The 72,089-nt window shown below is 36.7% G+C and overlaps 2 protein-coding genes across 2 annotated transcripts; one reads left to right on the top strand and one right to left on the bottom strand.

Moving 5' to 3' along the window:
• Positions 1 to 16,623: 16,623 nt before the first annotated feature.
• LOC145029859 (protein FAR1-RELATED SEQUENCE 5-like) lies at positions 16,624 to 17,154 on the bottom strand. The gene is made up of 2 exons (XM_078978314.1): positions 16,735 to 17,154; positions 16,624 to 16,644 (listed from the first exon to the last, which is right to left on the bottom strand). Exons 1-2 carry the CDS (start codon positions 17,152 to 17,154, stop codon positions 16,624 to 16,626), a joined length of 441 nt encoding a protein of 146 aa, XP_078834440.1.
• A 46,021-nt stretch (positions 17,155 to 63,175) lies between these two features.
• On the top strand, positions 63,176 to 71,549 carry LOC145031156 (wall-associated receptor kinase-like 2). Its single transcript, XM_078979666.1, has 2 exons — positions 63,176 to 64,060; positions 70,343 to 71,549. Exons 1-2 carry the CDS (start codon positions 63,196 to 63,198, stop codon positions 71,503 to 71,505), a joined length of 2,028 nt encoding a protein of 675 aa, XP_078835792.1. The 5' UTR covers positions 63,176 to 63,195; the 3' UTR covers positions 71,506 to 71,549.
• The last annotated feature ends 540 nt before the right edge of the window (positions 71,550 to 72,089 follow it).

The following is a 72,089-nucleotide window of genomic DNA, read 5'->3' as shown; positions in this document are numbered from 1 at the left end:
TCTCCGCAGGAGCCAACCTATAGGGAAATATGGCGATGGGTGTAGCTCCTAACACAAGGTTGATTTGGAACTCGAATATTAATCTCTTCCTTGGATTTGGCAATGGGTGTAGCTTCTGGGGGTATCCCCGTAAGATCTTCAGGAAAGATGTCAGGGAAATCGCAAGTCACTGGGATGTCTCGAATATTAATCTCTTCCTTGGATTTGTCCACGATGTGAGCCACAAATGCAAAGTCCTTCTTTTGTAGACACGTATGTGCCTTAATACATTAGATAAGACAAAGGTTCGTACAGGGTTTGTCTCCGTATATGATTAAGGTTTCGTGGTTAGGGAGATGAAGGCAAATGACCTTCTCGTGACACATAATTTCAGCATGATGGGGGCTCAACTAATCCATGCTGATAATCAAATCAAAACTCCTAATAGTTACAGGCATCAAGTTTATTTGAAATGCATGGTGATTTAAGGTTAGGGTACATCCTACGTAGATTTCTCCAGTTGATTCTGTTTTCCCATTAGCCATTTCCACCGTAAAGGTTTCATTAAGCTTCTAGGGTTGTTGTTTTAGAAAATGTTTGAATTTATTACTAACAAAACTCTGCTCAGCCCCGGTATCAAACATGATGCATGCATATGTGTTGTTAAGGAGAAACGTACCTGTGACAACAACAGGATCCTGAACTGCTTCTCCTTGACCCTGTTGGGTTTTGAGCATTCTAACACTTCCTAAGTGTACATGCAACCCTAATAACCTTGAATCTATGTTTTCTCTATATACATGCAAATTTCTTTTTCAAGGTTATTTCCTAACTAGCATGGTATGGGGATTACATAAAGCATAAAAACTAGTAGAAATACATACCTTGTTGTTGCTTGGATTCCTTCAAGACTTTGTGAGCCTAGCACCCCAAATGTTGTGCCTCAAATTCTTCACGCAACACTACAACCTTGGAATAACTAGAGAGAATACTTCTACACTTCAAAATCGGCTATGCCCTCACAAGAATACTCTAGTGCCAATTTTGCATGCTATAGGGTTTCTTTTATAGTGTGTCATAATTAGGAGTTACAAATGTAAACCCTAATTGTCATGGCTCTTCATTTCTCATGACCCATGGGTTTGTAACTCCCATGGACTATCCATGGAGCTCCATATGGTTATAACCAAACCCATAAACCATGGATCATTAATCCACCATAAAAGAATTGATGATTGTCATAATCAACCCTATATATTTAATTAGTCTCACTTTGATCACCAAATTAATATTAGATTAATACTTGATCAAATACTAATTAAATAATACTATTATTAATATATTAGAACTTATAATATATTAATAATCATAAGTGCCTTATTCTCTCATTTAGTCTATCCAAGTATTGCAATGCCATGCAACCCAAATGGACCATGCCGGGTTGGGTCAAGTTCATACCAAATAAAGTTATGGACTTAGACACTATATCCAACAGTCTCCCACTTGGATAAGTCTAATAACTATATTTGCAAATATGACTTCAAAATCCGACTAGCAATCGTAGCTCTTTCAAAGTCTCTCGGAACTGAGATGATGATGATACGCTATTTAAGATAAGTGATCATATAATCCTCTGTTCTCATGATATCAGCCGGACAAACACATGGAACATGGTCTTACTTATTGTCCAGCATTTGTTTATCGATCTCCGATTTGTTTCGACATAGAACTAAATTGAACACAGCAATTAGGTTCTGACCGGGCCCGGTACATAGGTCAAAACCAAATCATCGAGGGGCCCAGATATCGCTTCTATTTCTAGAAGGAACAGATAAACTTCGGCTGATATGCTTGTACTAACTACTTGTTGAATTATTCACAAAGGCACGTTTTATAACATCGAGTTACCAATGCGTTTTCGTACAATCAATGAATAACCAACTCATAGTCAACAACTCATATCTCTAGGTTTGAAGATTTATATGATATTACCGTCTCACGATCACTCGAGATAAATTCCATGAAGTGATGCAAGTGAGCCTGGGTTGAATCCAATACTCAGCCCTTATGAGTACTCATGAATGTTGTAGCAACCATTGCATTGTCTAAAGCACTTTAGAAAAATCATACAAGCCAAATTCATGACAGTCTTGATTCATATCTACTTCCAACATATGACTGACTGTAGAAGGTTTGAATAATATGATATATTCCATAACATATTTATTCTGGAAGTCAAAACATGCAAAGTGAAACACAAGAATAATACTTAATCCTATATGGCCCCAACACTTGGGTGTAAATAAAACAACTTTTATCTAAGCACCATATTGATTACTCATTATTTATGTTTCGATTAATCAACTTTATGCTTGAATTAAAACATTAGTTATCCCATGCTCCAAGCACGTACACTATGTTTTTCCAAACAACAATTATGCCATACTCCAAGTATGCATACTATGTTTACATATGGTCATCTCTTTGTAAAATAGATCAATTGTCAATATTCCAATGATGCTCATTTCACAATTCAAATCCTTTTTGTAAATGCAAGAATACCAAACTCTTGCCATTTACTGTAATCTGTTAGATTCTAAACTTATATGCAATGATCCCCTTGTAATGACTATGCACAGAAGTCGTAGAGACTTGGCACCATACATTACAAAGTATTCCAATGGGAAACAATTTCATGGAAATGAAGTCTCAAATTCAAAGTACATTCCTTTGAACATCCTTCTTAGCATTAAGTTCTTTAATCTTACACAGATTCAAAGAATAACTTCCACCTATGGAAACAATTCCATATTACCATTTTGACTATCACTTCTGAACAAGAGTTGCCTCTTTACAAAATATGTCAATATGGTCCTTACTCTATACTTCTAATTGTCCATGAGCAACCAATCTTTGGTAAACCTCAGATTGTCCTTGACAATTTTGCTTAATCACTTTAGTCATTTCCAGTTCTATTCCTTTTTCCATCTTAATGCCCTAGGCATTTGGAAAATTTAGAATGGATGAATATTATAGCACATATAATCAAACCTATACCCAAAGCATATGGGACATGATTTATGCTATAAATTTTTTTTATTTGCCATGTTCTCAAAATTCGAACTATGAAGAGGGATGCCGTAATCATAATCAAATTTTGAGAACGCAACATTTATAGAATTTCCTTATGTTGAACCATTCCAGCATAACATTCATATATATTCTTGACTAAAGTAGATTAAATTCTTGTTGAACCATTCCAGCATAACATTCATATATATTCTTGACTAAAGTAGATTAAATTCTCAATCTAAGCTTGTAGAATTGGAGTGAAGTATAGAATCCTCTCCCTTAATTATAGCAAAACAACTTTCAAAGAAACTTGAAACTTTTGTTTTCTATAAATAACATTGCTAACTTGCAATACTTAACATAATCATCATGTTCCCACTAGCATAATGATTACTAGCATAACACTTTATGCTCCCACTAGCTTTGACATGTACTCAGAAATCAACTGGACTTCTAGAAATCAATACTTTATTGACTTTCTTACCAAAGTTCATATTTCTGATACTAGATTGCTTTGAGAAGAATTTATCAAAAACATACACCTTTCCTTAGATAGCTCACATATTTGTCTAGACCTTTTGCAATTCTCACTAGCTAGTGTGCCGGTTAAGCACGCACGCTCCACTAACTATATGAGAATGCAAATATCACAACCGCTATCTACTTAAAATATTCTTAGTGGAAGCGTTTCCTTACCATCATTTTCATGAATCGAAGAGAAACCTTATGACACTTAGATTTATGGTGTATGTGTTCTTTTCCATGTGAATTTTGTCAAAACCATAATCACATGACTAGGTTAGTGACACTTCCAAATTCATATGGACTGAACTTGTGCAATCTTAATTTCTTGCCACCTGGTAGCACAATGCCCACCATTGCTTCCGGGTTGTTATGCAAACAATTGAGAACTCATAGAACTCACAAGCATAATCAACTTTCAACTGGAATAGACATAGAAATAAGAACACGATAGGTTACAAACCTCAAGTCATGGGCTAGTGATTAACAAAACTCTTGATTAGTTCTTGAAACTATTTCAGAATCTTTTAGACTCCCACTGTCCTCTTGACATATAAGACTTATCTTTGTCAAGAACCATTCCTTGACAATACAAATATTCAAGAGCTGGTGCGGATTCTTATCAAGTTAAACACTTCCCATAATTGGACTTAGTTGGTCTTTGCTTTATCCAAAACATCACAACTAACCAACCTCAAATGTACAAGAGTATGACACATCTTACTCTACATTTGATAAGTGTTCTAAACTTTCTAAAGATTATGTAACTCAATGGCTCAATCTTGGAGTATGACTCTAAGATTTGATGTATGATTTATCTTTTGATTTAACCATTTCAACAACTCATGATTCCTCTCCTTAGCCAAACAAATGAACTAAGGTGTCTTTAGAGGATCAATTGTGATATGGTTTCATATTCACTAAGATAATCATAAAACAAAATACACAAGTACTCTCCCATCTCTACAGATTGGAGAAACTTTTATCTTTCTGCCTTATTTGATTCTTCTTATTCATTCTGCCATACATTGAAACTTTTCCAATGTTTCAGAATTACACTTAAACTCGTAAGCATAACCATATTTACTAAACTTTAGTAAATCATAATGAATAATCTTATCTACCTTTGTGGTGGACCTAACTAGTGCACAACTTAATGTACCCGATCCGTTAGTCCTTCGCTGGAATCACATGCAAATGTGAACAAGGAATTAGTCTTAATTTACCAAAGATGAAAATTCTCATTCATCACACAATACAACTTGCATGATTCCAAGTTTCTATCCAACTGAAACTTGGGTGATGAGAATCTTTCCTTATTTGGTAAATTATGATACTACCACTAATGAAAGAATCAAATCCATTTACCCATATTGCTTATCAATGGAAACATATAAGCAACAACCTTTTTCACAAATGCCATTGTAAGGATACTTAAAATAAATAAAATCAAAACCATTTTCTTTTATTTTAAAACTTTGCGGAAAACATATCCTTACAATCCATATGGAAAACCTGTTGTTATCTATTCCTAAGAAATATATCTAACTCTTAAGTAACAACTCAAAATTCTGATCACCGAACCATGCGATCAAAATCCATCTTCACGATCAGAATCGGCATATACTTCCTTTAAGTTTCTTCACTCTTGTTTGATTCTTAAACATCAATATGTGACCTAGTCACATCATGCAATAATAATCTTAGAATAGAAACTTAATAAAGTTAGATAATGGACTTTACCTAAAGCAGAGTCAAACATTTGACTTTACTATCCTTATGGATTTTTAGGTAAATTTGGCAGCTTCGCAACCAATGCCCTTCCTTTGGCAACAGAAACATATGGACTCTTTGGAAACGGTTCACGGGACTATCACAGACTTAGCCTTTCTGTTTACCATTTGGTCAACTGAGTTGACTATGGCCAATCCCTTTCAATTGGGAAGAGAAAGTTTTTCTGGACATCCAATGTTACCATTGTAAATGTCCATGGAAGTTTGGGAAGTTGATCTTCCAATCAAATTTTGCTTTACCAATGCTCCAAATCATTGCTGATTCAGCATCATCAAGCAAATAGGTAAGATCATTACGGGTCATGTCGTGATCTGTCATCAGGGAGTGACCAAGTCAACAGTGAGCTACCTTGAGACTTCGACACCCGACTCTCCCGACTTGTCAATATGTGACTTAATCTCCAAGACCTAAGCACATATAGACTTCGTTTGCCAATAGGGATTGAGTGACTTAGAACTTATCATGTCTTGAAACTTGTGGGATAGGGAGATTTATTGGAGTAGGTGAAGGAAGTGAAGTATGATTTTCAGTCCCACTAATGCACAACAAAGGGATTGATCTTTCACCTTGATTGTCATTCGGGATATCATCTTCATTAGGAAGCTTGTTCCTAAAGATTTGGGAAGACCATAGCTGTCTAAACTAGACATCTATAATGGGAGAAATTCAAGTTAGTTGATCTAAAGTCCTTAATATAACACCCAATATGAAATATTAAGGCTAGGACCCAATAACCTATTTATAACTGGAAGAGGGATGCCGTAATCCAAGTTATAAAATAGTTAAAGGTAGGTAAATGACAATTTACCAATTTCCACCATGAACAACAAAATATAATTAAGTTTTAATTGGATTTGAAACTCCTAGATCCTTTGAGATACATTGAACTTTCAATGGCATGTTTGAATCTCGATTGTGCCCTATCAAGTTTGTGATTGGGATGCCGAGGATCACAAACAAGGTGTGAATAACCATACAAATTGACTTGGTACCCTTAACAATATTACCTAATCGATGTGCCGGTTAACCACAGACGCTTCACCGATCTATAATAAAGTCAAGTTACCCTTTACCACTCTTACTAGTGCATGTTAGTGTGCCGGTTAACCACACACGCTCCACTAAGGACTTGGTAAGGTACAAAGTGTAATTTTATGGGCTAGCACCAATTTCACATTTTCCTAAAGTAACTAAGATTGGGAATTTATAATGTATAGTTACTTTATAATTCATTATACTTTTAATGAGTATTTAAAGTCGTATCCTACCCGTTCGGCTAACGACCCTCCACCGATCAAGGAAGCGGTGGGTGAGAGTGGACACCCATTAAGTCACCATTTTATAGTCAACAACCTTATACCCCCCTTATAGACCGACTTCGTGAATGAGGCCTACTAACGGTAAGAATGACATATTCTTATACATATCTATATAATTAAAATTATAATAATAGTATAAGGGTGTATTTTAAACATTTAAAATACTTGGTGGTTTAATATATTAATTAAATTATACTCTTAATTTAATTAAACTTAAACCATGTCTTTATGGAATTATTAACTCTTTTAATTAAACACTTTAATTAATTTAATGAAGTCCATAAAGTTTGAATTTTTTTTTAACTTTTAAAAAAAAATTGGAATTAAATTGTAAGACTTTACAAATTCCAAAACTTGAGGGCAAGAATTGAAACTATTCCAAGTCTCTTTAATTTGTAACTTATGAGTTTTAATGCTTCATAAAAATGAAGACTCTTCATTTTATGAAACCTCTTTACTTCTTTAATCACAATTTAAAGAAGTGATCTTTGGTTGTCCATAACTTGAGGACAAGTTATGGACACCATCAATACAATTAAGATCAAGAATTAAACACACATGGTGGTTACACATAATTCCTATGATCTTCTAAAAACTCATAAGAGCACAAATTCATATCAAGCAATTTCAAGAAATCATATAAACATATACAATACTTAAAAATTGATAAAAGTCATGCACAATGGGTTAACATAATCATTATCATTTTTTGAAAACAGATTTTACAAGTCCAAAACAGATTGAGATAATGATTTTAATCCATTTCCAGCAACAAAACACGAAAAGCTGCCCAACACGCTCCTACTCGTCGAGTGCATCATTCTACTCATCGAGTAGGATGAATTTGTTCATGGACTCAGCGAGTCATCCCCATGAACTCGGCGAGTCCAGTCGTTAGTGAGCAGATTTTTCGATTTTCAAGCAGTTTTGCATCAAGTATACAGAAAACAATCCTAGGCTCTGATACCACTGTTGGGTTTTGAGCATTCTAACACTTCCTAAGTGTACATGCAGCCCTAATAACCTTGAATCTATGTTTTCTCTATATACATGCAAATTTCTTTTTCAAGGTTATTTCCTAACTAGCATGGTATGGGGATTACATAAAGCATAAAAACTAGTAGAAATGCATACCTTGTTGTTGCTTGGATTCCTTCAAGACTTTGTGAGCCTAGCACCCCAAATGTTGTGCCTCAAATTCTTCACACAACACTACAACCTTGGAATAACTAGAGAGAATACTTCTACACTTCAAAATCGGCTATGCCCTCACAAGAATACTCTAGTGCCAATTTTTCATGCTATAGGGTTTCTTTTATAGTGTGTCATAATTAGGAGTTACAAATGTAAACCCTAATTGTCATGACTCTTCATTTCTCATGAGCCATGGGTTTGTAACTCCCATGGACTATCCATGGAGCTCCATATGGTTATAACCAAACCCATAAACCATGGATCATTAATCCACCATAAAAGAATTGATGATTGTCATAATCAACCCTATATATTTAATTAGTCTCACTTTGATCACCAAATTAATACTAGATTAATACTTGATCAAATACTAATTAAATAATACTATTATTAATATATTAGAACTTATAATATGTTAATAATCATAAGTGCCTTATTCTCTCATTTAGTTTATCCAAGTATTGCAATGCCATGCAACCCAAATGGACCATGCCGGGTCGGGTCAAGTTCATACCAAATAAAGTTATGGACTTAGACACTATATCCAACAGACCCATGGTCAGCACTCTCCCTGCTCATCCATTCCCTTGGTTGTTGGCATCGGGGCAGTTTCGATGGAAATGCCTAGTTCTTCCACATCCATAACAGGTGTGGCTAGCCCCAACGTTGTTGTTGTTGTTGTTGTTGTTGTTGTTGTTGTTGTTGTTGTTGTTGTTGTTGTTGTTGTTGCGGTTGTTTTTGTTGTTTCCCTGTTGTTGGTTCTGGGGAGGATAGGTCCTACAATATTTTTCTGTGTGACCCTTTCAGTTGCAACCGGTACAATGCATCTCCCTGCATTCACCATTGTGATGAAGATTGCACTTGTTGCACTTTGGGAGATTTCCGGAATACTGCTTAGGGGCACTTGGGGTGGATGAGGCTGGAGCATGTGGTGTGGAGGGAACTTGGGTGGTTTCAGCATGAACTGTCACTGTTTGTTGATTCTTTGATGACTCTGAGCCTTGTCGTCCCTTCCTCTTGTTATTCTTTCCCTTCTTGTTGTCGCTCTCCTTCTTGTTTTCCGTTTCTCTTGTTTTTTTGCTCTTATTGTTTTTGTGGTCGTACAACTTCTTGGCCAACCTCTTGGCACTGTCAAAGGTTTCAGGATTTGTGGCTTTCACGTTTCCTTGAATTAGGGAGGTTAATCCCCAGATGAATCGTTCAATTTTCTTCCCTTCTGAAGTAATCATGCCAGGGCACAACAGAGGCAGTTCACTAAACCTTGATATGTAGGCATCAATGTCGGAGTTTCGGACGGTGAGATTCCATAACTCTTGCTCTATTTTCTGAACCTTGCCACGCGGGCAGTATTTAGCCATTAGCATTTCCTTCAATTCTGTCCATGACATGGCATTAGCCACCGGAAGATTCATAGCCTCCACATGTCCATTCCACCAAGTGGGAGCTTGATCAGCAAACGTGCATGCTGAAAACTTCACCTTGAATTCCTCAGGGCATCCGCATATCTTGAACATAGATTCCGCCTTTTCAATCCATCTTTTCATGGTTATTACACCCCCTGTACCATTAAAGGTTCGCGGTTTGGCGTTGGTGAAATGTTTGTAGGTACATGTCTTAGTAGGCCCCTGGTTCATTCCTTGGGCCACTAGGGCCTGGTGGAACTGAATGTCGTGATGCGCCTCCTCCATAGTGACTGTGAGAGAAATTTGTGATGAGGAACGCGTAAAGAGGGTAAATTTATAGAAATTAAGTTTTTGTTTCATCGATCATCACAATCACACACGGGCACCTGACAGTCGTACTTTGGGTGAATGTAGTTGATCAGGCTACATTTACCCCCAATACGGCTTCATAACTGTCTGAGCACAATCGAAAATGTTTAAATCCTCCAAAGAGTTTTAAATGTTGTTATATTTTTGTTTTTAATATAAGCACATAAGTATGAAATTTTATTTTTGTGCAAAGTTATTTATTCCCATTATGTTCATAGTTGCATATCATGTATGGTTAGATATGCTAGTTCACTATAAACAAAGCTCTGATACCAACCTGTCACACCCCAAAACCAAGAACGGCGGAAACGTTCTCGGGCAGAGGACGTCATGTATAGTATCACAACAATGAATAGTAGTAAACAAGAAACAACATCATCCATTGCATTAATAATATAATTTCATACAAGTGTGTTCTGTCAAGTTATATAGACACCAAAAATATACATAAAAATAAAAGATGATTCTTGAACGAGCTCCATCTTCTTAAAAACCTGGCTCCGGTACCTTTCTACTGGTGACTTGAGGATACAAGTTATTTTGAAAGCGAGTATCAACTTTAAAGCTGGTGAGATCATAAGTATTTTAATGTTTGTATTTGTATGAAAGTGCTTGTAAGTATGTGATGTGTATGTATGTAAAAGTTTTGGATCTCCTAGAAAACCCTATGTTTCCTACTAAAAGTAGCCATCTACCAAGGCATCTAGTAACTGTGAGTGTGTCTCTTGTAAGAGCGTGTATTTTCCCAACTCTGACTATCATATATCAAAAATATAGTTTTACATTACTGAATATTGTGTGAAGATCACAAAGCGAATGCAATGGGAAAATGAAATAGTACTGTAGTGTTGTACTAGGTAACTACTGTTGTAGTAACTACCTTAAACCAATTGTAATTTAAAGTATCATGTGATCGGCCTGTATCCTGCTACCGACTATAGAAAAAACGACGATGTACTATGTCGTAAGAAATGACGTTTGGCACCCGTAGACTTGCAAGTCCCACTGTAGCGAGCAACAACGTGTAGGATAGTCAATCCAGTATAGATCTGTACACAAACTCATATGCTCCCCACTTAAGGAGATTCTGGATACAAAACGGGCTTTGACAAGTGATGCCATGCCTCGTTACGTGGCTCACATATATGTAATAGTATTCTTGTATATGTATTGAATGTACTAGTTGTATCGTGTGTTCTCTCTCTGTCTAGCATGTATTGTAACGTATGGTATGTTCTAGTTGTATTGTGTGTTCTCTCTCTGTCTAGCATGTATTGACTCATGTATGAACTGACTCATTGTATGTTTCATTGTTCTAGTAATAGTATTAGTAACTCCCTAAACTACACCTATAGTAGCTTACTAGTAATATGATTTGAATGTATAAACTTGTATGTACGCCTTTGCTACCCAAAGGTATTGAACTGGATGAAAGAAGGAACTTTTATATCTGTATACATATACATAATATATAACTAGGATTCAAACGATCTTCGGACAAATAACCGATACCCTAAGTCCACAACCAAACGAGGAACAAGAGGTAAGGTGAGTTATCCTTTCTAAGTCCTTTCAATCCTACTTATATAACTATATCTATAAAGATATACATTTAGCAGAATATAAGTGTAAAAGAGTTTAAGTAACAATATTTGACATGTAAAAGAGTTTGATAAAAGCATTTGGTATGAAATAGAATTTGTAAAACATTTTGAAGTAAAACAGTTTGGTAACACACTTTGAAAAGTAAGAAATCCACTTGTTTTGTAGTTATTAATCACATGTCATTGATATAATAACTAAAATGATTCAACTTGTATCCCCCCATAAAAGCATTTAAAAACATCACAATGAATATACATGAAACATAACATAAACGTCTGGTTCGGGGGTGTGACAGGTTGTGTGACAACCCGAAATTTCTATTTAGTACAACCATTCAATTCAATAGAAGTCATAACAGTTTCTGCTAACTTTCAGGCTTTTTGGAATAAGTTTGAGTGTTTTAAGGTTAGTACTTCAGGAGATACCAGGAGAGAGGATGCCCTAGAGTTTATTGTGCAACAATAATGTCCCAAAAACTCCAAGAGTTTGGAGTTTACGGCCTAAACAAAGGTGTTTACGGCCGTAACCCTAAAAGGGGGTATAAATTTGACACTTAGTCATTATTTACCACTTTTCACATTTTCAAGATCCAAAACTCAATTCTCTCTCAAGTATCATCCAACATTTCTTCTTGATCTTCAACTTTGTAAGTGAATATAATGCATGGTGATGTTTATGTTATGTTTCATGTATATTCTCTCTCAAGGATCGTCCGAGGGCTCGTGTGACTTAAATTGAAATATCATCACAATGAATATACATGAAACATAACATAAACATCACCATGCATTTATACATTACAACCATCATTGTTCACATCAAGTACATTTTTTACATTCCATAATCCAAAACATAAATTGTTTATCGATTGACATCACACAAAAGACGTTTCAGAAACACGCTTGATAATTCTTCATTCTAACGGTTACCTTACTTAGTTGCTCACGGTTTTGAAGAAGAAATGGAAGAAGTTGATGAGATTCTCGGCCCTAGAAAACTTCTTGAGAGGACTTTGGCTTAGATGGATTCAAAGATTTGTGATATGAGTGAAGAGCCTTCTTGGAATGCTTGTAATTCTCGAAATTTTGAGGGATGAATGAAGGTGTTTTTCAGAGAATTTGGAAGTGTTTGAAAATGAATTATGTGTGTGGGTGTGTTGATGCTATCGGCCGAAGACAATAAGAAGAGAGGGAAGAAGAGAGAGGTGTGAGTTGATAGGTGCATGGGGAAGTGTAAGTCTTGCATGGATACATGATGGACAATATGGAGGTGACACCTCCTAAGTCCACCCTTATCACCATTCTCTTTTTTTTTTCTTTTGATGTTGGGTCGAGTTGGGCTTAATAAAAGAAACATGGCCCACCTCTAACCTTGGTTCAAAATCATGAGGTTCATAGAGGAGGTTTTCGGTCCATTGGGCTTCTTTGGATGGTTCACGACCCATTTAGCATAATAGAATAGGTATGTGGCCCATTAGGGATAATTCGATTAGTCATGGCCCAATAAGGCTTAGTGGAGTAGTTTATTCCATTTTAGGCCCAATATGGCCCAAAATGTTAAATCTCATGAAGGTGGGTTGAATTAGAGCCCAATTAAGAGTTCTCAGCCTAAACTAGACAAATTGGAGACTTATTGGTCCATTAGGCCCAATAAGAAAATCCTAGTCCATATTGGACTTAAACCGGGATTTTTAGGGTTTCCAATCCTTTGTTGACTATTTGAATTGTTTGTATAGAGTGTTTGATGGAATTTTGTTGTCACTGAATAAACATCATGCATGCTTTCAAGTTTTAGTTACAAATGTTATCATCATTATTGTTACAAAAGCATAGAATTCCTAGTTGTGACATTCAAGCAAAGCTTTAGGATCATCTTTATCTGCTACTTTATAGAGCTATTGATCAACCAAACTGTACACTTTTCTTATCTGATATCTATCTATCGGCATTTCTTCAGATTTCCAGAAAGGAGCTTCGCACAATCTCGATCTCTATCGGCACACATACATGTATATATCATTATATTGCTCAATTCTTACAGTGCATCCAATTATTAGTTGTTAAAAATGTTTAAATCCAAAAAGAATTTCTAGAGAGAGAATTAGAGAAAATAGAGTGTTGAATGAATATACAGGGGAGAGAGAGAGAGAGAGAGAGAGAGAGAGAGAGAGTTTTGATGACGTCCAACACCTTTAAGCTTTCAGGGGGTGTTTGGGTTATCCTTTTGAGAGGCAAAAATCCTTTTTGGAAAAGATAAAATGTAAAAGATGTTTGGTAAAAGGATTTTAAAAGCTAATTTTGGATTTTTGATATAAGAAAAACTGACTTTTTGGAAAAGTCAGGAAAACCTGACTTTTTGTAACTTTTCCAAAAAGGATTTTTTCCTCTAAAAAAAGATAAGCCAAACACCCCGTTAGTTCCAATAACACCCCTGCATCAAAGAAATCAATATACCCCAATGTGTTATTTTCTCATTTGTTTACAAAATTGCCATAAAGGATCTTAGCCCTTTATTTTTTTGATCTTATGGTGTAGAATTAGTTCTCGGGTTTTCGGAAAACTATTAGTTCTCAAATGATCATTCCTATATATATATATATATATATATATATATATATATATATATATATATATATATATATATATATATATATATATATGGAAAAGTGAATGTAGGGTATATAACATTAGGTATCCAAAGTAATTACCGATGTCGTTTGAAGTTAACCGTGCTTTACTTTCTTCCTCATACGTTATCGCATATAAACTCCTCATACCTTATCGGATATCAACTGAGAAGACAAAATCGATCATGATTAACTCTCTTTCACTCCTGTGACGAAGATAGGCGTTTGCCGCAACTCACTGGATTCTTGTGAGTCCTTCGATTCTTCCTAACAGTTGGATTTTCCCTAAAGATGGCACACATGGATTACACGCTAACGACAGAGGTAGAGAACAACTTCCATTTGTCATAAAAAATCAAACGAATTCATTTTCTCAAGACTCCTAATCGTAAGTCGATTCCTTTTTCAATTTGTTCTCCCAATCTCCCAATTTCTTTTTGATTTAATCTGAAGCTACATATTTAGAAAAGTAGAACTGTAAAGTTATTTGATTTCTTATGGCTGAAAGCTTGATCATTGACGAATCGAGACTTATTCACTTGGAGTCAAAATTGATTCATGATTGAGATTGAGTATGTGAAATAGATTTTTTATGTTAAGTTGTGATTTGTGAATCTCACATGATTTTTCATTTACAACTATATTAAAAGAAGCACACCAAGTGTTCAACAAAATGTCATCTCCTATCATACACTTTTTTTTTCATTTTTGTATGAATCAAATTGTTAAAACAATGTGTGTTCAGTTTTGTTGAAATTTCATCGGCCAACATCATGCCAAAAAGGTCGCAACTTTAACCCTTTTTCGTCTTTCTAATACTTCATTCCTGCAAGTCATTAACTGTTTTTTCAGTTTATATTCAAGTGCTTTCTGTAGGTGTATATGTTGAATGAAAATTATCAGTTTATGTGTTGATTCTAGGTCAGGAGTAGAAAAATGAAGAGGTGAGATGGAAGATGAGGATGCTATAGGTGCATCAATATCACCATGGTCATCTTACAAGGCTAAACAATTTGATATCAGCATTAAGATATAGAAGATAGTTAATGCCAACATGGTTTGAGTTATACTACTTATAGATGATCTTAAAGAAATTGTATTGTACTATTTTTATTTTTAGATTCACCTTGTAGGTGTTAAGATACTTAAATCAAACTCCACTTTCAATACAAAAATGGAGTAACGGCTAGCAAGATTACTAAAAGCTGGAGCACTACTTTTCACCAATTCATTTATTTGCATTGAAAATGGAGTTACTCATCATTTGTTTGCACTAAAAATGGAGTTACTTAAAAAATGGGATATGTTTGGAAATAGATCACGTGTTTGCATTATTTTTAATGCAAAAAATGTTGTTATATAGTACACCTGTTTTTAACCTTTTTTTTTCTTTGTAGATTTTTAAAATCTGTTATCTTTTTATAAGTATTCATAACAAAGCCACTCATACTTGTTTGAGTTCTCATTACAAAAGATAATATTTCATTTTTTTCCTTTAAATACCTTCGTGTAATAAATCTTATCCTTATAAGCTATATACATCCTTACTAACTAATGACTGAAATACCCTTGTTGCAGGTTCCATGATCTGGAAATCATTTTTCCATAATAATGGACATGTTAAGAGCCCAAAATATTTGGGATCAAAGGATTTTAACAAAAACAAACTCTGTCCAAAGTAAAATTTGAAAAGCCTTGTTGGAATCTTTGTCTTCTCTTCATGATAAAGTATTTGTAGCTGCAATAGAGTCCGTGATTAGAATTTCTTAAAACAAAGTATTCTTGAAACTTGAAGAATTCAAAGAATTGTAGAAACTCTAGAATTGTAGATGTGGTTGTTGTATAGCATGTACTTATCCTAATTTTTTTTTCAAAATGACAAATGTACTTAAAGTTATCATTTTTAATCAAAATTAGCAATTGAGATTTTTTTGTTTTTGGTCGTATTGTTTGTGACTTGAACTTCCCTTTCCTTAAGTTCTTTAGGATTGACATCTTTGGGACAAGGGCAAAATCGTCCAAGAACTTTAAAAACCATCAAACTTATGTCTAGACTAACATAACACTAACCAAAATGACAACATACTTTCATATTTAACACAAAATTGCACATAAATTTCATTTTTAATACAAAATAACATTATACTTTCATTTTTTTCACAAAATATCCTCATACTTTTGTTTTTTTTCACAAGATACCATTATACTTCCGTTTTTTTTCACAAAATACCCTCATAATTTTGTTTTTCCACAAAATAACATTATACTTCCGTTTTTATTCACAAAATACCCTCATAATTTTGTTTTTTCACAAAATACCATCGTACATTCGTTTTTTTTTCACAAAATACCCTTATAATATTGTTTTTTCACAAAAAACCATGATACTTCCGGTTTTTTCACAAAGTACGCTCATAATTTCGTTTTTTTTCTTCACAAAATGCCCTTATAATTTCGTTTTTTTTCACAAAAAACCATGATACTTCCATTTTTTCACAAAGTACCCTCATAATTTTGTTTTTTTTTTCACAAAATACCCTTATAATTTCGTTTTTTTCAAAAAAAAAACCATCATACTTCTGTTTTTTTTCACAAAGTACCCTCATAATTTCATTTTTTTTCACAAAATACCCTTATAATTTCGTTTTTTTCACAAAAAACCATCATACTTCCGTTTTTTTCACAAAGTACCCTCATAATTTCGTTTTCTTCACAAAATACCCTTATAATTTTATTTTTTTCACAAAAAACCATCATACTTCTATTTTTTCACAAAGTACCATCATAATATCGTTTTTTCACAAAATACTATTGAACGGTGGAAATTGCTATGAGATCGATGTTTTATCACCTTTGTAGGTGTCACGGTCAAGTCGTGATTGTATGTGTCATTAAACGAGTCCACCAACCATTTCCCATCCTCCTGTCTTATTATTCGAAGCTTTGCTTGACATCCGGTTCTAACATCTCTACGACGTTTTTTCTCATTTTCACTTGAAGCATCTTTGTCCATCCTTTTGAAGCCTTCTTTGTTGCATACATATATCTTCTGAAAAAGCTCATTTGTTTTAGGATTTTTAATTGTGTCATCTCTACGTATATCAAAGCCATGCATAAATGAATAATCATCATAAAATGTATAGGAATCATCGGGTGTATCAAAAACCTTTCCCAATATCCTTTCATCATTAGCATCATTAACATCATCTTCATCAAATTCAATGTTCACACCGATATTGTTTATATTTTCACATTCATTCAACATAATCATTTGTCTCAATATCTTCGGTTATATATGGTTCTATAGCTTGATTACTTGCTTCGGCTTCACTCATTATGGCCTGCCTGCAATAGACAACGATGCATATTTCCAAATAAAAGATTAACAAAAAATTGTTTTATATTGAATATAATGGAAACATTATACATAATTAAAACAACACAATTACAACCAATGGCAGTGTCTAAAAACAACAACATCACTTTTAAAATCCATGAAGAAATAAAGATTCATTAGGTAATAAAGAACACTATAAACAATAATATTAAATATTAAATTCTGAAAAACTTTAATAATCATATCAATGTCAGTTTTAGAAAAACTAATTGGAAGTACTGTTAACCAAAACACGGGGAATTTGTAGTTTTGTAGCATCATACTTTCGATTAAAACACATAGTGGCAGCCAAATTTCAATTTTAAACACAAATGAGAACCGAGAATAAAGAACTGCAAAATTTAAATACATTGGGAAATTAATACGACTGATACTTACTAACCAAATACACATAATATAGGTCATAAAACACGAGATTAATGACTTACTTGGAAGTGCTTTGGAAAGAAAAAACAGGGGACACTGGGATTTGTAGTTTTTGAACATCTGATCAAACCTAATTTGAATGAATCCCTGAATTGAACTCCAATTTGAAAGAAATCAATGACTCCCTGACTTGAATTCCAATTTGAATGAAATCAATGACTCCCTGAATTGAATTCTAATTTGAATGAAATCATTATTAGTTAATTTCGAAATCAACAGATTGTATTTTTTTTTAAATAGATTTCACTGAAATCGTTTTTTACTTTAAATTGAAATTGTAACGTCCCAAAAATCCGTACCGAAATTTTTTCTTTAAATCATTACCAAAGCCACATTCATAAAACATATCATAAGTCATAACATGAATTCAGAGTATTATTTCCAAAACATATTTTCATTAACAGAGTAAAACATCCCAGGCAGACTAATCAATGGTGTGTGCCATGCGATCACCCCGAGCTCTTCCCTCCGCTACCGGAAGTACCTGAAACCAAAACTGAAAACCGTAAGCACGACGCTTAGTGAGTTCCCCAACCTACCACATACCCTGCATCAACACATACAACACATACTGGGCCACGCCCGCTATTTCGGGTCTCGCGCGCTACCTCGGGCCTTGCTCGCTACAACGGCCCCGCCGCTCCAGGCCCCGCCTGGGTTCCAGCCTTGCTCGGATACAGATCTGTTTCACTTAGGCCTCGCCCGCTAACATATAATAGCACATAAACATATCACAACACATAAGCTAAACATATACTAGTGGATCTTGTCCTAAGGCCTCGCCTATCTTGGGCCTCGCCCCTGTCCTGCTACTGATGAGTCATGGAACCCCGTCCACGCTCCTACTGATAGTGAGATACGGGCCCAACCCGCACTCACTCTTTCCCTAACTAGGGCCTCGCCCCTGTTCTACTGCTAATGAGATGTGGAACACCGTCCACACTCTGCTGTGGGTGAGATACGGGACCTCGCCCACACTCACCTCCCTACCAGGCACCTACAAGTATCAAGCAGACAACAAGTATACTCTATCATGCAAAACATTCCTTGGGCACCCGCCCGCTATCAATGGATCTTGGTCCGAAATATCATACTGGCATACAGTGCCTAGGGCTAACCCCTAAGTCTTCCTACTCATATCTACATGGGCCGACATTGTGGCCTTAGACCCATTCACACAAAGGGAAACTCACCTGGTACTGTTGGACTTGTTGGTAATCCCTCTGGCCGCTGTATGACAACTCTCTCTGAACTGCTGCTCCACTAGCTCCCCGAGCTACCCATATCAATATAACTCTTAGTTTAACTGTCCTCCGAAAGTCAGCTAAGTCCACTCTGGTCAAAGTCAAAGTCCTGGTCAAAGTCAACCTTCCAGGTCAACCCTACTCGCCGAGTCTGCTTACTAACTCGCCGAGTTCCTAGGCTCAGAATCCTTCCATTCGCGACTCGACTCGCCGAGTCTACCAATTTCCGAGTCCTGACCTGTCCAACTCACCGAGTCTCCACTCAACTTACTGATTCGAGTCTTAACTCGAAGGGTTTGGGGTTTCACGAATTGACTCTCCGAGTCCAAGAATAGACTCGCCGAGTCCAAGGAAATCTTCAACAAACTCATCGAGTTGTTCATCCAACTTGTCGAGTTCGTCCTAATCTTCATACTACTCGCCGAGTCCACTCGAAGGACTTACCGAGTTTATTCAGTCCTTCGAACATTCAGAGGCTTTTTGAGTCATGCAGGGACTCCAAATTGTAGATCCACTCCTCCAAAGCCTATCCCTCACGTAAAGGTGCAAACTTTACGTGTAGCTAAGGAGATCTAGGCCAAAAATACTCCAAAATCGGGTTTAAGACAACCATGCTTCACCTACACCCCCAAGACTCATACTTTATGACTCTCTAGGACAGAATACACTTAGATCTGAAGTAGCAACTTCAGATTTGGGCTCTAACTCGAAATGGTTCAAGGACATGTCATAAAAGCCCCAAAACTCATAACCAAGGTAGATCTAGATGAAGAAGGGTGAAAATAACGACTTAATACCTTCAATAACTCTGAAACAGGTGACCCAAACTCTGGATCTAAATCCAATCCTTGATGCCCTAAAGATTCCTTCCTTCCTTCTTCCTTCAAGTCACCCAAAATGGCAAGAGACTTGAATATGCAACAATGGAGGCTGAGGGTTTTAGTTTCTGGATGAGAGAGTCTCCAAGGAACCCTAATGAAGAGAATAAGACGCTTAAATAGTGCCCAAAGTCCCGGATTTAGGGTTTCCCTCTTCAGACAGGACTCGTCGGTCCTCTTTGCTGACTCGTCGAGTCGGCTACTTAATCGATCCCACAGATCCCGCTCCGACTCGCCGAGTTCCTCCCTGGACTCGACGAGTTGACCCTTTGACTTAGGGTTTTCCTTTCCTTTCTTGGTCTTTCTGATTATGGGTGTTACGACTCTCCCCTACTTAAACTAAACTTCGTCCTCAAAGTTTTTCTATGGCCAATCGCTCTACAATCTGCTTTCAACACTCTGCTTGGTAGACCTAACATTCGATGACCACTTTCGCTGGCCTTCCGCCCGGTCATTCTGACTAACATTAATCCTTGCGGAAAATAAACTCGGGTCAACCCTGACCCTGAACATTCTGGGAACACAACTTACTCGACTGACAATCCATCTAGTACTCCCTGAGTACTGAAACTGAACCCATAGGGGTTCACCCTCTCTTTCCTTGTGCGCTTTCTGATCTCCCAAAGGCAACGTTCCATAACTAACTACTTCCTCTGCCACTGTGAAGGTCCTATCCTTCACCAACTCCATTGCCCCTGCTACTTCCAGTACGGGTCATTACCGCCAGCATCCACTGGACACTTCTCACTACTATAACTTGGTGCTGAGCACCACTCGATCAACTAACCGAATTCCACCATAGACTGATTGCCATCACTGCTACTGACTGAAAATTTTTGTTGTCCCTTATCTGCTTTCCGGATGAAACGAGACCACCCTGGTCCCTACTGATCTATCAATATCTGGATTACCGGCTCCCACCGGTTGCTAGCCCCAACACAAACTTCTAGTCACTCCCAGCGATTACCGAGGAAACCTCAGCTACAAAATACTGCTCCATCTACTCAGCCGCTCTGGTGCTACTAAACCTGGGATCCTCGATCCCCTAACTGGACCCTAAGGTCCTAACCAGGTCCCACCTGTGCTACTACAAACTCACGGGCCTCGCCCATGGGTCTCACCCGAACCATACTACTGAGCAACCCTACTCTCAGGTCTCATCTACACTACTACTCACCTACGGTCCTTGCCTATGGGTCCCACCCAACTACATCCTGGAGCGGCCTCTCCCAAGGTCTCACCTCTCTAGGGCTATACAGGCAAGCTCCCTACTATTCTCAGCCACTACTCATTCTTGATCCCTACCTGATCACTAGGAGATAAGGGCCTCGCCCCAACTCCGCTAACGAAGCTACTAAGGAACGCTACGGCTTACCCGTAGTCCTTCCACCACTGACCGCTAGTGAATGCTACGGCTACCCCGTAGTCTTACAACACTTCCACCACTGACTGCTAGTAAATGCTATAGCTGTCGCGTAGTCTTTCAACACTTTCCACCACTGACTGCTAGTGAATGCTATGGCTACCCCGTAGTCTTACAACACTTTCCACCACTAACTCACTGCTGGATAAATATTGCGGCCCTCCCGCCGCTCTACCATGCTCTACATGCTATCTCTGCCACTAACCACTATCACGAAAGCATCCCATGCTAACCGTTCTCAAGATCCTCATTCCAACTCTTTCAAGTCCTACAGGCGATCCTCCAACATGAATTCCCAACCACTTACTAACCGATGGGGAGTTTCTCAAACTCCCAACCCTAAACTCTTCAGCCCATCAATCGATGTGCCACTTCCATTCCTTCTCTGCGGCCATATACTCATTCTGGATCTGCGTGCTCATACCCTTGTACGCTCGGAGGGTTCTCCCCCACTTGGATCCTGCTTATACCTCGCTGCTCAATGCTTGAGAAAAATTCCCAATCTTCTTTACTATTCCGAAATCGATCTGCTGACAACCCAAGCTTGCCACAACTAGGGATCTAACAAATCCGTTACCTGATAACACCTTCCTGAATCTAGCGGGACACTACTGAGTCCCACATAAGCATGTTATAGCTACTGCATTCTAGGTGACTCACTCCAATAGGGCACAACCCCTAACTACCACTATACTAACCCAGGCATGCAGATGGCATATAACTAAATCACAAGCAAGCCACACTATTCTAAAATACTTATATCCATAACGATGCTAAACCATAACAATATAACCATGAACAAAAGAAAATTAACAGAGAAGTGAAAGACACACACCTGCAACGTCCGGCGCTGCTCGCGCTTCCACGGTAGTCATCTGAAAAGCCCTGCCTCCTACCGCAGGCGCCTCTAATCGGCCCTGGCGGCCGTCTGTGATCCTCAAAGTTGCAGGGGCAGCTGCTATCACCCGTCCTGCCGAAAACAAACTGGGGCACTGGGCCTTCTTGTGGCCCCGTTGACTGTAGTGAAAACATATTAGGTCTGATCCCTATGTGGTGGTAGCAGTACAAGCCCTGCTAAAATGACCAGTCCGGCAGCACTTAAAGCAGCCCGAATCTCCAACACTACCACTCCTGCACACACCCTTTTGCGTCCTGCCGCACCTCCTGCATCGGCCGCGGCTCTGGTAATCCCTCGATCTCGAATCTGACCCCTTGGGCCTTTTGCCCGAACCCGTGACTGCCTGAACCTCATCCGGCTTCCTCTTCCGGATCTACTCCAAATCAATCTCCCTTTCTCTAGCTCGTGTGATCATATCCTCCAACGTTTTGAAGTTGGACCTGCTCATCAACTGCCTGATGTCGTCCCTTAAAATCTCGTGATATCGGGCTTTCTTCATCTCCTCGTCCGCGACATACTGCGGAACAAGGAGGGCCCTCTCCCTGAACTTGGCGGTGATCTCCGCCACAGTCTCAGTAGTCTGCATCAAATCCTGAAACTCCCGTGCCAGCTGCTGCACCTCAATAATCGGCAAAAACTCAACCCTGAACCTGGCTGAGAAATTGCTCCATGTCATCGTGCCCAACGCGACATCATCACCAATGGCGTGACCAACCTCCTCCCACCAATCCCTCGCTTTGTCCTTCAGAAGACAGGAGGCCATTCTAACCTTGTCCCCCTCAGGACACCTGCTCGTACGGAACGCGTTGGCAACATCGGCCAACCACCTGCTGCTAGTAATGGGGTCCCTAGCCCCATGATAATCTGGCGCTCCGCAAGCTCTAAACTCTTGGAATGTCAAAGTACGAGCTTCCATCAAAGCCATCATCTCTGTACGGATGGGTCCCATCCTCTCATCTAAAATATCCAGTATACCCTCCTTGACTGTGCCAAAAATCACAGGAGTCTGGTCTAGTATGATGTGCGTAACCTCTGCTGATATAAACTCTCTCATACGCTCCTCGAACTGCTCGACCCCTGAACTCAAGCCTGATCCCTCTCCGGCGCCTGATCCGCCCACTGGTCTCTCGCGCAATGTCACCATGCTAAAAACATATCGCAATAACTATCAGAATACTCATCACTGCTGAGGGATCATACACACACTACAAGTTTCCTGGTTTTACTCCGGTCCCTCTTGAATCGGGTACGGATCCTCTGCTTTCAGTAGTACGGGTCCATACTAACTTCCACATCTATCCGTACTTTCCTCAAGAGTTACCTCGGTTCCACCAAGTCCCTTACACTACTGCTATTGCTCCCAGCTCTATACTCATCCTAGGCTTACCCTAGGGAAACCTCCGACCCAAACCAGTCCTCAGCTGCTGAAGGTCTCCTTCTAATGCCAATTAGCCGTTACTTGAATACCATCACATGTGACGAGGCTCAGATAATCCTTCGAGTAAAAGACTCGTCTCTACAACGGTTGGACTCACACAAGAACTGCGCAATAGGGCCAAATCCAGTACTCTGAGATTATTCAACCCTAATCACATGTGACATGACGTATTCACCTAATGGCTAATTCCCATCACTCAGAATCGCACAATGCCTAAAGCAAGCAGCATTCAGACAAGGGAAAATCTAACCATAACATACTCAAGCAATCATAACCTCATATTAAGAATCTGTACTAGCATGCAACATAAGCTCATAAACTCAGGCATAACCTAAACAGGCTATCCTACTACTGTCTAATCAACACTATCATGCAACTCAAAGCACATATAACAGGCACATAAAGCATCCTCCCTAGATCCTTAGTCCTAATCTAGCATGCTATTCTACAACTGATAAACATAACATAAACTTGTATGGGTATTTTGGGGTACTTACTTGAGCTCGGCTGATTGCATGCACCACACCCTTTTCTCTTATCAAATTCTTTTCTTTCTGAATTCTTTTTCACCTTTCTAGAACTGTTTCATTTCAAAAAAAACTCTTTTTACAAAACTGTCTTTTCATTTTGAAAACTTTTAGACCAATCCCTTAGTTTGAGTTCAGACACACACGAGAGTATGTCCGAATCCCTCAAACCAAGGCTCTTATACCAACTTGTAACGTCCCAAAAATCCGTACCGAAATTTTTTATTTAAATCATTACCAAAGCCACATTCATAAAACATATCATAAGTCATAACATGAATTCAGAGTATCATTTCCAAAACATATTTTCATTATCAGAGTAAAACATCCCAGGCTGACTAATCAATGGTGTGTGCCATGCGATCACCTCGAGCTCGTCCTTCCGCTACCGAAAGTACCTGAAACCAAATTGAAAACTGTAAGCACGAAGCTTAGTGAGTTCCCCAACCTACCACATACCCTACATCAACAGATACAGCACATACTGGGCCACACCCGCTATTTCGGGCCTCGCCCGCTACAACGGCCCTGCCGCTCCAGGCCCCGCCTGGCTTCGAGCCCCGCTCGGATACAGATCTGTTTCACTTAGGCCTCTTCTGTCACTGGGCCTCGCCCCCTAACATATAATAGCACATAAACATATCACAACACGTAAGCTAAACATATACTAGTGGATCCTGTCCTAAGGCCTCGCCTATCTTGGGCCTCGCCAATGTCCTGCTACCGATGAGTCATGGAACCCCATCCATGCTCCTAGTGATAGTGAGATACGGGCCCAACCCACACTCACTCTTTCCCTAACTTGGGCCTCGCCCCTGTTCTGCTGCTAATGAGATGTGGAACACCGTCCACACTCTGCTATGGGTGAGATACGGCACCTCGCCTACACTCACCTCCCTACCAGGCACCTACAAGTATCACGCAGACAAGTATACTCTATCATGCAAAACATTCCTTGGGCACCCGCCCGCTATTAATGGACCTTGGTCCGAAATATCATACTAGAATACAGTGCCTAGGGCTAACCCCTGGGTCTTCCTACTCATATCTACATGGGCAGGCATTGTGGCCTTAGACCCATTCACACAAAGGGAAACTCACCTGGTACTGCTGGACTTGCTGGTAATCCCTTTGGCCGCTGTATGACAACTCTCTTTGAACTGCTGCTCCACTAGCTACCCGAGCTACAAATATAAATATAACACTTAGTCTAACTGTCCTCCGAAAGTCAGCTAAGTCCACTATGGTCAAAGTCAAAGTCCTGGTCAAAGTCAACCTTCCAGGTCAACCCTACTCACCGAGTCTGCTTACTGACTCGCCGAGTTCCTAGGCTCATAATCCTTCCATTCGCGACTTGACTCGCCGAGTCAGCCCCTGACTCGCCGAGTCTACCGATTTCCGAGTCCTGACCTGTCCAACTCACCGAGTCTCCACTCAACTTACTGATTCGAGTCTTAACTCGAAGGGTTTGGGGTTTCACAACTTGACTCTCTGAGTCCAACAACAGACTCGCAGAGTCCAAGGCAATATTCAACAGACTCGTCGAGTTGTTCATCCAACTCGTCGAGTTCCTCCTAATCTTCATACTACTCGCCGAGTCCACTCGAAGGACTTACCGAGTTTATTCAGTCCTTCGAACATTCAGAGACTTTTTGAGTCATGCAGGGACTCCAAACTGTAGATCCACTCCTCCAAAGCCTATCCCTCACGTAAAGGTGCAAACTTTACGTGTAGCTAAGGAGATCTAGGCCAAAAACACTCCAAACTCGAGTTTATGACAGCCATGCTTCACCTACACCCCCAAGACTCATACTTTATGACTCTCTAGGATAGAATACACTTATATATATGTTTAAGTTCATTTGAGACCATGCTAATTTTGTGAGACCTTGAAACCAAATTTAAAAATAATTTTATAATGCAAAATAAAAGGAAAAATCCAAAAATTCTTTTTTTTTAATTATTATTTTTGGAACTTTAACTACCTAAAAAAAATAAAAAAATAAAAAAGAATAAAAAAATTACCGTTTTTTTTTTTTAAAAAATACGTGAAATATTCTAATTGTAAATATTCTAATGTGATTTTTAGAATGTTAGAATATTTTACTAGATTTGTCAGATATGTAGAATATTCTAATATTCTACTAAAATATATAAAAAATGTATTTTATTTATTTATTTATTTATTATTTTTGGTATTTTTTTTATTTTTTTTGGAAAATATAAATTCCGAAAATAATATTTGAAAAAAAAAATTCAAAAATTTTCAATTATTTTGCATTTTAAAAATGTTTTTTTTATCTACCAAATGAGTGACTAGGATTGCGTCTCACGGTCTCATTAATTACACCGTCTCATATGAACTTAACCCCTATATATATATATATATATATATATATATATATATATATATATATATATATATATATATATATATAATACATTATAAAGGAAATCTTACTGTTTCTAATAATAACATCAATATAATAATATTATTTTTTTAGACGTCCAAACGATTTAACCAATAGTACAAGTAACAACCAATAAAATAATATTAAATTTATAACTTAACCCTATTTAGGTAGAAAAGATAGGCAATGATTCAAACTAAAAATATATTATACCTAAAATAAAGTTAATAAATCTTTGTCTATTATACTAAATAAAAACACGTCCCATATATTGTAGAAAACTGGAAACCCTAGACGGCAATTCAAATTTTAAAATTGAAGGTTACAATTCCGCTTTTATTATTGAGGTTAGTACGTGAATAATAAATTAAAATATGTCAAATAATATTGACTATAATATTTATCTTTATTATACAAAATACACAAAATACAAGTTAGTTATTAATATAGATTATTAATATAAAGTGAAAATGAAACAAATCGTCGCAAGAAATCTATTTATTGAAGTTTTTAACTTTCGTTTAAAAACTATTCACCGAAATGAAACTAATTGTTGAAACAAAGTTATTGCCGCCCGTCGTATTGCGCGGGTAGATGGCTAGCATATATATATATATATATATATATATATATATATATATATATATATATATATATATATATATATATATATATATATATATATATATATATATATATATATATATATATATATATATATATATATACTATTTTACCGTAGGGGTTTCTTTTGTCCTATTTAGGTTCAATCGCAAGCAGTTTACTAGTTGTAATATATGATTCTTATTAATGGGTTACTAAATTAAAAGATTGTAGAATACATGAATGATAGCTTTTATAAATCTTGTTTGCAGCTTAGTCATGTATTTCTTTTTGACCTTTTCATATTAGCAATCCCTCCTAAGCTTTGAATATATAGGCGAAGACTTTTGAGTTATTTTTTATTTTAGTTGTTTACTAAGTAATTTTCATAAATATGTAGTTTAGTACCAAATACTCAATTGATGAACGGCAATGACAATAAAAACAAAAAAAAAAAATGAAGAATATGAAAATCTTAGGTTTGATTTAATTACGGAAAAACAATTTTCATTTTCCGTTTTCCGTTTTTCGTTTTCCCTTTCCAGTTATTGTTTTTTGTTTTTAGTTTTCATTAAAAAATTTAGAAAATATATAATACATTATAAAGGAAATCTTACTGTTTCTAAAAATAACATCAATATAATAATATTATTTTTTTAAGACGTCCAAACGATTTAGCCAATAGTACAAGTAACAACCAATAAAATAATATTAAATTTATAACTTAACCATATTTAAGTGGAAAACATAGGCAATGATTCAAAATAAAAATATATTATGCTTAAAATAAAGTTAATAAATCTTTGTCTATTATACTAAATAAAAACAAGTCCCATATATTGTGGAAAATTGAAAACCCTAGACGGCGATTCAAATTTTAAAATTGAAGGTTACAATTCCACTTTTATTATTGAGGTTAATACGTGAATAATAAATTAAAATATGTCAAATAATATTGACTATAATATTTATCTTTATTATACAAAATACATAAAATACAAGTTAGTTATTAATATAGGTTGTTAATATAAAGTGAAAATGAAACAAATCGTCGCAAGAAATCTATTTATTGAAGTTTTTAACTTTCGTTTAAAAACTATTTACCGAAATTAAACTAATTGTTGAAACAAAGTTATTGCCGCTCGTTGCATTGCGCGGGTAGATGGCTAGCATATATATATATATATATATATATATATATATATATATATATATATATATATATATATATATATATATATATATATATATATATATACTATTTTACCGTAGGGGTTTCTTTTGTCCTATTTAGGTTCAATCGCAAGCAGTTTACTAGTTGTAATATATGATTCTTATTAATGGGTTACTAAATTAAAAGATTGTAGAATACATGAATGATAGCTTTTATAAATCTTGTTTGCAGCTTAGTCATGTATTTCTTTTTGACCTTTTCATATTAGCAATCCCTCCTAAGCTTTGAATATATAGGCGAAGACTTTTGAGTTATTTTTTATTTTAGTTGTTTACTAAGTAATTTTCATAAATATGTAGTTTAGTACCAAATACTCAATTGATGAACGGCAATGACAATAAAAACTAAAAAAAATGAAGAATATGAAAATCTTAGGTTGTACGGAAAAACAATTTTCATTTTCCGTTTTTCGTTTTCCCTTTTCAGTTATTGTTTTTTGTTTTTAGTTTTCATTGGAAAATTTAGAAAATACGTTTAGTTAAAACTTCTTCATTTTTTATTTTCAGTTTTAGAAAATTAGAAAACATGTTTAGATGTGTATTTTTCTATCACTTTTCATTTTTAGAAGATAGCACCGGTAGGGTGGGGGGTGGTGGCGACGGCGATGGTGGTGGTGGCGGTGATAATTTTAGCAGTGGTGGTGATGGCGGCGGTGAAGGTGGTGGTGATGAGGTAGTGGTGGTGATGACGGCGGCGGAGGTGGTGGTGGTGGTGGTAGGTTGGTGATTGTAGTAGTAGTGTTGGGTGGGTGTTTGTGTGTGTGTGTTTGTGGGTGTGGGTGTGGGGGTGTGTGTGTTTGTGTGTTTGTGTGTGTATGTGTGTGTGTGTGTTAATGAGTGTGTGTGTGTGGTTGAGTGTGCGTGTGTGTTGGGGGTGGAGAGGTAGGTATGTGTGTGTGTGTGTGTGTTTATGGGGTGTGGGTGAGTATGGGTGTGTGTGTATGTGGGTAGGTAGGGGTAGGGGTGTGTGTGTGTGTGTGTGGGGGGGGGGGGGGGAGGTTTGTGTGTATGTGTGTTTGTGGGTGTGTGTATGTGTGTTTGTGGGGTGGATGTGGGGCTGGGTATAGGAGTGTGTTTGTGGCTGTATGTGTGGGGGTGTGTGTGTATGTGCATTTGTGGGGGTGGATGTGTGTATGGGTGTGGGTGTGTGTGTGTTTATGTTTGTGTTTGTGGGAGTGTGTGTGTGTGTGTGTGTGTGTTTGTGGGGTTTGGGGGTAGAAGTGGGCTTGGGAGTGGGTGGGTGAGGTGGGTTGGGGGTGTTAAGGTAGGGGTAGGTAGAGGTGGGAGTGGGTGTGTGTTTATATTTTAGAAAAATTTTGGAATTAGAAAAAAAGGAAAACAATGATTATCGGTTTTCCAAAATTTTCCAACTTCTTTGTAATTTTAGAAAACGAAAAATTACCATTTTTCCGCAACTAAAAGTGGGTAGGTGTGGTTAGGTATGGCGCGTTTAGTTGCGGAAAAATTAGCAGATTTCTGGAAATTTTTTCCAAGAAAAAAGAGAATTTTGCAAACGCGTTTAGTTCGTCTATTTTTTAAAAAATTTCACGGAAAATGAAAATTTTCTGTATTCTAAAATTACAAAGAAGTTGGAAATTTTTGGAAAACTAATAATCATTGTTTTCCATATTTTTCTAATTCCAATTTTTTTTCTAAAATATAAACACACCCATTCCTACCTCTATATATCTCCACCTTAACACCCCCACCCCACCACACCCCTACCTACGTACACACACCCACTCCTAAGCCCACCCCTACAAACACACAAACACACATCCACCCCCATCCCCACAAACACATACCTACCTCAACCCCCACATACACCCACATCCCTACACACACACACAACCACCAACACACACCTACACCCACCCCCACCCCACCCCCATAAACACACCTACCCCAATCCACACCCACACCCCCACAAACATACACACACACACACACACAACCACAAACACAAACCCACCCCACCCCCACAAACACACACCTACCCCAACCCCCACCTACACCCACATCCCCACAAACACAAACACCCCACCCCCACCCCCACACCCACCCCCTCAAACACACACTTACCCCAACCCACACCTACACCCAAACCCCCACAAACACACACACAGACAACCACAAACACACACCCATCCCCACCCCCACAAACACACACCTACCTGAAACCCCACCTACATCCACACCCCCACAAACACAACCACACACACACAACCACAAACACCTACCCACCCCCACCCTACCCCTACAAACACACAACCACCACCACCCTCACCCCACCCACCCCCACCCCCATGAACACACACCTACCCCAACCCACACCTACACCTACGCCCCACAAACACACACACACAAGCACAAACACCCACCCACACCCACCCCCACCACTAAAAACACACACCTACCCCAACCCCCACCTTGCAAACACACACCCCCCCTGGGAAACAGACACACCCACATCGCCATAAACCCACCCATCCACCTACCCAAATATAAACCCACCCCAAACCCAACCCCCACTCACACCTACACACCCACTCACCCAATACCACATCCACAATCACCGACCTACTATCACCATCACCACCACCACTACCCCATCACCATTACTGTCGCTGCCATCACCACTTCTGCACAATTGCCACCGCCACCACCACCGTCTGTCATTACCACCGCCGTGTGACAACCCGAAATTTCCATCTAGTGCTATTATTCAAATGAATTAAATTTAGACTCGTTTTTGCTATTTTCTAGCTTTGTTTTGAGTCATTTGAGGGTTCTAAACCTAGTAGTTGCAAGTTAGAAGTTTGGATTTGTGTTATGCAAGTTCACTATACGTAAAAAGTGGCCAAACACTCCCACATTAGGAGTGTACGGCCGCACACACCCTCCTGGAAGCACACACATGTGCATAAGGTTATAACTCAGCTTTCCTTTCACCCTTTTGACATTCCTAAGCCAAGAACACACTTTTATCTCAACTATCATCCGAATTTTCTTAAAGATCTTCAAGTTGTAAGTGTTTCTCCTTATGTTTAGTTGATTCATTACACTTCCTAGTAACAATACATAATTTCATCCATGAAACTACTCATTTTGTTTAGATCTTCAAGTGTTTTTCAAAAACACCAAGAACACCTGCTAAGTTCTTGGGCTCTAAACACCCCTATATGCTTCTACATCATAAGTACCTTACTCCTACATGTTATTAGCTATATTTGAGCCTTAGAAAACGTCCAGAACATGATCTTCAAGGAGTGTGCTAGAAAACGATCAAACACACTTAAGGGACACAAGATATGACCTTAGAAACATGTTTTTGACCATTTCCCCTAGGAGTGTGCAGCCGCACACTCCCTAAACACACACACCTGGCCGCACACCCAATGGGCAGCAAACCAGGTGGCCGCACACGACCCTGTACGACTATACACCCATTCCAGGAGACTTTTGATGCTTCTAACACTTAAATCTAAGTGTTTTCTAAGTCCTAGGGTGTTTTCATTCCATGATTGGTGGTATATAGACTAATTATATTCATATATGTGCCAGTATATGTTCATTAGGATCCGTTGTACTCAAGTCTACACTTAGCACTTAGCATCCTACGACCCGATCTTTCATTCGTATTACTCACTGCAGGTGAGTTCATACCCCTTAACTTATCTCTTAAATGATTTTAAATGCTTTTATGGGGGGGGGGGGGGGGAGGGGGGGGGGGAATACAAGTAGAAACATTATAGTTATTATATCAATCACATGTGATTAATAACTATGAAAACAGATGGATTTACTATATGTCAAACTGTGTTATCAAACAAACTGCTTCAAATCCTTTTACCAACTCTTTTACATGCAAAACTACTTAACTCTTTCAAACTTATATATTGTCAAAATCATATATATATATATATATATATATATATATATATATATATATATATATATATAGTTATATAAGTAGGATTGAAAGGACTTAGGGCTGATAACTCGCCTTACTTCGTGTTCCTTGTTTGGTTGTGGACTTAGGGTATTCAGTTGTTTGTCCGACGGTCGTTTGAATCTTAGTTATATATTATGTGTATGTATATGGATATTAAAGTTCAAACATTCGGTTCAATACCGTTGGGTAGCAAAGGAGTACAAACATGTTCATTTATATAAACAACTTACTAGTAAACTATAATAGGTATAGTTTAGGAAGTCACTACTCACTACTTCTAGTACAATGAAACATACAAGAGTCAGTTCATGCCTGAGTCAATACAAACTTACTATTATGATAAATAGAATGAACATACTATGATGAGAAACTAAGAGAACATACAAATACACTATACAAGAGAACATACTATGATGAGAAACAAACATACACTATGATGAGAAACAAACATACACTATACTAGTACAAAGAGAACATACAAAACACTATGCTAGTACAGAGACAACATACAAATAATAGAACACTATGAGTCTCCTGGAGGGAGAGCATGAATTGGTGTATAGATCTATACGGGACTGACTACCCTACACCTTGCTGCGAGCTACAGTGGGACATGCAGGTCTACGGGTGACTAATGTCATACCATTTTCGATGCCTTAGAGCGTCGTGTTTCTACTAGTCGATCAAGCATGGTTACAACTATATCACATTTTTCCTTAATTAAAAATAATGGTTTTAAGGTAGTTAGTACAATGGTAGTAGTTATATACTAATACTACAAGTACATCAATATTATTTTCCCATTACATTCAAATAGTGAGCTACTCACATAAACAGTAATGTAAACTATATTTCTGGTAAATGATAGTCTATCTTTGGGGTAAATTACACACTTTTACAAACGAAGAACATACATAACATTTGGGTCTTGGTAGAAGGCTACTTTTAGTAGAAAATATAGGATTTTCTAGGAGATGCAAACATTTACAAAACAATTACAAACATATACCAACATTTACTACAAACACATTCATATAAGCAATGACACTTAAATACTTATGAACTCACCAGCTTAAATGTTGATCCACGCTTTCAAAATAACTTGTATTCTCAGGTCATCAGTAGACAGGTACTGATGCCAGGTTTTGAGAAGATGGAGCACATTCAAGACTCATCTTTTATTTTGATCATACATTTTGGTGTCTTATAAACTTAATAACACACTTGTATTAAAATTAATACTATTAATGCAATGGATGATGTTGTTGCTTTTTTACTTTTATGCATTGTTGTGATACTGTACTTGACGTCCTTCGCCCCCGAATGTTTCCGCCGTTCCGGTTTTAGGGTGTGACAGATTGGTATCAGAGCATTGTTTATAGTGAATTGAGTATATCAACCCATAAAAGATATACAACTATAAACACAACGGGATTAAATTACTCTGACCAAGAGTTTATGCTTTTAAATAATAAAATATTTAACCTAAGTATACATACTTGCATTCATACTAAAAATCAGTGTCACAAGGATAGAACAAAAGTATTACGATTGTTGGACATCACGAGTAGTCTTGGGGACACATAATCAGATCTGGGAGTGATATAACCTGATCAACTATATCTTTCCGATAAATGATTAGGATGTGTCCAGGATTTGTTTGTGATGTTGCAGCAAGTCTAAAAACTTACCAACACTCCCACAATGAGAACATTAGAACAGAACATAAACTTAAAATACTATGGGAGTATTTTGTGTTAATATAATTACTTATGTGCAAACTAAACAGGTCTTTATTAGTATGCCAATAGTTGCGGAGTGGATACGCTACGGTTATATGTGACTAGGGTGTCATAGACTTAGAATATGTGATCTTTTCTTCACTTCATGTTCCTTGTTTGGTTGTGACTTAGAGTTAGGATCACTTTTTCGAAGGTCTATCCTGTATTGGTTACATATGAATGGTATGCACTATGCAAAATTTGGAGTAACTTATAAGGATCATCTTATAATTATCTTAAATAGTTCGTCTATTAATTAGTTCTTTATCCCTATTCTCGAGTAGATACCATGGCTGGATTCCATATCCCTGGAGACCCGTACTTTCCCAACCAAGGCAACGGAGGATGGATTGATGTTGAGCCTGAAGAGGAACCTGCAATTCCACTGGATGATGACCTTGCTGAGAACTTCATGGAGGATTCTGACTTCGAGCCAGAAGTTAACGATCAACCCCTGGTAGCCCCAAACCCGAATCCAAACCCGCGACCAACTTTTCAAGGCCCGACACATCTGTGGGTAGAAAGTCTCGAGACCTGGAGTCAGGAACAGGGCCAACCGATCCCGTACAATGGAGACCGAAGTTTCTACAATGTGAGCGAAGGAGGCTCAGCGGACAGGGCCCTGCTTATCCTGGTCCGCAGGGTTGCTCATAACAAAATCCAGGGAAGGACAACCCTCCAACGCATTGCAGAACTTGATACCAATACAGGGATCAACACTGTGCACATTCGTCGGCTGGAAGATGCGCGTGAGAGAGCTGAAAGAGACCGTGAGTCTATACTTCAAGCGCTACCTGAGACTAGGGCTGAAGTCATAGAGCATCGCGTGCGCCAGCGAGTGTACGAGCGACGCCTTCTCGAAATGGAGCGTCTGATGGATGATATAAGGGTTCACCCAAGGGGTTCCCAACGACAGTAGGGGATGCTCTGCTCACCCCTTTTCTTTTGATTCAAGGAATAACCTTCCTATCTATGCTCTAAGCAGCACTTTCCCTGTAAATTCCTGTAAATAGTAAGACCTTGAACTTTCGGTCGTTTAGGTCTTATTTCTATCAAATTTTCTTAATCTTGGTGTGATGTAAGACCTACTTCTAGGTAATTTTTCCCAAACTTGTTACATCTGTAATACCAGTATTATTAGCAGATATCTAATCTCATGGAAATTATTATCCAAATGCAACTTCCATCACATCGGACCCTGCCGGGAAATGCAGTGCTCTATCTGCAATAGGAAGGGGGCACACTGCCCGTTTATGCAAATCTCCGGCAAGGCCAATCAACCAAGTCCCCGACGTTGGTGTGGGCCATTCTTGCTACGGATGTGTCGAGGTGGGCCACTACAAAAGGAACTGCCCGAAGGCATGGAATGCCGGTGGAGTAGCAAGAGTTTTGGCCATAGGCCACGAGGAAGCGGTTGCCGACCCTACAGTGGTCACTGGGACGTTTCTCCTCGATAACTCATATGCATGCACACTGTTTGATAGTGGAGTAGAGAGGAGTTTCGGGAACCAGAAATTTGCTCACTTACTTAAGAATAAATCGCATGCACTTAAAGAACCGTTTACAGTAGAAATGGCTAACGGAAAGACAGAGAGTACTAGCTGCATGTACATAGGTTGTTCACTAACACTAGATAACCATTCATTTCCCATTGACCTCATGCCGGTCTCAATCAAAAGTTTTGACGTCATTATCGGCATGGATTGGTTGAGTTCCCATCATGCCGACATTATGTGTTATGAAAAGGCTGTTCGCCTTAATCTACCGTCTAGCGAAACCTTAGTTATTTACGACAACAAACCCGGAACCAACCTTCGCCTTATATCGAGCATTCAAGCCCAGAAATTCTTGCGAAAGGAATGTCATGCATTCCTTGCTCATGTTGTCGATGTGAGCCAAGGAACTAAAGACATTAAGAACATTCCAATAGTATGCGGTTTTCCCGACATCTTCCCAGAAGAACTCCCAGGATTACCTCCGCAACGTCAAGTCAAGTTCAGAATCGACTTAGTTCCAGGGGCTACCCCAGTAGCCAAATCACCCTATCATCTAGCACCAGTTGCGATGCAGGAGCTATCCAGTCAACTTAACGAACTGCTCAGTAAGGGCTTTATTAGACCAAGCATCTCACCCTAGGGAGCACTGGTCTTGTTCCTCAAGAAGAAGGACTGATCGTTCCGTATCTGCATCGAATGTAGAGAACTTAACAAACTAACCATCAAAAATCGTTACCCTCTACCTCGTATTGACGATTTGTTTGACCAACTTCAATGGGCGAATTTCTTCTCAAAGATTGACATGAGATCCGGGTATCACCAGTTACAAGTGCTTGGGGAGGATGTTCTAAAGACAGCCTTCTGAACTCGTTATGGACACTACAAGTTGTAGTGATGCCGTTCGGATTGACCAATGCGCCCGCAATATTCATGGATTTAATGAATCGGGTTTGTCGTCCTTACTTGGATCAGTTTGTCATCGTCTTCATCGATGAGATACTTATCTACTCTTGTAGTAAGGAGGAGCATAGTCAACATCTGCGACAAGTCTTAGAAACACTGCGATCAGAGAAGCTTTATGTGAAGTTCTCGAAGTGCGAATTTTGGATCCGAATAGTCGAATTCTTAGGGCACGTGGTTAGTGAAGAGGGAATACATGTGGACCCTTCCAAAATTAAAGCCATTGAGAACTGGTCAGCACCGAAGACGCCTACATAAATTCGTCAATTTCTAGGCCTCGCTGGCTACTATCGCAGGTTCATTCAGAATTCTCGCGGATTGCGAAACCTCTTACAACAATGACCTAGAAGGGCGTGGCCTTTGAATAGGAAGAGAAGCAAGGGAAAGCGTTCCAAACGCTAAAGTGAGCATTATGCACCGCGCCGATACTATCCCTCCCCGAAGGGATAGAAGACTTCGTGGTCTATTGCGATGCGTCCAATCAAGGGCTCGGTTGTGTTCTGATGCAACGAGGTAAGGTCATCGCCTATGCCTAAAGACATCTAAAGACACACGAGGTCAACTACACCACTCATGATCTTGAGTTGGGAGCAGTAGTGTTTGCTCTGAACATCTGGAGACACTACCTGTAGGGTACAAAAAACACAATCTTTACAGACCACAAAATCCTACAACATATATTCGACAAGAAGGAGCTCAACATGAGACAACGACGATAGGTCGAGCTACTCAGCGATTACGAATTCGAAATTCATTATCATCCTGGCAAGGCCAACGTAGTAGCTGACGCCTTAAGTCAGAAAGAATATTCTGGTCGTAGATTTAAATCATTGACTATGACTATCCATTCATACTTGTCCACACAAATTAAGGAAGCTCAGCTCGAAGCTTTGAAACCTGAAAATGTGACGGGTGAATCCACTACTAGAAAAACAACCTTTTAGGACGCTCATTGCGCGTCGTAAAACGCTTAGACGACGCGTAAATGCGCGTCAAGGAAGGCCCTGTCATAAAGAGAGACGACGCACATTTATGACGCGCGGTTATGACACGCAATGCGTATCAAGGAAGACCCTGTCATAAAGGAAGACGACATGCATTTGCGTGTCATATCCTTACGACGCGTATGTTTATGACACGCAATGCATATCAAGGAAGCCCCTGTCAAGAAAGGCCATGTCATAAATAAAGACGACACACATTTTTGCGTATCGTAATTTTAATTTATTTTTTTTTAAAAATTATTTATAGATTTACTGATTTTCAAATTAAATTTGCATTTCATGTCTCATAATAAAAAATAAAATACCATATACAAAAAATACAATACATTGCACAAAATTTAATGTCATACAAATATTCATTCCAATTGTAGACAAATGTAACATTTCAACATTTTTTATATAATTAACTAAATTACTAGCCAAATTTCCTAAAATACCAACATACTTTTCTATGAAGAGCATTAACACTATTCTTTTCCATCAAAAACTTCAAAACCTGCATAATTAAATTAATGTGTAATCAGCTACAAAAATTGGTGTGAGCATATGGCAATAGAAAGAGAAGATGATAATCAGAAACATAAATATTTGGCATTGCAAACAATCAGAATTATTTCAAGTATATGTATACTTCACGTTGGAGGCGTTGACTTTCTGTCATTTTATAGCAATTTGTCTACTTAATATATAAAGACTCCAACAACAAATAGATATGTTATGTTACCTTGACGCATCTCTGCTGTCCAAAAGTATCCTCAAGTAGGAGCTTTCTTCATATTTAGAAGCCTCTCTGTTCCCCAAATCAATCAATCCACACACAACACAAGTGAAGTGGAGAAAGAATTACATTAAAACATAACAGTTTCAATCTCTTCAAGATTCAAAATTCAAGAAACTCTAAAGTGTCATTGCACTCAATACATAAGATCTAAACCTGCAATTTTCACATTTATCCATTCACTTCTACTGTTTCAATCTCTTCAGGATTCAAAATTCAAGAAACTCGTAATATAATACCTTCTTTTGTTTGTAATCTTCATGCATCACAGTAGCTTCAATCTGAGAATTACAAAACAAACCAACTTATAGAAACGAAAGATGATCAAGAATTTGTTGTTTAAAATTAAATTTTCACAGTCACAGATTCAATAGTTGCACCTCTTCATCTAGTCTCTCCACATCATAGACATATCCATTACTGATTTTGAGCATATGGGACAAGAGTATCTGTAATAAAATCCATTGAAATTTAGCTAAAATTTCACAAGATTTGGAAATGAGCTAATCCAAGACAAGTTTAGAGATACTTACTTGTTACGCTTAATCATCTCGTGACAGCATTCTGAGTGCATTGTGTGCCTAAATTTCATCACAGTTGTGTCTTTTACCAGTTGAGGTATTCAGAAGATTTGATGGCCGACTAGTTGAGAGCATCGTGTTTGTATCAGGGGCAATTGTGGAACATAACGTAAGACTATTTGGTTGGTTAAACCCATTAAACCATGAACCCTAAAATCCATTCCAGTAAGCTTTCCATTTAGCTCTGGCAACACCTTTCCCACAGCCTAATTTTTTTTTATAAAATATAAAAATATTTATAAAAAAGAATATAAAAATTTACAATTTCATTTTATATAAGAATAATTTATACCTTGGCAGCAAACGGCAAGAAACAAGATTTATAAAAAAAGATTTATAAATATTTTTTTTATAAAAAGAGTTATAAAAAAAGACATAACTGCCCTCCTAATCCTTATCATCAAATGTTAACACAAACAATCTTCCAGAAATTAGGGGTGAAAGTGATAGCTCCGACATGAGCTGTTTGTTAAGAAAGATGAACATCAAAAAATAAAATACCAATAGAATATTAAAATACCTTCTGAGCAACAGCCAATGCAGCAGCTGATGTGATAGCTCCAAGCCAATTTAACTCCTTTGCTGTTAATCCAAACAATATAGAAAGATTTTGAAAAGACCATGTAAATGTATTAATAGATGCTATTTTTATAAGAAATATTGAAAAAGGAGCAAAGGGTACTTGCCTTCTAGATGTTTATAATTGTAGTTGAAGAAGAATAAGAACAGCAACAACAACAACAATTGGTTCTGTTTCAAAGTCAATGTCAACCTGAGGAAAAACTCAAAGTTTGACTTTCTGTAGTCAAAGGGTGGGTTGGGGGTGAAAGTGAAACTTTTTTTAAAGAGAAATAATGAAGAACTTATTAATTAAGTACGTTACCATTTTCAAAAATAGCAGATGCCACCGATTCTTCCAGGTCACTAGAATTGTCGATACAAGTGGTGCATCCATAACCAACAATATGGAAGCCCAACACCTTCAAATAACTCAGCAATCCACTCCATAACCTAAAGTTGATAATGGAAAAATTTAAGTTGTGGACAAAAATACAAACCAACTAAACTTTCAAAAAAGCAACTGGTAACCAACCTTTGTTGGAACAGTTTGATTAGGGGTTGCTTTTGATGATACGAAGAGGCGCATGCAGTTCTTGTCAGCATCATAAGAAGAGACACCCAACGAACCATCCTAAGAAACACATAGGAGAAAAATGAATTCATAGAGTTCACAGAGAAAAAATAAAGGCAAAATCATTGGTAAGTAGATAAAAAATTATTACCATGTCAGCAAGTGGAGAGAGATCTGTAACATCCCAAAAATGATCATTCCCATTGTCGCTAATGGAAGCAGACAGGCCCAACAGTTTGAAGTTGAGAGCTGAAGCAATGGTATAGCCTTCGTGAAATTCCTCCTCAGTGATCTCCTCTAAGATTACTTCATTCGTCTTTTTTGACTTGAAAGGGTTTCGTTTTGCTTTTTTTGCAGACATATCTACAAGCCTAAATGTAACTGGCAGACATCTAGCAATCGTCAACCAATATGGAGAATATACTCTTAGAGCCCTGGGTGCCAAAGGCCTTTCCATTTCATAGTTCTGTTCAAGAACTATATGAACAACCCTACATATACCAAAAACAAATGCATATAAAAATAAGCAAAAAAGCAAAACAAGTGAGATACACAAAAAAATATATGCACGAACCTCCCAGAAACTGAACTTCTTCAACCTAATATTTTTGATGGATCAAGAAAATGATGAGATATGAGCACAGCCTCCTACAAAGGACAAAATCATGTCAACTGGAGAAAAAAATGTTGGGTTGAATGGGAAAAAGGAAATGTGAATGCAATATCTCACGTGTATTCGGAGCCACCCCCGTTTTGGAAACAGAGAAAAGTACAAGGGGTTTCTAATATCGGGATTTAGGACTTTCACTGTTTCACCTGGAGTAAATACACCTCTTGAGCATGCTTTAAAATGGCCACTTCTTTGCGTTTCAAGAACAGAAAATTCAGCTGTTAGAGGAAGATTATTGGTGATAGATAGAGGGGACTTCACCACAATATTCCAATCCTGAATTGGATCAGAACAGATGTCCTTATAGATCTCGGATGTTTGAATGGCCAAAAAAAGCCACAATCCATGTGACAAATTTGATGATGTTCCACTTATCTCAGAGTAGTATAGAAGTTCCTCAGACTCATTTATATTTGGGCCTACTATCATCTTCTGACACTGCATGCTTATCCATTACAGAGCTCCATGAATATTCCTTGTGATCATCATCTAGAGTAGGTCTTAATTGGAGAACATAGAATCCAGAATGGACAAGTCCAAAAAGTGGAAGTGGATGACTTTCTCTAAGTTTTAGTTCTCCAATGACAATCTATTTTTGTACATCTGTCTCTATAGCATCTTTTGGGGAATCCGTTCTGGAATTCTTCTAAGGTATCCAAATTCTCTTTAGAAGCATCAAGCTGGAGGCACAATTCGAGTACTAAATCTGTGTTGTTGGTAACTGAAACCAAAGATATGATATTCACATATCTATTTCCATCCTCTACAAGGACTTCACTTGCAACTACAACATTTCCTAATGGCCAGCAGGCAACGTGTGCAACATAGTTTAGTCTCACTGTGGTCCAGGGGCCTTCCTTGGTAGGCCCAACTTGTAGAGACCTAGAATTTTGGTCCCTAATGAAGCCTTTATCCGTGTTGGCTACTATTGATTGTAACATCCCGGAATCGCAAGAGTTGAGTTAAAGGGCTAAAAGTGTAAGTTTCTAAGGGTGACTCGGCGAGTCCATGGATAGACTCGGCGAGTCAGGTCGCGGCTATGGTCGCGTGTCAAGTGGCCTACTCGGCGAGTCCAAAGATGGACTCGGCGAGTAGGTGCTGTATGGAGAAAACCCTGATTTTCGGGGTTGAGCCCTATATAAAGAGCATTATACCCCTCCACAGCCTCCCGTATTCCCCCCTTGAGTTCCAGAAACCCTAAATTCGTGGAGAGTCCCATTATTGAGTAAATTAGAGCTTGGAGAGGTGTTGTTTGAAGAGATCTTGAAGGAGAAGTGGCTTGGATCAAAGGGCTTTGTGTGGATTCGAGTTTGGGTTCTATTGAGGCATCTTTTGGAGGTAAAACCTTCGTTCTTGGGCTGTATGTTCCTAGTTTCTCATTATTGGGGTTGTGGGGAGTATATCTTGGAATGTTTTGGAGTTTGGAGGTTAGATCTGAGGTTGCTACCTCAGATCTGGAATATTGAAGGCCTAGAGTGCATTAAAGTTCCTGTGTTTGAGTGCTTAGTGAAGCCACCATGTCCCAAACCTTGGTTCTAAGGTGAATAAGGCCTAGATCTCTTTAGATTCATGTAAAGTTTGCCACTTTACGTGATGGATGGATTGTAGGAGGTTGGATCTATGTTTTGGATCAATTGCATGGCCTGAGATGCTTCTGTTTGGATTCAGACCGGTGGTACTCGTCGAGTCACATGGGGCGACTCGACGAGTTGCTTGAAGATGGCCTGGAACTCGACGAGTTGGAAGAACAACTCGGCGAGTAGGTTGAAGATAGCCTTGGACTCGGCGAGTCTTGTCGAGGAAGTCCTAATATTTCTGGTTGAGTCGATGAATCGGTGAGTCAAGGGATGACTCGGTGAGTTGGGTGCGAGTGAACTCAGAGTTGTTAGACTCGACGAGTCTTGGGGTGACTCGGCGAGTTGGGTCGCTGAGTGAAGGAAGTTCTGAGCATGTGGACTCGGCGAGTCATCAGGTTGACTCGGCGAGTAGGGTCAGTCAGGGGTTGACTTTGACTTATCCAAGGTTGACCAGATGTCTTCCAGGGGTATTTTGGTAATTAAGGGTATTTATTGAGTTGTATGTTTTGATGTTCAGTGGAGGAGTTCGTGTCAGAGTTTGGAGCAGCGGGATCTCATCCTTTCAGCCGACAGTTTCGAGGTGAGTTATCCTCACTATATCAACAGGGTCTAAGGCACCAAGGCCGACCCTTTATTGGATTGAGATTCGGATATGGTTATTATGTTATTGTTTGATGTGTCTGCATCCTGGTAGCTAGGATGGTACATGCTCGGAGACCTTATTAAGGTCAGTTTCCCGATATACAAAGTGATGCTATGCTAGTGACCGGTTAGGTCGGTAACCCGGTTAGGGTAATGATATGCTATGTGATCTGCTTGCTCGGTTTGTTGATTATGACTGTTATATGAATGTATGTTTTGTGCACATGGTTGTTTGGACTGGAGATGGGTTGAGGCGGGTCCTGCTTTGTGTTGTAGGCCAAGATACCCAGGGCGGACCGGTTGTTCCGAAGGCCCAGCGAGCGGTCCGGATAGGCTGTAGGCCCCACGAGGGTGGACCAGACGTGCCGAGGCTCGGAGAGTGGACCAGGCCGACTGAAGTCCCGATGCGGGCGGACCAGTCACACTGTAGACTCAGAGAGTGGACCAGGTGGGTTGAAGGCCCGATGCGGGCGGACCAACCCCACTGTAGACTCGAAGGACATGACTAGACCTGGAGGATGGTCCGGTGGACTGAAGGCCCGATACGGCGGACCAGTCACACAGTTGACCTGATATGTATGGCTGTTCTATGTTCTGTTATGTTATGTATGTTTTATATGTTTTGGACCGGAAGGTCGCAGCCTGGAAGGGCGTATGCGTGGTTGGTATTTTGGGGGTATCTCACTAAGCTTTCGGGCTTACAGTTGTGGTTTAATGTTTTTCAGGTTCTTCAGGAGACCGTGGCAAGGCGAAGGCGCGATCGTACCGCTCCTCATGATTTTGTAGCAATGTGATTCTGGGAATACTCTAATAATTTGTATTGAAAACCTTTTTGTAATCATTTTAATGAAAATCGGGTTGTTTTGAAAAATTTAAATTGGTTGTATTTTTCGGATGTTACATTGATCTTGGTGAAAGAAGGATGAAACACTTTATTCTTCCACCTGAGACTAAGGATGTGTATGCTTGAGTTGTCTTCTGCAATATTAACAATCAACAAACAAAGTTGAGTGGAGTGGAGCTATTAACCAAAATATGATTACTACAAAGAATCTCACAGTGGAATCAGCTGGTGACAACTCGAGCCACTCAAATACATTCCCTGCTGAATCATCTAGGGGTTCTAGTAGCTCCTTCAAAGAAGAAGAATAGTATCTAACAGGAACACCTATAACAACAATAAATGTAAGCTTAGAGCTGTGAATCGAAAGATGAGTAATCTAAATTAACTAAAACATGGAGGAAACCATAGATAGGATAAGTATACAACTATGTACAATTATCTCAGTGCACAGTGAAGTGAGCCAGGCGGCCAGGCTTGTATGGTAGAACCACAAAAGATGGTGTGTATGCTACTCAAAGAACACTGGAAACAGATAAGTATATATGACACTAAAAGGATACAGTATGCGTATGATGCACAATTCTGTTAGCATCATCCATAAACACTCAAAAATATTACGAGACTTTGAACAAAATAAAGCATGGTTGAGGTTAAATGATCTACCTTTCCCCATGTCTAGTGCTACTAATTCCAGCATATAACCATCCTGCCCAAAATAAGTAGATAGTGATTAAAAGACTGATATCATGTGTAAAATCTTGGTTAGTTGTCTATATTGGAATAAGAAATAAAACTGAACCCCGAACATAACAATGCGTGGCAGGATTAGTGCACCTTTACAATAATCAAAAGTTTATCCAAAAGCAAAAAAAAAAGCAACACAATTTTACAGAATACAAATTTAAAGGACTGATACAACCTACAGGGAAGATGGGCATCATAGTAGTAGTAGTAGTAGATTAAAATAAGAAAGCACCCAGCTTTTCAATATTTAGATCGTCGTAATTGAGATAAACAAACTTTTCAATATTTAGAACTACAAGCAATTAGGGCATCAGATGGTTGAGGAAATGTCCAGGAGCAACTTTCACTACTTCGTTTGCTTTCCCCAGCTTGTCCATGGTCTGAGTTTAACAAAAAAATTATTCAATTCATATTGAAGAGTAGTAAAGTTTATACAGAATACATAGAGGTAGGAGGTTAATTCAGTAAGATGTACCCAACACACGATGTTAGAAGTTTAGAACCAACTTCATATAATAAAATTGACTAAAATTAATGAATTGAAATCATGTATATGATTCTATAAAGTGATCGCTACCCCTTACAATTAAGATATACACAATTAATTGCTGGAAAATGTGAGATTTTGTTACCATATATTAAGTCGACGCACCCAACGCCAAGTCGGCATTCCAAAACTTTAATTGGTGTTCCCAAACTTCAATCGACAATCTAAATCATCGTTCCGATGTTCCAGATACACGAATAAAGGTAAGGTCGGTTCAATTTTAAAATCGTTGGATCATCCAAGACGTGTTCCCAAGCGTTCAGTATGAAATCATATCCCATATCCAGTACGTGTTCTTACTATGGTTCAATATAACCCTAGAACAACTTAAAGTTTAAATTAAAGCTATAAGTTAGAGATTTTCACACATACCGTAACAATTACGGAAATAAAGATGTTTGAGAGGGAGAAATTGGTGGAGAAAAGAGAATATTTGCCACCGTTGACCTCTGTATGGCTGATGCTTGGCTGGTGCTGAGCTCCAAAACTACGAAATGGAGAAATATTGAAAGATAGATAGAAGATAGAAAAAACAAGGATGAAAGATAGATAGAAGAGAGATCTAGAGGAGAGAGTATCAGACAGGGGAGAGTGGATTGCAAGGATGAAAGATAGATAGAAGATACAAAAAAACAAGGCGGGTTTTCAAAATTTTGGGGATTTCGTTTCCCCCTTGTCTACAAAAAGCGCGTTTCATTAAAATTGTAAAGCGATAGGTACAGACGACGCACGTTTAAGATAAAGCGCCCTCCGTGTTTTTAATTTTTTTTCTTGAGACACTAAATTAAGGGCACACAATAATGCGTGATGTAAATCCTTAAATTTTTTGGAGAGATGACAATATTTTAAGGGCACGTCCTTTTGTGTATCATTAATCAGCGCGTGTCGTAAAAAGCGCGTCATTAAAGGTCTGTTTTCTAGTAGTGATCCTTGAGAGGGATGGATAAGAATTTGGAAGTCAAGGGTGGCGGAGCCTTATATCTCATGGATCGGATCAGGACACCGGAACACGATGGTTTCAGAGACGTGGTCATGGATGAAGATCACAAAAGTCGATATTCCGTCCACCCAGGTTCAGATAAGATGTATCTGGATCTTAAAAAGTTATCCTGGTGGCCTAACATGAAAGCAGAGATTGCTACCTTCGTAAGTAAATGCCTTACTTGCGTCAAGGTTAAGGTCGAATACCAGAAACCATCAGGTTTACTTCAGCAACCGGAGATACCTTAATGGAAGTGGGAGTGGATCACGATGGACTTCATAACCAAATTGCCCAAGACAAGGGGTGGTCTCGATACCATTTAGGTGATCGTAGACAGGTTAACAAAGTCCGCACACTTCCTGCCAATCAAAGAAACTGACAAGATGGAGAAACTAACAAGAACATACATCAGGGAGATCGTACGACTGCATGGTGTTCCCATATCCATTATCTCTGATAGGGATAGTAGATTCACTTTGAGGTTCTGACAGTCGTTACAAAGTTCTCTAGGAACTAGGTTGGACATGAGTACAGCCTACCATCCTCAAACGACGCACAAAGTGAGAGGACTATTCAAACATTGGAAGATATGTTGCGAGCCTGCGTGATAGACTTTGGGAAGGCATGGGATACTCACTTACCCCTTGTCGAGTTTTCCTATAATAATAGTTATCACACGAGCATAAAGGTTGCTCCATTTGAAGCCCTCTATGGCCGTAAGTGCAAATCCCCTTTGTGTTGGGCTGAGGTGGGCGACACACAGTTAGCTAAAGGACGAGTTCCTAACAGCACTCTCACAGGTTCGGAAATTATTCGGGAAACAACAGAGAAGATAGTTCAGATTCGTGAACGATTGAAAACCTCTAGAGACCGACAGAAAAGCTACGCAGACAAACGAAGGAAACCGTTGGAATTCCAGGTGGGCGACCGTGCTCTATTGAAGGTCTCACCCTGGAAGGGCTTGATACGCTTCGGAAAGCATGGAAAGCTAAATACAAGATACGTAGGGCCTTTCGATATTCTCACTAGAATCGGCCCTGTAGCTTACAAACTCAAACTGCCTAGCGAACTCAATAACGTACATTCTACTGTCCACGTCTCGAACTTGAAAAAGTGTCTGTCCGACGAGACTCTTGCAATCCCACTCGACGAGATCGAGATCAACGAAAACCTCAACTTCGTGGAAGAACCTGTAGAGATCATAGACCGAGAGGTCAAGAAAACAAAGCAAAGCCGTATCCCGATAGTGAAGGTTCGCTGGAACACCAAGCGAGGACCTGAATTCACTTGGGAGCGCGAGGATTACTTGAAACTGAAATATCCTCATCTTTTCATTTAGTTATGTGTAATAGCTTAATTGTTTAAACTCTAATTTCGGGCTGAAATTCTCTCTAACAGGGGGATGATGTGACAACCAGAAATTTCCATCTAGTACTATTATTCAAATCAATTAAAGTTCGACTCATTTTTGCTATTTCCTAGCTTTGTTTTGAGTCATTTGAGGGTTCTAAACCTAGTAGTTGCAAGTTAGAAGTTTGGATTTGTGTTCCACAAGTTCACCATACGTAAAAAGTAGCCAAACACCCCCACATTAGGAGTGTACGGCCGCACACTTAGGTGTGCGGCCACACACACCCTCCTGGCAGCACACATATATGCATAAGGTTAGAACTCAGCTTTCCTTTCACTCTTTTTACATCCCTAAGCCAAGAAAACACTTCTCTCTTAACTATCATCCGATTTTTCTTATAGATCTTCAAGTTGTAAGTGTTTCTCTTTATGTTAAGTTGATTCATTACACTTCCTAGTAACAATACATAATTTCATCCATGAAACTACTCCTTTTGTTTAGATCTTCAAGTGTTGTTCAAAAACACCAAGAACACCTACTAAGTTCTTGGGGTCCAAACACCCCTATACGCTTCTACATCGTAAGTACCCTACTCCTACATGTTATTAACTATATTTGAGCCTTGGAAAATCTCCAGAACTCGATCTTCAAGGTGTGTGCGGCCTCACACATTCATGTGGCCGTACACCCCTTATATTAGTGCTTTAAGACCTCAAACTCAACTAGTATGCTAGCAAACGATCAAACACACTTAAGGGACACAAGATATGACCTTAGAAACATGTTTTTGACCATTTTCCCTAGGACTGTGCGGCTACACACTCCCTGACCACACACACCTGGCCGCACACCCAATGGGCATCACACCAGGTGGCCGTACACAACCCTGTATGATCGTACACCCATTTCAGGAGACTTTTGATGCTTCAAACACTTAAATCTATCTAAGTCCTAGGGTGTTTTCCTTTAATGATTGGTGGTATATAGACTAATTATATTCATATATGTGCCAATATATGCTCATTAGGATCCGTTGTACTCAAGTCTACACTTAGCACTTAGCATCTTATGACCCGATCTTTCATTCGTATTACTCACTGCAGGTGAGTTCATACCCCTTAACTTATCTTTTAAATGATTTTAAATGCTTTTATGGGGGGGGGGGGGGATACAAGTAGAAACATTATAGTTGTTATATCAATCACATGTGATTAATAACTATCAAAACAGACGGATTTACTATACGTCAAACTGTGTTATCAAACAAACTGCTTCAAATCCTTTTACCAACTCTTTTACATGTAAAACTACTTATTAAACTCTTTCAAACTTATATATTGTAAAAATCATATATATATATATATATATATATATATATATATATATATATATATATATATATATATATATAGTTATATAAGTAGGATTGAAAGGACTTAGGACTGATAACTTGCCTTACTTCCTGTTCCTTGTTTGGTTGTGGACTTAGGGTATTCGGTTGTTTGTCCGATGCTCGTTTGAATCTTATTTATATATTATGTGTATGTATATAAATATTAAAGTTCAAACATTCGATTCAATACCTTTGGGTAGCAAAGGTGTACAAACATGTTCATTTATACAAACAAGTTACTAGTAAACTATAATAGATATAGTTTAGGAAGTCACTACTCACTATTTCTAGTATAATGAAACATACAAGAGTCAGTTCATGCATGAGTCAATACAAAATTATTATTATGAGACACAGAATGAACATACTATGATGAGAAACTAAGAGAACATACAAATACACTATACAAGAGAACATACTATGATGAGAAACAAACATACACTATACTAGTACAAAGAGAACATACAAAACACTACGCTAGTACAGAGAGAACATACAAACAATAGAACACTATAACATTAATGTCAGCCACTACTTCACGACATGGCAAGCAATTTTCGTGTTGCGTTTTGCAACCAGAGTCTCCTGGAGGGAGAGCGTGAATTGGTGTATAGATCTATACGGGACTGATTATCCTACACCTTACTGCTAGCTACAGTGGGACCTGCAGGTCTACGGGTGACTAATGTCATAGCATTTTCGATGCCTTAGAGCGTCGTGTTTCTACTAGTCGATCAAGCATGGTTACAACTATATCACATTTTGCCTTAATTAAAAACAATGGTTTTAAGGTAGTTAGTACAATGGTAGTAGTTATATACTAATACTACAAGTACATCAATACTATTTTCCTATTATATTCATATAGTGAGCTACTTATATAAACGTTAATGTAAACTATATTTCTGGTAAATGATAGTCTATCTTTGGGGTAAATTACACACTTTTACAAACGAAGAACATACAGAACATTTGGGTCTTGGTAGAAGGCTACTTTTAGTAGAAAATATATGATTTTCTAGGAGATGCAAACATTTACAAAACAATTACAAACATATACAAACATTTACTACAAACACATTCATACAAGCAATGACACTAAAATACTTATGAACTCACCAGCTTAAATGCTGATCTACGCTTTCAAAATAACTTGTATTCTCAGGTCATCAGTAGACAGGTACCGATGCTAGGTTTTGAGACGATGGAGCACATTTAAGACTCATCTTTTATTTTGATTATACATTTTGGTGTCTTATAAACTTCAGAACACACTTGTATTAAAATTATTACTATTAATGCAATGGATGATGTTGTTGCTTGTTTAGTTTTATGCATTGTTGTGATACTGTACATGATGTCCTCCATCCCCGAACGTTTCCGTCATTCCGGTTTTGGGGTGTGACACGCCGCCACCACCACCACCACCGCCACCATCATCGACACCACCACTACCTTCCTTACCCCCCCTCCCCCCGGCCGCCGCTGCCCCCACCCCCACCCTACCACCGCTACCGTTTTCTAAAAATGAAAACATATAGAAATATATAAATGTAAACGCGTTTTCTAATTTTATAAAACTGAAAATGTAAAATGAATAAGTTTTAACTAAACGTGTATTCTAAATTTTCCAATAAAAACTAAAAAACGAAAAACGAAAACTGAAAAAGGAAAACGAAAAACGAAAAATGAAAATTGTTTTTACGTAACTAAACGTAACCTTAAGGTGACTGTTCTTATCATCTCTTATAAACTTAAGGTAACAGATTAATATGTGAGATGAATCTATATCCAATTTTGATACAGATATTGACCAAAAACATTGATTTTAATTAGGTGTTCTAGTCTAACGAGATCACATCTAATGTTGAGGTACAACTAAGAATTGCAACATTTTAGTAGTCATAAATATGTGATTTTGGGGGTTTCTGGATGCCCAATAGGTTCTAGGGGTGATAACAGAGTAAGAATACTCAAAATAAAAAGGTAAATTAGATTTTTTAGGAAGTTATGTGGATTCTTGTTTAATGCATGTTTTAAGTTTCTTTGTCTTTCTGATTTTGGGGTTTTATGGCTTTTTGATGATTCGGGGAAGAGATTGTTCATCTTCAAAATGGGATCTTGTTAGGTTAGGGCATTGTAGAATTGTAGGTTAAACTTTAAATTTGAAGAGGTCCAAAAAGAATTGAAATGGCCCAAAAAAAATTCTTCTTTAATTTTGTAGCTATTTTCTTATAGTTACTTAATTAATCAAAAATATATAGTGTGTGTTTAACATCAAACGTTTTAGAGCTTTTAGATATTAGCTTTTTTTTTTTTTTTTTTTTTTTTTAAAACTCAATTTAAAGAAAAAACTTTATTTAAGAGTATGGACACTTAGCTTTTCAAAATTCAAAAACTACCTAATGTATGTAAATATGTATACCACCCACTAGTTTATAATCCTTGGAAAACATGGTTATAAAATTAAATAAACTTTTATAGTAAAAATTTAAAATTATTTTAAATAAATTATTAATTGAAAGATATTTTTTTAGTTATATAAAATTATAATCGTTGATTTAGATGAATACATGAAAGTATATTACTTTATAGTGTGTATTAAATTTATTTTATTTTTTATTCAAATGTTATTAATTTAATGTAATTAAAATGAAAAATTTAAATATTAGATTTTGAAATAGAAAATCAATAAATTGACAAATAGAATAACATTAATAAAAAAACTTAATAATATGATACATGAAAAAAAAAAAAAAAAAAAAAAAAAAAAAAAAAAAAAAAAAAAAAAACTGCTTTTTATTAGGAGATTTTGCCCTTTTTGTCCTACTGTAGGTTTAGCAACAAGCACTTTCGGAGTTGTAATATATGACTCTTATTAATTGATTACTAAATTGAAATTGCAGAATACATGAATTGAGAGCTTTTTATAAAATTTGTTTGAAGTTCGTCATGTATTTCTTTTGACCTTTTCTCTTTCTTACATACATAAGCAATCTCACCTAAGCTTTGAATATATATAAATGAAGACTTTTGAGTTATTTTTTATTTTAGTTGTTTACGAAGTAATTTTCATAAATAAATAGTTTAGTACCGAATTCTGAATTGATGATCGGCAAAGACAATAAAAACTAAAAAAATGAAGAACAAGAAAATTTTAAGGTGACTGTGCTTATCATCTCTTATAAACTTAAGGTAACAACTGGTAATTGCGTTATGAATAACTATTTTTATTCAATTTGTATCAGTTTGTCTCTAAATATTATTCCTTTGATTAGTTATCATCAGCGAACAACATTATACTTGTTGTTGAAATGAATAAAACCTTTGAAAAGGAAAAAGGATGGTTATATGATGCAATTACTAAATTGTAAGATGGAAGAATGACTTACATGTTGGAGAATGTTCACAACATCAACTAGTTCTATCACCAAAGGGCCAATGACCTAGCGGTATGGAGTGATCATTTCATATAAGAGGTCAGATGTTCAAGTCTCGGTGGAGACATAGGTGGTTATTTAGGAGTAGATTAGTTAGTTTGCCATTTAAAAAAAAAATCAACTAGTTCTATCAACATCCGTTAATCACATGCACTACAATTTACCAAACAACCCCATGCAATAAAAAATACAAAATAATATTGGTGAATTTAGTGTCACCAAACATTTTGCGTAATTGGATATAACAAGTGAGTTAAGGGACTTATTATTTGTACTCTATGTTATGTGTAAGGTGAATGCGAAGTGCATGCATATATAAGATCAGATTATAAGCCGATACGACAGAATGACATGGGTCAAGGGGGCGGGCCCCTAGCGGGGTCCAAGGGGCAAAACCCCTGACGGTAGGGTCAAATCTTGAGGGAAAACACCACTACCCCCAACTCCAAATCGTGTGTAGGGTAATTCGCCTAATGAGGCTTCAACTGCCTCGACGCCTATGTAATCACATGACCCTGCTACATCAACACCGCACCTAAACCCATGATCGAAGCATCACAATTGTGACATCCCCAAAATCACGGCCAGAAAAGACCGTTTTAATTTATGTTTTTAAAATAAATCCAGAGTAATCCTTTGATTTGAAAGAGTTGCGGAATTTGTACCCAAAACAAAATATGATAAAATAAAATTTATCAACGCATTCCTTAAAGAAATGTATTTTCATTATATAACAAAACTCGGGATGTCATGTTCCGATACAGACCAAAAGCATAAACAACACACCATAAGCCTTACAATTGTTATATAAAATAACTGGCCTATAAACAAAATATCTTCACAATTTGTCCAACTTATGCTCTCGCGCCACTACCTATAATACAAACAAACTCAGTGGGTCAGGCTTGGGAGCCTGGTGAGCATATAGGGTTTTCAACCCACAATAAATAATTATATTAATTTCATCAACCAACAATAACCCGGTTACCCATTCCCGTTATCCTCACTTTACGTCCGTAAAACAACTAACACAAGGGACCTAGTGTAAGGATTTTCATCGGGATAGACACTACTACAAAGGGGTTTCCTCAGCAATAAATGTCCTAAAGGAAACCATGAGGGGGATAGAGTACACCGGTGAACACATTATTCACAACACCTACAGGTTATGAACCTGCCAGCGTTCCACAGGTTTGTCTAGAAAGAGTATGTGGTCGTCATCCATACTCCACTAGATGACTAGATCAACAACAACATTGAGGCCTCTCATCATTTTATTTCATCACACACCAACTATCTACCCAACATATTTGTATATATATATATATATATATATATATATATATATATGTATATGTATGTATGTATGTATGTATGTATGTATGTATCTATGTACAACTTAAAACCTATATAAAATATTCATTCAATACTCGATCCAAATAACAGATAATATATAAACACATAGCACGCATTTCATAGAGAATAATTCGTATCTATGTGTTAGAAGAAAACGATAACACACTCACACCAAACATATATTTAATACATTCAAACAATACTTGTATTAAATTCGTGTATATGAAAGGGACTATGCACTCACTTGATAAGACGATTATCGGACAATACTACGGCTCTTCAAGTAGTATTCTTTGATGAAACCGGGATATCTTCCAAAAACCGGGCTTCTCGCGGGCAGAGTTTCGGCTCGAAACTCTTTTCTTCTCAGGATATTCGGGGCTTCGGGACTTGCTTCAGGTGTCAGGATGATACCGGGACTTCGGGGGTGCTTCAAGATGGCTAGAGAGGGTATAGAGAGTGAGAGGGATAGTGAATTAGCAACCATATTTGGCTGAACTTCGGTTTCTAATTATAGGGCCAAAATTCTGGATTCACTTCGTGAACCAATAGTTCACGTTGCGAACTTGGTCGTCATCAGGTGCGTAATCGCAACTTGAGTCTGTCAGGCTCTAGGAAAAGTTAATCCTCTGTTCACGTCGTGAACTCTGACACAGGGGTTGAAGTCCGTGCCCCGAACTTCAGAAATTTATATCTTTCGCATACGAGCTTCGTTTTCGACTTTCTTTATATCCACACGCAGGTGAGATTATGCTCTACAACTCTCGTTTAGACTCCGTCGGCTAATTTTGACTTTATTTTTATTATATTATTTTTAGTAGGCCGGGACAGGAAAACTCCGTTAGAAATTCATAACTCCTTCATCTGACGTCCGTTTTCGTCTGTCTTTTTAACGTTGAACTACTATCGACGAGATCTTCGATTCTCGTTTAGATTATTTTCGCTAGAAATCACTCGATCTCATATTCGAACTTTGTGTTGCATACCGTTAAGTTGAAACTTAGAAAAATCATAACTTCCTCATACAAAGTCAGATTTAGACGTTCTTTTTATGCACGCTCTCGTTTAACATATTCTACGAATTTCTTTTAGATCACTAAGGCTAAATATCGCTCTGTTGTAAATTCACTATTTACATCACATAGTGTCAAACCAATTCTGTCGGGAAACTTCGATAAGTCATAACTTCTTGTTTAAAACTCGGATTTCAACATTCTTTATATATTCAGAAACCTTGCCACGACCACTACAATTTCCTTCATAGATATTGGGTTTATCTAATATTTTATTATGACACTCATATTTATCCTTAATTCATTTAAGTCACAATAATTAAGCATAAAACACATAATACTCAAATAATATATTTTTATTATTTCAAAACGGGTTACAAAGGTTAAACTAGACCATTACATCATCATTAATGCCTAGCCTAAAAACACGGGCGTTACAACAATATACCATAAAATCCTCCACTCCCACTGGCAGCGTCATAATCAGTGCCTCACACAACTTCTACCTCAAGGTCTCAAAAGCTGCTTGCTGCTTAGGCCCCCAATGAAAAGTGACAGTCTTCTTCGTCAGTCTGGTCAACGGAACTGCTATCGTAGAGAAATACGTAATGAATCTCCAGTAGTAGCCTGCTAATCCAAGGAAACTCCAAATCTCAAATGGAATCCTTAGAACCTCCCATCTCATCACCGCCTCAATCTTGGCCAGGTCGACTAGAATACCATTCTGGTTGACAAGATGCCCCAGAAACTGCACCTCGCGCCACCAGAACTCATACTTGTAGAACTTTGATACAACCTATCCCTTCATAGAGTCTCCAATACATCTTTCAGGTGCTCCTAATGCTGCTCTTGGGTCTTGGAAAAGGCCAGAATGTCATCAATAAACACAATCACAGACCGATCAAACATGGTTCTGCATACGCAATTCATGAGATCTATGAATGCGACTTGAGCACTCGTGATCCAGAAAGGCATCACCATGAACCCGTAATGACCATAACATGTTTGGAAGGCCGTCTTCTGCATGTTCTCCTCCCCGACCCTCATCTGATGGTAACTCGAACGCAGATCAATGTTGGAGAACCAAGATGCAGCCTGAAGCTGATCAAATAAATTGTCGATCCTCAGGAGTGGGTAACTGTTTTTCACCATTAACTTATTTAACTCCCAATAATCAATACACATTCGGTGTGTCCCATCCTTTTTCTTCAAAAATAAAATCGACGCTCCCCAAAGCGAACTACTCAACTGAATAAATCCCTTGTCTAGTAGCTCCTATAGCTGCATAGACAACTCTTGCATCTCTAGAGGTGCTAACCGATAAGGTGCCTTGGCTATCGGAGCCACACCTGGAATTAAGTCAATCTGAAACTCCACGTGCCTCTACGAAGGCACTCTTGGCAAATCCTCCGGAAACACATCCGGATATTCCCAAACAATCGACACATCGCCAATGGTCACCTCACCCTTTTCTCGGGCATCCATCACATAAGCCACAAACCCAAAACAACCCTGCTGAAGATAACACCTAGCCCTGCCTGCCAAGCACAGAGTCGGCCCACGCTGAGCACCCTAACCTTGGATCACCAAATCTCCCCCACTTGGGTCCGAACATGTACCAACTAAAGTTCACAAATCAATCATCTCCCCGTTGGGGATCAACCAATTCATCCCTACTATGACCTTGCTCTCTCACAAGGGAATCGAGACCAAGTCAATCGGAAACCACTCGCTAAATAACTCCACACTACATCCCCGGTGAATCCTCGATACTCGCACCGAACGATCATCAACAATCTCAACCTAATGGATGATCCAACTCTACTGGAGCCTCGCCAAATAGCTTGCTAAGCTCAAATGACATAAAAGATCGGGTAGCTCCTGAACCGAAAAGGACCAAGGCTAGAATACCGTTCATAAGGAATGACCCTAAACAACAATACAACAAATAAGCAGAGCCTATAACATAAAAAGAAATATAAGAAGAAAATATATACCAGTGACAACATCGGGTGCTGCACGAGCCTCCTCGACTGTCAGCTGAAATGCTCTGCTCCGAACCACTGGCGCTTCCGCCTTACCCTGGCGGCCATTGGTGGTCCTCAAAGTCACAGGAGCAGGTGCTACCACCGGTCCTCCTGATGCTAAACTCTAGTAGTTGGCCTTCTTGTGTCCCTTCTGATTGCAATGATAGAAAATGAAATCTGATGTCTCGGTGGTGGTAGTAGTATAAGTGCAATCCTTGCTAAAGTGCCCCGTCTTTCCGCACTTTTAGCAGCCTGGACCATCCGCTCTACAAACCCCATCATGTGACCTGCCACACTTGTCACGATGGCTCCGACCCTGCTGACCCTTTGACCTAGATTCAAAACCCTTAGGTGTCTTCACTGAAACCCCAATTAACTGCCCCTGCTCCGCCCTCCTCTTCCCTAAATGCTCCAAATCAATCTCTCGTTCCCGTGCCCTCCATATCATGTCGTCCAGAGTTGGGCAAGCAAAAAAAACTAACCAATTCCCTGATGTCGGATCTCAGCATGTCATGATATCTGGTCTTCCTCGTCTCCTTATCTATCGCATACTGTGGTACCAAAAAACCTCTCTCTATGAACTTAGCGGTGATCTCCGCCACAGTCTCGATCGTCTGTCCCATGTCCAAAAACTCTCTCGCTAACTGTTGCACGTCAACTATTGGTGCAAACATCCTGCAGGCTCCCAAAGTGTAGTCGACCTCCTCCCACCAATCGCGAGCTTGCTCCTTCAAACATCTCACAACAAACCTCATCTTCGAGCCCTCGGTGCAGAAGCTCGTCATCTAGGCACACTCTATGTCACTTATCCATCGCCTGGCTGCAATGGGGTCCTTCACCCCAAAGAAATATGGTGCCCTACATCCCCTTCAATCCTTAAAGAAGAGAGTGTAGGCCCCGGAATGGATAACGGCCAAATCGACCCATAAAATCCGAAGTCTATCCTCCATCCTCTCCATGATACCTTCCTTCATCGACCCGAACATAACCGGGGTCGCATCAAGGATAGTTTTGATAATATCTGATGTAATGAACTCTCATAATCCCTCATCAATTGGTTCAGAGCCTGTGCCCAAAATAGATACATATCCTGAACCCCGCGCTCCATGACTTGTCATCACCATTCTGAAACATAACCACATAGACAATTAGCAGAACACATGAGAAGGTTCATACTCTTCGGTTCCTCAGATCCATCATGGTCTTCCTGGCCTCGTGTATAAATCCTGTGCTTTCAGTAGTACGGGACCAATACTACCTTCCACACCTATTTATACCCTTCTCCAAGATGAACCCGACTCCTCTAAGGCACTCTTACCAACTGATACATTCCTCAAACTATAAGACGTCTTACACACCAAAGCATCTCATAGGGACTCCCTAAGAATCCATTCTTCACCCCTCTTTGCTATCAGTTGCAGAAGGAACTTCCACAAATACTACCTAACTACTGCATGAACACAATTATATACTACTAGTACCAGATAATTATTCGAATGATAGGTCTCACACTACAACGGTTGGACTCAAACAAGAGCTGCACAATAGAGTTAAACATGTCCTTCTAAAATTATCCGATCACAACAATATGTAATCCAAAGCATTTATCCACTAATTAGCTAGTATAAAAAGGATTTTGTAAAGCACAAAGCATGCAACATTCGAGCACCAGTCAATTCAACTCAAAACATACCCTATACAAGCCATCCTAACAAGTAACTGATCTGATACAAGTATGCAAGTCTAAAATCTCATATAGATAGGCACATAAAGGCATATCTATTAAAATTCTATCATGCAATTCTGAGCAGATTCTTAGCCCCTAATCTAGCATGCAATTCTCATATCATAGCACGAAACATATAACCTGTATTGGTATTTTGGGAAGACTTACTTGAGCTCGACTGATTGCACACATCACATCCCTATTCTTTTGTTAAAATTCTTAGATTATAATGTTTTCTTTTACGGAAAAATCTACCAAACCCTCGATTTAAGTCCAGGTACACCTGGGAGTATGCTCGAATCCCTCAAACCAAGGCTCTGATACCAACTTGTAACGTCCTAAAAATATGGATAAAAATTTGTTTTTAAATTCATTCAATCATACGATACTAATATCAAAATAGTCAAAGAGTATCACAATAAAATGTTATCAGAGTACAAAGCCCTGAAATCTCTAAATGCGGAAACCATAGGGTGATGCGGTGGAATCAGGCCAGTCCCTTCCCCTTCGAACTGGAAGTACCTGAAACATAAACTAAAACTGTAAGCACAAAGCTTAATGAGTTCCCCCAAAATAGCACATACTAAACAAACATACTGCCAAGCATATCTGGGTGCTGGCCTACCCCTTCAGTCTATTTCAATCGGATACTATCAACCATATCTGGGTGCTTGCAATCCATTTCGGCATATTTCAACCGGATACAGTTAAGAATATATGGGTGCTTGCAATCCCCTTTGGTTTGTTTCAACCAGATACCGGGTCTATTTCACCCCTACCACTACCACATAATATCATAACCACATAACCACAGAAACACCAAACAAATACAGGCATACCAGACACATATCACAAAGAAAATCATCTAACTACAAGCATAAACTAGTAGGCCGACTTTGGTTCTTTCGGGCCACGGATATAGTGAAGGAAACTTACCTCAGACTGAAGATATCAATCACACTCGGGCTGCTGAATCGTGAAATCCTCTCACTAGATCACAAATATAAACCTCTAATTAGGAATTGGGTTAATAGTCTAACCCGAGAGTACAACCCTAAACCTTTACTTAAGGACAAAGGCTTGCCTAACCCTTGTCTTAATGGGCTAACCTCACCAAGGCCTAATTTAACACTAGCCCAAAAGACATTCCGAGTCCAACTAAAAGATCCTATGGCCCAATGTGGGCGCAAGAGCTTCTAAGATGGCCTAAAGCCCAAAAATTCCTTGTTACAACATAAAGGCCCAAGGCCCAAATCGAGACAAGGAAAAAGCTTAACAAAATGCATGCCCAAAATCCCTTAAGCCCAACAGACTATGTACGCGCGACATACATGGCACGTACTCCCAATGTACGCTGATGATTTGGAATCAGGGCACTGGCCCAGTACGCGCAGCCTACTGGTCAGCCAACCAAATGTCTAAAACTTAGATCCAAGATAATAATTGTGTCTTAAGTCATAAAGTTGCAAACTTTATAATTGTGTCTTAATCCATTAAGTCCTAATGTCTAAATGTCTAAAACTTAGATCCAAGCTTAATCCATTAAGTCCTAATGTCTAAAACTTAGACATTAAGTCCTAATGTCTAAAACTTAGATCCAAGATAATGTCTAAAACTTAGATCCAAGCTTATAATTGTGTCTTAAGCCATAAAGTTGCAAACTTTATGCTCTTGCATGTCTTAATGGGATTCAAACCATGAACTAATCCTTCTAACTCTCTTAAATGGCCATAAAGTCATGCATGGTTGAGTCTAAACCTTCAAGATACAATTTTTATGACTCAAAGCACCTTCAAAAGTCAATAAGGACAGTTTAAATGGTCTAGAGTAGTCCATACTCCAAAAGACCAAGTTATGGGACCAAAAGATGCTACTTTCTTCCCGAAATCTATAACTAAGCTTAGATTGAACAAGTTCCAGTCTTTATATCTCCAAACGGCTGAAAGTGATGCACAAAATCTGGATCTACTGGCTCTTTCCTTTCATTAGCTTCTCCTCAACCTTCCTTCTTCTTCAAAATCACAAAAGAACACTCACAAGCTCTTGTAAGCTCAAAATGCACTAAAAACGACTAGGATTTAGAGGTTGACTATAAAAGGGGTAATGAGCATGATAAGGTAAGGAAGGTGAAAGGATTAGGATGCTTAAATAGGGTGAAAGCCCTAAAAATTAGGGTTTTCCTCTGGCTTGAGTACGCCCTACGTACGCTGAGATTACCTCGATGGTGCACATGCAATGAGTACGCCGAAAGTACCAATTGTATGCCCAACGTACTCACAAACCCTCCATCACCTTTAAATTAAATAAAAAGGGTATATTTAATGCGTTGGAAGTATACTGACCGTAAAAGAGAAGGTTGTTTTTTCTTCTACGAATCCAAGTGTCGAACAACTAAAAACTATGGTGACGTTATGGCGGATATCATCCAAGAACATATCCAAAATGCAAACTTGTTTGGAATTCTTAGCAATATGAACATAGAGGTACATATACCATCTATATTTCATTGCTCTTTTCAGTTACCCTATTAGAAAAAAACATATACATGAAAATTAGTCCATTATCATATTTCTAATCGGACCAACTTTTTAATCAAGCATGACCATTTTTTCGACGTATACAACCTTTTCATTATGAATAATCTTCTTGGTGCACCTATGTATCTTCTTAAATGCATTTTTTGGTTCGTTCATACAAGTGTAGTAGAAGGTACGTAGAGTTGGAGACTAATAGTATATATAGTAAAGTTGATATTTTGGTAATTTTTTGAACAATAGAGTTATAGCAAACTAGTAGTGACCAATGTTTTCATTAATTTATTTTAGATGCCAGGTAGCACTTCTCGAGTTCTGCACTCTTCAGTTCTGCGCAACTCTAATTCAGTCAACCAGATGTCATCTTCTAAAAGTCATCATAATGATGGTAATAAGTTTTATGTGTTTTTTTCCTCGGTTTGTTCTTGTAAACATAGTTTATTTGGGCTCCATCTTATATTATTATTTTCTATAGTTTGCCTTATTTAACTTTATTTTGAATTTCGTTTGTTTTTAGAGAGGGAAGTGATAGTATTGATTCTAAAGTATGTTATAGCACGAGGTATTCACCCTAGCATGTATTGATGGATTTTATACAAAGAATCCTATGTGTGCATGCAACCCTAATTGGATCTATGTTCTCACTATTAGACATACAACTTTATGAATACAAAAAGAAACCTGGGATACTCCTATGATTTTCGAATTCCACAAAGGAGAATAGAATACATACCTTTTGTTGTTATATAGCAATAACAACTAGTTCCTTGAATTTCCTTAGCTCTTGAAAGCAAATACCACAAGTGTAGTACCTCTAATGGCTCACAAACACACTTTGGGTGAAAGGATGAATATAAGAGAGAGGAAGGGAGGCAAGAGGCTCTATAATTCGACCCTAGTAGGGTTTCTCCAAGGAGTAGTCGAATTCTAGTGCCTTAGGGTGGTATTTATACTTGAGGCTAGCTAGGGTTTCAAGGTGGAAACCCTAATCCCTTAGCTTAGGGCCTAAGCAAGTCCATGGACTCCTTTCCTTAAGCCCTTGGACGAAAACTCCTAGATCCTTCTAGGATTTTCGTTCAAGCCTTAATAAACGTGATCCAATAGCCCAAAGTCTCAACTATCAAATAATTACAAAATAGCCCCTGTACTTTTAATTAATTCCTTTAATCCTGAAATTAATTCCTAATTAATTTCTGATTAAATACCAATTAATAATATGATTCCAACTTAATATATTATTCATATAATATATTAGCAAATCATATTTATACCCCAATTTATTAATTTTAATAATAAACCAGCCTCTCTCCTCAACAATCATCATGTCTAGTCACCAGTGTGAAGGCAACCCAAAAGGACCATGTTCACAATCGGGTTAAGTACATACCAAAATAGTTATGGACTTAGACATTAATCTAACATGTATTTTTTTTTTCTTTTAATTTTGTTCGTTAGTCTATGTTTAACATATAACTGGTTCCACATTTAGACATATTTTGACATTTACTACGATATTTGATTCAAAAAGTTTAAAATATATCGATGATAAATAATGAAATTTTTATTATTTTCTACGTGTGGCAATTAAAATTTTTAGTTTACTTTATATTCTAGATAGAAAATATGTAGATATAAATAACCTAAAAGTAGCATGTATTTTTTGAATCACACCAGCTTTTAATGGCACAAAATATGTGCCACAAAAAACTTTTATTCTATGGTGACACATAAGAAAGTGCCACAAAGTATTTTTTATATGTGCTTATCAAATTAGCAATGATCCCTACACAATAATCATTTAAATCATATGGTTGTAAAGTACTGTGTACAAATCAATATCATTTTCAAATGTATACAAAGGATTACTTATAGTTATACACATCTTTTGGTCAAAATAATATAAAAAATAAGTTATAAAATGTATGTTTGAGAAATTCCGAATCAATATAATATTGGAATACAAAATATTATCATATAATAGGTATTATTTTATAACCCATCTAATTTTATATAGTAATATGTATGGTTGACGTCGTAAAATATAACATGCTAATCGTTGTCGAAAATATGGGTGTTACACTTGGCATATGTTTATTGCTACAAACTTTGATTCCTTGTTTTGGGAAGAAAATTGGAGCAATGGTGGTTTCGTTGAGTCAAGGTCAACTTAGAATTAAATTTCTCCATTAAATAATCCAATCAGATACCACATTCGAGCACATAAATTCACTTGGTTATGATTTTTATATCCATCCTTATATTTTTCTTGCTTCAATGCATTTTATCGTTTTGGTAAACAGAATGCAGCTCTTTCAAGTTTTACATTTACTTATCTTGATCTCTTTAACAGCAACAGTAACAAAAGCAGAGAGAATCAGCAAAAAAGGATGCAATGATAGGTGTGGAGAGATATCGATTCCATACCCTTTCGGGATTGGAACAAATTGTTCTCTAAGCAAATGGTACAATATTGATTGTAACTCCTCGACACCGTATCTGTCTGCACTCAACAACACGGAGGTCTTGAGTGTAAATTCAGAGGACGGCTACAGATCTGGAGCGGTCACTGTTAAGGTCTCCACCACTTTTGATTGTGTGAGACCAGTCCAGCATAGCACTCCTGTCCTAAGCAACGAGAGTCCCTTTTATATTTCCACTTTTGCTAACAAACTCTTCGTTGAGGGGTGTGGCATTAATGCTGACTTGATGGTGGAGAAGACTATTGTTGCTAGTTGTTCAACGATTTGTCGTAATGATACTGTCAGCGATAGAAACAACTGCTTTGGCATTGGTTGTTGCCAAGCCACGTTTGATAGTACTGATACGATTTATAGTAATTATGGTGGATGGTACTATAAAGAACATCAGAATATCAAGACGTTTAGGTTGAATGTAACAGGCTTGGAAGGGCCGGCTGGAGACGAGATATGTAGGTCTGCCTTCCTGATGGACAGTTCATACTTCAAAGCAGGCTTTCCAATTGACAAGAACAGCACTTACGTTCCCATAACACTTTCGTGGTATACAGATACCCAAGACGACAGCAATACTTCTCCAGAATGCAAAAAGTGTAAACTTAATGGAGGGTATTGTCTGCTAAATCTTGACGCGGACTCGGCTACAAGTTGTTATATTTATAAGGGGAGAAATTTAGGTGTCATTCTGGGTAAGCTATTCTCTAAACCACTATATGCGTTTAAATTCCTTTCTACTTACTTTCCCATCAAATTCGTTTAGGCATGGTTCAACAACTACTAACTCATTTATTTATTTATTATAGCTTATAAACAATAACCCCAACCATTCATCTGTTTAAGAAAAGGTTAAGTGCTGTTCCGCTGTTAAAAAAAAAAAATACGTCTCAAACTAAAATTAAATGATGATTTGACAATTTTTCTATGTAAGATACATTTTACCAATTTATATTTAACCTAGACATCTACTACTAGTCATTAAATGAGTTAATAAGATGGATATTATGAGTTATATAATGTTATGTTTACCGTAAAATTTGATACATCTCATCGGTTCATTTATGATTATGTATCCACGTCAGCAATGGAATAAGTAAAATGTATGTTTCCCGAAAAATTGGCGGAAAATGAGTTGATGAGATGGATATACTAAGTTAAATAAGATTAGATAGATAATATGAAATTTCTTATAAATTTAAAAAATGACAAAATTATTGCTAGTTTATGTAATTATTGCACTCTTCGTTGGATTTATTATATATCCAAAAAAATATACAATAAATCATAATATCACATACTATGGTAAACATAATATTATATAACCCAACATAACAATCTCATCATCTCAGTTAATGACTAGACTTTTATGTGAGCAATGAAATCGCTAATATATATATAGGTAAGTTCAATTGAAAAAAATAAAAAAGGTTGAAAATGGGGAATCATTCTCAGTCACTCATTTATTTTTGCCGCAAAACCTTCGTCCTACCAGCAGAAATGTGAAAGGAATACAGATGTGTTTCAAACAAAACATGCTTACTTAAACTATGCTAATTATTACCTTAATATATATAAAAACACAGTTTTTTTTGTTTTTTTTTTTATTATTTTTAAGAAACTATTTTTATCGAAAAATGATTATAAATATATCAAAATTCATGATTTTTTTTCTCTACAAATAGACATCTATATTGATATATACTTTTAAGATAAAATAATTTTTTTATATATATATTTTCAGCTATCGTTATTCATAAGTGAATAAAATGCATTATATTTTTAGTACGACACATTCGTTATTCAATTATAAATAAAAAATATGATTAATTTTATTTTTACAGATGAAGTATCATTCATATATAAATATGACATATAATAAACTCTTTACAACTTACACCAACTCTCGTCACATGTTATATTTACATATGAATAAAACTTGTATTGACTTTCCTCACAAGTTATATTTATATACGAAGAGCACATTTATCATAATTTTGTTACAATTCAATTGTTATTCCTATATAAATAAGTAATTCATATTTTTAAAACACTTTATCTTTTTTTAACATACTACTTATTTATATATGAATAACAAATGAACTTTAACAAAAATCTTAAAAATGTTTTATTACTATATGAATATAACATATTACGACAATTAATATACATTTTATTCATATATAAATACAACATGTGACGAAAGATGATGTAAAAAAAATATTTTATGTAACAAAACTTTATAATGTGTTATATTCATAAATAAACAATACTTAAACTGTAAAAAAGTTAAGCATGCGTTTTATTCATAAATGAATAACAAATATACTTTAATAAAAATCTGATACATTTTTATTCACTTATGAATAACGATAGCTGAAACTCTAAATTTTTATTTTATTTTTTCTTAAAAATATATCAATATGAATGTCTATTTATAGAAAATAAAAAATTATGAATTTTTATATATTTAAAATAAATTTTCGATGAAAATAGCATTCTAAAAATAAAAAAAAATAAAAAACAATATATATTTTTGTGTATATTAAGGTAATGATTACTATACTTTAAAGAAATATGTTTGGTTGGAAAAACACATGTGTATCCGTCTCAAATTCTGCCAGTACGTCTAAGTGTTTTGCGGCAAAATAAATGTGTGGCTAGAATGATTCATTCATTCTCAACATTTTTTTTTTCTCAATTGAACCCTTATATATATATATATATATATATATATATATATATATATATATATATATATATATATATACATATATGGGTAAAGTGAATATACCTAACAACCTTATATAAGCTTAGGTACCTAACCTCATCAAAGTAGGTCATTTTGCATTAAATTTTCATTACAATCATGAAAGGTTCTTAAACTTTATCCATAAACTTGATTTACTTCAAAAAAAAAATTGGAAATTCATCATTATATTTCTCCTACGTCATTTCATTTGTAGCGGTAGGATATGAAACCTATCAGGCGGTATTTAATACAAATACGTTATTTAAAAGAAAGATATTGGTGAAAGTCCAAAGATTTTGGAAGTAATAAAGTTATGGGGTTGAAGTTTAAGAACCTTAGACAATTACAATGTAAATATGATACAAACCGATGTAGTATTATGGAGTTAGGTACCTAAGCTTATATAAGGTTGTTAGGTATATTCACTTTTCCATATATATATATATATATATATATATATATATATATATATATATATATATATATATATATATATATATATATATATATATATATATATATATAATCGTTTTAACCTTCGAACGTTCAAACACACTGATTTCAAAATTATCAATTATAAGTCTTCTTATAGAAACACAATACTTGTAAAACTTCTCTAGAATTCGTCTTGATACTTGCAAAAAGAGTTGGAATTATAAGTGAAAATTGTAGAAATTAGAAATGTATTTTGCTCTTCTTCCGATATATTGCTAATTAGGAATGGCAACGGGGCGGGTTCGGGGCGGGGCAGCATATCCCATACCCGAACCCGATATTTATATTTGTCCCCGAACCCGACGGGTTTCTTATCGGGGCGCCCCGTCGGGGCTAAAAATATCCCCGAACCCGACCCGAAACCCGAAACCCGATATAGACCCGAAACCCGACCCGAAAATGGTGGCAGAAAAAATTAGGAAAACTACAATGAAACAATTGAGAAATTAAAACCTTAGAAATGCTTAAAATACAAATAAATTCTTAACATAAGTGAACCAAATAGAAATTACTAAAGTCTAATATCGTAACTAAATTCATCACAATAGTGAGAAATTGGGAATACGTGATGGGATTGAAGGTTAGAGTCTTCGGGTGGCTGAAATGGGTTAGAGGGATGAAATCTCATTTTATATATATATATATATATATATATATATATATATATATATATATATATATATATATATATATATATATATATATATATATATATAATTTTTCGGGTCGGGGCGGGTCGGGGTATGCATACCCCACTCCCTGACCCGAACCCGAACTAAAAACCCGATAATGACCTGAAACCCGACCCGAAACCCGATAAGAGTGACCCGACCCGCCCCAAAATCTTCGGGGTTCGGGTTTTTTTGCCATCCCTATTGCTAATATAATTTAAAACTTACACGTAGTAACAATATCCTAGTTATTTTTTGATAAACTTGCTGAATTTTATTTGTTTGTAAATAGAATAGGAATTATAAAATGTAGGCTAAATAGGACAAAAAACACTAAGTTTATACTAAAAATTAATTTGACATTGTGTATTTTTTTTTTTGTTTTGTTTTAAATTTGACACTTTGTTTTTCAATTTTTCTACAATTTTGATCACTGGACCGGTCATCTCGGTTACTAGCTGAGGTGACATGATGACATTTCAATTTTGATGACGTGTCATGCTGACATAACATGCTGATGTGTTAAAATTGAATTTTTTTTTTTCATAAAAAACACTAAGTTTTCATTTTTTTCGATTTTGACACTTAATTTAATTTTCTTTCTTTTTTGGACACTCAGTTTTTTTGTTCCAAATTGAACATTATTTTTTCCAATTTTGTTTAATGTTTACCATTTTCCATTTGAAACCGTATATATATATATATATATATATATATATATATATATATATATATATATATATATATACATTTTCAACCGTATAAATACATTTTTCGTTTGAAAACCATATTTTTATTTATATACATTTTTTTTTTAAACATTCAAAGCATAATGTTATGCCTAAATATGCATTAGTTATATCATAAGAACCAAACTAACCATAAGCTTCAAATAAGATGTAAAAATTTCACGTTTTGCAAACGTAACATCTGGGCCTTGATCGACTACATGCTTCCTAACCACCAAACTCATTTTAAGTTTGTGTACTTAATATAAAATATGGTTGTCATATAACTAATACATATTTATACATATTATTATGGTTTGAGTGTAATAAAAAAAAAACTTTTATTTATACAAAAGTATGATTTTTAAGTGAAAATATATATATATTTATATATATATATATATATATATATATATATATATATATATATATATATATATATATATACGGTTTAAAATGTATTAAAAATATTTATGCGGTTTCAAATGGAAATGGTCAATTGAAAGAAAAAGTTAAACTTACTATCAAAATCGACAAAAAAAATGAAAACTTAGTATCTTTTGTGGAAAAAAAATCAATTTTGACACGTTGGTATGTAATGTCAGCATGCCACGTTATCAAACTGACACGTCATCGTGTCATGTTAGCAGGTACCCGACGGGTTGACCGGTTAAGTTGTCAGAGTTATAAAAAATTAGAAAATATATTGACAAATTTGAAATAAAAAAAAACAGTGTCAAATTAGAATTTTAGTATAAACTTAATGTATTTTGTGTTGTTTACTATGATAAAATGTAAATTCGTTTTTAAATTCAAATTACTCAACGCATGTTTATTACTTTATATTTTGTAATATTTATTATTTTTTTAAACTTAGCGAGTTTCATTTAAACTATAAAAAGGTATCAAGGTAATATAAACTGAATTAATTATTAATCTTAATAAAATTATTTTCCTATGAGTTTATATTTCTTTATGATACATTTTATGTTTTTGGTTTGCTATATAATTTAAAAAAAAAATCATTTACTCGAATAATAAAATAATTAGTCAAATGAAAAATAGCAAGGTAAACGTAGAATTTAATATGTATTTAGGATACATTATATTATTCTGATTCCTTAATTTATAATTATGAATAAATTCATTAAGTTTTATGAAATATAAGTAATATAAAAAACATAACAAAGCAAAGATAAAAGTTGTAGTAACAAATGAAGAAATTTCACTACACCCAATAATTTCACTACACCCAATATATATATATATATATATATATATATATATATATATATATATATATATATATATATATATATATATATATATATATATATATATATATTCAAAATATTCCAAAAAGGTAATAAGAAATGGTAGAAGATTATGATATTTCAAGTTAGAGAAATTAAATATATTTTTTATTATCTTTTGTTTTTATTTATTTTTTTCTATTTATTTAAGATGATTATATGTTTACAAGTTTAACATTATAATCAAAGTTAAATTAAATTGCATGACACTTGTCATTATCTTAAATACATAAGAAGATAGTTTGAATAAAAATTAGAAGGTTATTTTATTTCTCTTTAGGTTAAAAATAGATATAAAGCTTAGAAAATCAATAAAATATTTGCTATTATTGTAAAATGTAAATTATATTACTGATATATCTTTATTAAAAAAAAAACAAACATAACAATGACAAAGTTTAAAACACCAAATATTTACTTTGTGAACACTCGTTATCCTATCAATTTTTTTGAACAACTAAACACTTCATTAAAATCTAGCAAACAACTAGCAAACCAAACCAATTAAAATCAACTAGCTAAAAGAGGATTTTAAACTCCAACTAACCGACACTTTTTTGTCCTACTAGCAATTCAAAGAAACAAATACTCAACTACAATATCAAAAACTCTACCTTCCATCGCGGGAGAAACGCCAAACACAAAATCATTCCTGTACCATTATTGGACCCATATTAACACACACATAATAGCTTCTAACACTTTCTTTTTCAGAGCCCATACATGTAACTGCTTAGTCCATTCAAACGCATCATCTAGAGTTTCCACCAAAGGGACTTCAAAGTCTAACTAAGAAAAACCTTCTCCCAAACTAACACCGAAGTGGCACACTTCCATAACACATGATTAATGACCTTCGGATATTCCAAACACATTGGACACAAAATATTGCAAAATTTAACACCTTTGCAACTATTCTATCAAATTTATGTTTTAAAGACTAAATAGTCTATAATGCTAATTGTTGAATGTGTTTAGGTACTTATGTTAATTATTGTATTGTATGTTCTTTTTTTAGGTGTTAGTATAAGCATGGGATTGCTTTTCCTAATGGTGATCGGCTATGCATTATACAAAATAATCAAGAAAACTAAAGCTAAGAGAAGGAAACAAAGGTTTTTTAAGCGTAATGGTGGTCTCCTTCTTAAACAACAACAAGCAACTGATGTTGATGAAACCATACTCTTCACCTCTAAAGAATTGGAGAAGGCTACTGACCATTTTAATGAGAATAGAATTCTTGGTCGAGGTGGTCAGGGTACTGTATATAAAGGTATGTTAGCAGATGGACGGATCGTAGCAATCAAGAAATCAATGGTGGTTGATGAAAGTCAAGTAGTAGAGTTCATCAATGAGGTATTCATTCTTTCACAGGTCAACCATAGAAATGTGGTCAAATTATTAGGATGTTGCCTAGAGACCGAGGTCCCACTACTTGTCTCTGAGTTCGTCTCAAATGGTAATTTATATGACCTTATTCAAAATGAAACTGATGAGTTTTCATTCTCTTTATATATGAGATTACAAATTGCTACTGAGATCGCAGGAGCACTTTCTTACTTACATTCAGCAACCTCCATTCCGATATACCATAGGGATATCAAGACAACTAATATACTTTTGGATGAAAAGTATCGAGCAAAAGTTTCTGATTTTGGTACTTCAAGGTTGGTATCAATAGATCAAACTCATTTGACTACATTAGTTAAAGGGACTTTTGGTTATTTGGATCCAGAGTACTTTCAATCGAGCCAGTTCACTGAAAAAAGTGATGTCTATAGTTTTGGAGTTGTTTTGTTGGAACTTTTGACAAGAGAAAAGCCAATCTCCTTAACTAGATTTGGTGAAAATAGAAGTTTAGCTACACACTTTATGCTAGCCATGGAAGAAGGTCGTGCGATGTCTGTTTTTGATGCAATGATTGTTAAGGAAGGTTTTAGGACCGAGTTGTTGTCTATAGCTAATTTGGCAATGCGATGCTTGAACTTCAATGGAAAAAATAGGCCAACAATGAAAGAAGTTTCAATTGAGTTAGAATGCATTAGATTGTCACATGTTTCCCTTATAGATCAAACTAATGTTGGCCTTGTGAAGCAATATGAGGAGGTATCACCAATATATGGTAAGTCAACATCAACATTGGTGACAATCAGTGACAATGTAGTTGATGGATCATGGTAAATCTTATGCTTTAATTCAGTTAAGCATTAGTTTCTCCCATTACAGTTGTGTCTTGATTAATAATTGTCTATAAAGATTAAAAAAAAAAACAAGTCATAGGTTGTACTTGTTTTTCCATCACTTATTTATATTTCATGCTTTTGGTATTACATATTCCATTGTTTAAAATTTGATCGGTTTATAATATATAAATACTATCAACGTTATGTTTGTCTTATCATTAATCTTTACAAGGTTTATTGGTGAACAAATTAAAATTTGCAACAACTAGTTAAAATTCTTGAAACGAACTTGTTGAGGACAATTGTGTTTAGATTTCAATACCCATATAACTTATTTAATAATTTAAGAAAATACATGTTTTGATTTGAATCATTGTTTCACATAGCATATATACGATTATATATTAAATAAGCAAATGTAACTTATTGAAGCTAAATTTGGGTAGTGAGTAGAAATGAAATTATATGATCTTAACAAGCGTCATTATAGTGATTGCTAAAAAACAAAAGATAATAGAAATAATAATAAAAAAAGATATTTTCTTATACACTCGAAATTCTCCATAATAAATAAAGAACTTT

This window comes from Lactuca saligna, chromosome 2 (assembly GCF_052625555.1).
Source record: "Lactuca saligna cultivar CGN05327 chromosome 2, ASM5262555v1, whole genome shotgun sequence".
Classification (NCBI taxonomy): Eukaryota; Viridiplantae; Streptophyta; class Magnoliopsida; order Asterales; family Asteraceae; genus Lactuca; species Lactuca saligna.
This window is presented reverse-complemented; position numbering and strand designations above follow the sequence as displayed.

Coding starts and splice junctions, on each gene's coding strand:
- LOC145029859 (XM_078978314.1), bottom strand. CDS start 17,154: ATGATTATGTTGAATGAATGTGAAAATATAAACAATATCGGTGTGAAC. Junction 16,645..16,734: donor TGACCGTGACACCTACAAAG/GTGATAAAACAT, acceptor GTGAAAAAATAG/AAGTATGATGGTTTTTTGTG.
- LOC145031156 (XM_078979666.1), top strand. CDS start 63,196: ATGCAGCTCTTTCAAGTTTTACATTTACTTATCTTGATCTCTTTAACA. Junction 64,061..70,342: donor AAATTTAGGTGTCATTCTGG/GTAAGCTATTCT, acceptor TTCTTTTTTTAG/GTGTTAGTATAAGCATGGGA.